Raw genomic sequence first — 62,733 nt, 5'->3', positions numbered from 1 at the left:
TTTGGAGGGGTTATGTATTTTAAATAGCCAAAATGCTATAAATTCTAGAACTGAGTTTGCTCACTTTGAGGAATATTTTTCTAATCTCTGATAACCTTCATTCTGTATGAGTACCTACTACCTCTCTGCGGCGGGGGCTTATTGTTATTGTTTGTGTTGATGTTCGTCATGTCTCCTGTTATCGTTAAACTGGTCTCTTGCTGCGACTGGACTGGGTTTCTGTGTTTTTTCCTCGTTCAGTTATGAATAACTCGTCTGCCCTGAAGATGGAGAAAATTGTCTCCGAAACGTCGGTGTATAAAATGTAGTGAGAAGATTGCAAAATGTAATAAAAAGTTTGGAAAGTACTCGTGATTTTTGTTTAATTAAATATATATACATATAAAATGCAGCTTTTTAAGAGGTATCGGTCACTACTGTTTTTCCGTATGGATTTTCCCTTACTAGCGAGAACCTCAAATGAGGTTGAGGTCCTTTCTGTTGAGGTTCTCGCTAGTATTGGAAAATCCATACGGAAAAACAGTAGTGACCGATACCTCTTAAAAAGCTGCATTTTATATAAATGACGGTCATAACAAATCATTTGATTTGTATAAGCACAGAGGCGTGAGTACGTGCTGAGCAAAATGTCCGTAAATGGACTGCTCGAATTTCCTCCGTTGGAGGCCTTCGGGTTGGCTTATTAGTCGCGTTCGCGGCTAGCCGCCAGAAGTAAAACTTAGGAGTTGTTGGGTGGCTAACGGTAGAGGGCAAGAGCCGCGCTGCTAGTGTGGCTCCCGCCGGAGTTTGGCATTCTGATTTGCACGGCATCTCAGAGTGTTTCGGGCTTCAAATCGGGACTGGCTGTCTATGCACACCTGACGATCGCTAACCAGCGTGAAACCGGTAGTGGCGCTAACAACAGGCCTGATTTCTTTACCCACACCCAACTCTCCTCAATTGAGGTTCTCGCTAGTATGGGAAAATCCATACGGAAAAACAGTAGTGACCGATACCTCTTAAAAAGCTGCATTTTATATAAATGACGGTCATAACAAATCATTATATATATATATATATATGGGTGTGTGTGAGGGTGTATTATGTATCCAAGGGTGTGTGTGTGTGTGTATACAGGGTGTTCGAAAAGTCCCCTCCCCCCTCTACTTTTTGGCCTAATTGAGGTAGAGATTTGAAACTTGGAGGGTGTTCCTAGATCAAAGGGAGCTACTTTTTGACCCCCCCCCCCTTCAAAATTTTGAGGGGCCCCATTTTGGGGGGGTTACGGACTCTAACTTTTAATTTTCAAATGGGAAGACCCCCTTTGTGATACCTCGTTCGAAAGAGCATAAAAAAAGAAAATTTTTCGCGCAAACCGGAAGTCATTATCTCAAACCGTTTCAAAATGGCGGCCGGTCAAAGTTCCAAATGACCGAAAATTGGCACCTCTGCTATTTGCACATGGATTTGCTTGAAACTCGGTATCTGGGGGTATTTTGGCACGAGTAAAACGAATTTAACGTTAGATTTTCAAAAAAAATCCTAATTTTTCAAATTGGCGACCGGTTTAGGCTCAAAAAGGCCGAAAATTCGACAAAATCGATTTTTTTGCCAATGGATTCACCTGAAATTCGGTATCTGGGGGTATTTTGACCCGAGAATAACGAATTCAACGTTAGATTTTTAAACAAACCCTAATTCGCACGGACGGGTTTATCGATTGCTGGCAGTAGGGCTGTTCAATCGGTTGTCGGTAAGCCACCGAAACAGTTCCGTTAAGAAAAAGTTACGATAAGAGCGCTCTTACCGATAGCGATCAGAGTTTTCGGAGCTGGCGTAAATAAGCTGTTGCCAATTGTACATCTATTTTACGCGCCGCCGCGCCAGGCAATCTGATAAACCGACACACGGGGCAACAATGTATTGAGTGCGAGCTCTCAAAACTCCGATAAGGCCGGCTGTTGTCGATATCATGGCCACTGTCGGTACTGCCGCCAGTTTCAATAAGAGACGATGTCGATAGTGTTCCGGCAAGAATTCGTTTGAACACCCCTAGCTGGCAGAGCTTTCTTGACGTTCGTGAAGCTTCTGCCCACAACTCGCCGACGACAACTCGAGTGCATTCCCCGTCGTCAAACCTTCCCGTTTTCTTAAGTGGATTTTCCTCCAGAATTTCAAATCTCAATCCGCAATGTACGCCACAACTCTGCCTCTCCTTCTCTTGGGATTCGTCCTCGCTTTAAAAACCTCTGTAGCAACCAATCAGGTAAGGATCCGATTTCGATTCTTATTTCAAAATTGTTGAAAAGTAACGAGACTGGACCGAGTTTATCGGATAGGAACCAACCCATATTTTCGAAAAAATGGAGTTAAGAATGTTTTTGTGATCCACTAGCTGCTTGTTTATCTCTCACGCTTACACCCACTTTCCAAAATTGGCCTTAAAACTTAGATCCTTTTTATTTTATTACCTTAAATTTTTATTATTTCTGTTTCAAAAATCTTACCTTTTGTCTTCAGAGATACAATGATTCTAGGGTCATTTAATGCATTGTTACGAAAAATTTGGACACTCTCTTGGGGTTTAATTAAGAGATTATCTTCAGTAGCAGGAAGAAGTTTTGTTATAGATCATCACAGTATATCAGAAATTGTTTTTACCTTGTTCTATTCCTCAGAAAAAATTAAAAGGCTCCGTAAAACGGGTGTGACCGATTTTGGAAGTGATTTTTGCCTCAGTGAGTGTAAAGTGGAAACTCAGCGAATTTGATGACTGTAAAAGTATGATTAAATTATATAATGAAGCCAAGAGTATTTGCTTCAACTGCTGATGATCTGTTTTCAATTATCTTTTTTTCGTTCCTTGGAAAATGGGAAATTTTGCGTTACAGGTGTGACAAATTGTCTCTTATTACCTCATATTATAAGTTTTCAAACCGAAACCGACTAACTTTGGTCAAAATACTAGGTAATATTCAATGTCATGAAAATCAGCCGATGAACAGACATTTTACAAATTAAGGCCGCCATCTTTTTTCCACCATTTTGAATTTTGACTCAGACTGAAAGTAACGTCAAATTCGAACTTACCAGATCAAAATACCAGAATACACCGAGTTTCATGAAAATCTGCCGATAAAAAGGTACTTTTCAAATTGTACCCGCCATCATTAATTTTAAAAAATTATGGCCACCACCTTCTTCCCACCATCTTTGATTTCAATTCTGCTTAAATTCAACATCAAATTCAAATTTTCTAGGGCTAAATACAGGGTTATACTAAGTTTAATGCAAATCAGACGATAAACAGGTATCTAACAAATTGTTGCCTCTATCTTTGTCAAATTCGAATTTCCTAGGTCGATATACCGGGGTGTACCAAATTTCATGAAAATCTGCCGAAAAATAGGTATTTTACAGTTTTTTTCCTAGAATCTTTAGCTGCGATAGTCCAAACAGTAAACGGATCAGATATGCCCCCCCCCCTCCCAGATGACCATCCCTCTACACGGAAAAAAAAGACCTGTCATTTTAACAGTCGCATTGAATGTTAAATTTGTTTGACGTTTCTCTGTTCTTTTAGTTGTCGCGACTGATAGTTTAACATTTTAAGTATGTTGAAACAAAAGTGTGCAACTCTGTTAGCTCAACATCTTATTGATGCTTTTGAAATAACATTCTGTATGTTATTCCATCATCACACGACTGCTGAGTTAACGTCAGGCGCAGTCATTAAATCAACAGTTCCTGAAGCTTTTGGAATGACTGTCATTGACTTTTAATTTTACAGTCCACACGTTATTTTGACATTCGTTTGGATTTTAAATTTACACTCGTGCAGGTGTTGGTCTAATGTTTTGAAGGTCGTTAAATTTGCAGAAATAATCTGCTAAAGCAACAGCGAGGGTGTCGAAATAGCAGCCTCTCATTTAACAGCGAGTTGGCAGTAAAATGCTGTCCGTTGCACGGAGCATTCCATCCCGGCCAGTCCCGCGCGATCGGCGCAGCGCGCATGCGCAGTTGTATACAGTTGTCGATCGCCCCGCTGCGAGCGGTGACGCAGAAAACCTCTCCTACCCTACCCGCCACACTGCCCACCCTCCTTCTCGAGGGTTGCGCGCCGTCCTGACAAAGGGCCCGGTCAGGGAAATTCTCAGAACTCCAACCGCCCGGGCCTGGCGTTCGGTTGTTTCTTCCTTCGGCGTTGTTCCCGCATTCCAGTCTGTTCGCTGAGGCCGCCATGTCATTGTTTAAAGGGATTTCGTTTGCTCAACAGTCAGTGGTTTTGAGTCAGAGAAGTCTTGCGCTTGCGTTTCGAAATCGTGCTCAAATTGTGTTTGCGAGTGAATTTTGGCGAAGAAAGTGATTAGTTTTGATACTCAGTGCGCGATCTGCAAAATTAGTAGCTCCATAGGAAAGTAACTCTTACGATATAAGCAAATTTGGGCACACTGTAATCAGTTGCGGGCAGACGCCATTTTTTGAGGCATCATCATGAATCCGTTCAATTCGAAATTTCTGCTGCCGTATATTTGTGCTTTTTGGTTTCAACTTTACCATTGACATTACACGCACTCTCAACTCAATTAGGTTTGCGTCCAGTGCATCAAATTATTATTTTTAGCGTGCCTTACATATTTATATGCAGGCACTCTTTTGATTCCGTTTCCTGTAGATTATACCATTAGCCCTGTCCTCTATACTTTCCGACCCAATTCCATTGTGTGATTTTTTCCTTTTCTTTCGTTCAAAGAAATTTAGGCTGTTTTGAAATGAAATGAAGTGATAATTTAGCAAATCTTAATCATGGTAGAATTTTTTGAAACCTTTTATAATACATTTTCGGTGTTTTCAACTCATAAGCACGATCTGCTGTTTGGTTCTTACGTTGTTTTTTATTCGTGATGCCAACGTGACATTGTCTTAATGGCGTAAAGTGTTTCAATGTGTAATACAGCGTCTGTGCGGTATCTGACCAGGCTGCGAGTAAAAAGTTCGGTTATTTGAAAAAAGATGAAAATAACGAATGGAGAGGAAGGGTTTAAAATGTGCCTCACATAATTTGTTGACGACCTCAAGGCCATGATCAATTCTGCCCCACCGAGAACTGCAAAGATGTATACTTTGTGTAGTGTTTCTGTGCATCTAAACTGTTAAAATTTTTGTGAAATTAACTCATTGTGAAACTGATTTAGTCTGTAAATGTTACTTTGACCGGAATATTATCTACGGTTTTTGTATCATTTACTTGAAACCAGTTAAGCAGTTATCAGCTATTTACATAAACATGTAAGTATGACCATAATTTTTTACAGTTGCGTGGCATTGTATCTGCTACATTAACAGCAGTGTGAATGAAAATTCAAGAGCGATTTAGCTTTTACATGAGCAGCAGCGCTGCTACATCGACAGCAGCGTGGATTTAAATTCAAAAACGAACTGGCTGTCATGAGAACAGCGACGCTGCTATTTCGACAGCAGCGGCCGCTGTTAAATCGAAGGCAGCGTGAACGTCAATCTGATGGGGAACCGGCGTTTACGCCAGCAGCTGCGCTGCCAGTGTAACAGACTATTCGATGAAGGTTGAGCAGATTTTGCTGTCGTTGTTACATTCATTTACTGTCAATGTGACAGCAAAGCGCCTGTTGTAATAACAGACAAAGGTAATGTTATTTTAACAACCAGGATGCTGTGCCGTTTTTTAACAGCCAAGAGCTGTTCCTTCAGCAGTCGCGACGATTAAAATGGCAGGACTTTTTTTTCCGTGTAAGGTGCTTCTCCCTTTACTATGTACCATGACTATCATATTAATTAAAAAATTTATTTCAAAAATAGTCGAATATTCGTGAAAAAGGGTCACACTAATCGAAATTCAAGCCAAAATTTAAAAAAAGTAAAAAATGTCAAATTTGACACCATTCCATAAAAGCCCTAAAAAGGTCTTCCCACCATCTTTGATTTCAAGTTAAATTCAGTTCAAAAAAAATTCAGTTAAATTAAGTTTGGCTTCAGTTAAATTTTGATGTAATATGTGTTTTGAAAAGAAAATTTCATGCTCTTTCCATTGGTCCCAACAGTTTTGAGAGAAAACACGTTGGTTTTTGCAATCGCTAGCGATAGCAATATTCGTCATGGGAACTTTTGCTTCTCGGATATGAAAATTTTAAGGTACAGTTAGTAGTCTGAAAATGAGGATTTTAGAACAGTAAATTATCCAACAGCGTTGCATGATTGTGCAGAAAAATAGGAATTAAATTACAGCGTTGTATAGGGATTATTGTTCAATATGGCAACGCTGTAAAAAGAAAGTATTGCATGTTGCCCCTTCAATATGCGGGTTATGCAATGGTGTAATAATGCCCCTTCATTTTTCGGGTTATGCAATGGTGTATTTTTCAAGATGGCGCAGCAGCGTTGCCGAACGGGGCACGTAAATAAATGATTTATTTATTGGTGAAATTTTGCAACATTGCATTTTACAGTGTTGCCAGATGGGGCAAGAAATTAGTCGATTTTTCCGTACAATGTTGCCAGATTGTGCAAAAAATTCGGATTTTCGGACTTGTAAAAATTTTCGGTTTCGAGAGACCGTATCTTGCAGTATGGGTCGGTATCAGATACTGTAGATTAGGGTCTGATTCGGGAAATTGGAAAATTTTCGGAAAATCACCCTCGTCCGATCCGCCGCGGATCGATTCGATTCTTTTACGCTATCGAAGATCGGAAAACTGTACGGACCGAATTTCGATACGAGTTTTGGTTTTCGAGATTTCGGACTTGTAAAATTTTGGCGGCATCCACGATAGACCATATCCTACAGTATGGACCTGGTATCGGATACTGGAGAGTAGAGTCTGATTCCGGAAATTGGATTTTCGGACTTGTAAAAATTTTCGATTTCGAAAGACCATATCCTACAGTATGGACCTGGTATCGGATACTGGAGAGTAGGGTCTGATTCCGGAAATTGGATTTTCGGACTTGTAAAATTTTTGGGATCAATAGACCATATCCTCCAGTATGGGTCTGGTATCGGAGACTGGTGAGTGTGCGCTTGGAGATTTGTATCCGAACCTTGTGTTTTGGAATAAGCAACTGGGATTGTATATTGCAATTTCAGTTTGATGGATCGAAAACCTGTAAAATTTTCGGAATCATTAGAACAGTACACCTACAGTATGGGTCAGGTATTGGATACTGGAGAGTAGGGTCTGATTCGGGATATTAAAACATTATCTAAGTCCTACGCTGGAAAAATTTTCGGAAAATTACCCTCCTCCGATCGTCCGACGATGCGATTCTTTTACACTATGGAAGATCGGAAAACTGTACAGACCGAATTTTGATACGACTTTTAGTTTTCGAGAAAATCCAACTTTCACCTAAGTCGCATGCGTATCTTATATGTATATACGAGTTTTTTATGCTTGTTTGAATAAATGGATTCTTGAGTTTTACTATTCACCGTTTGTATGTCTGATGTCATAAACACGTCTATGACACATACCTATCTTATGTGTATACGCGGTTTTCTTCGTGGCCTTCGTAGACTGCGGTCCTCGCTCCGTCCAGAGTTCAAAATTCATCGTGAAATAGTTGTGTGTTCATGGATCGCACAACGATGTGACGACTGGCTCTTAGTTTCTACGGATCAAGGATATCAGAAAAAACTTAAAAATTGCGGGCAGCCCCCCTCGCGAACGGTATGTTTAGGAAACTTCAGCACAAGCCTACGGGTCCTCACTCTATACATCCCGAAATCAATGTTCAACGTGAAATATCCGTTGGTTCATGGGTCGCAGAATAATCTGAGGACTCTAATTCACTTGTATGGATCAAGGGTGTCAGAAAAACTTAAAATTTCATTGCGGGTTCTCACCCAGCGGTCGTGAGGGAGCAACGAAGTGCTTTAACTCCGTTTCCGTGCTGCGGTCCTCGATGGATGCGTCACGAGATGATCAATATTCAACGTGAAATATCTGTTGGTTCGTGGATCGCAGGATAATCTTATGAATCTTATTCAGTTGTATGGAGTAAGCGGTATACTCGATGACTTCGATTATTTACCACAACTTCATATGCGAATGTCCATGGTTGATGATTTCGATACTATACCACAGATAGAAAGGTAACATATCAATAATCGATGGTTTTTGCTTGATATGTCGAAAACGGTACGTCCTAGACGATTTTTGACGAGAACAATCCGCTACATTTCGATTATAAATTCAATGAGAGCACTAGGAAGCCTCTAAAACAGATAGGAAGCATGAAATCAATCAATCAATAATTATCTTATTGGAATCCACCGTATTGTTTTCAGGGACGTGTCGTAACCCGCGATCTAATATTTAAAGTGTGGTAAAAGATCAATATTCAGGTCCAAATTACTTCACACTCGATTATTTTACCATAGTTTTAAATATAGTACCTGTATAGTGAGAGTATAGACAGATGTGAAACTCCGAAAATCCATCAGGCCTTCACCGATGCCTCCGTGAATAAAGTTAAGGGTAGAAATAAAACCAACCTATGAATTTCAATTACACAGATCAATTTACTAATACAATTGTTACGAATCATCGTTTATCAAGCACGTATTTGACTTAGTTTTTGCATAAATTTACTTATTTTTGCGGAAGAACGCTCATTTATGTACATTCTGAGCCATATTGGTTAGAATTGGAATCTACAGACTGGCAGTGAAATTTTGGGGCGTTAGAAGTTGGTTAGAAGGGTGCGGCTGCACTTTTGGGCCCAAAACCCTCCATGAAGCGATCTGTCCATACTCTCGCTATAAAGGTACTCTGGTTTTAAATAGGAATACAATAATATTCAATTATTTCGATTCATTACCATAGTTTTTTGATAGGAAAACAGCGATGGTCAATTATTCCGATTCTTCACCGTAACATCAAATGGAAAAATCTAATCAGTTGATGATTGCGAATATTTACCGTGATGGACCACCAGACGAGTTTTTTAACCAAAATTTCACGTAAACCATGATGCGCACACCGAAAATTACCGAAATATGATTCTTGATGTGTAAATTCAAACTACCCGCTCATGAAAGCTCAATGCTCCGCGTGATTCACATCACACGCTAAACGTTATCACGATATAGTTTCTGCGATATAAAAATCTTGACACTTTGGATCAGCTATAGCAAATTGTTTACAGTTTGAACAACACATGATGGGAAATGAATACTTATTGCTTGCTGAAAGCGTTGTATTGCTAGATTTGACTGTCGTAGAGCTTCTCAATCGAGCAGTTCGAATTCCCCGTAACCAATGTGAAATGAAAACGTTAATATCTTTGTTAGGAGTTGGTTTCAGTAATTTAGTTGCGTGAATCGTGTTCTCCATGAAGTTCTGGTTAAGAAACACGTATCAGAATGCTTAACCCTTTATTGCATAGCGTTGCATGAAAGCAACAAATGGTTTTCAGCTTTATTTCTATGCTGGAGTATTAAATTGAATTAAAGCAAGAAATGATTTTTTGGGAGCATTATCAGTCTGATCTCCTAACTTTAAAAGAAACTACAAAGATCGATTCCAACTGACTCTATTGTCGAAAAAATACTGTACAAAGTAGATTTTCTGTCCAAAATCAACGATTAGCCCATACAACAAAGGGTTAAATTCGCACCTTGTCTAGTGGTTCATTTTAAATGGGAATGTAACAATACTCGATGATTTCGATTACTTACCACAACTTCATATGAGAATGTTGATGGTCGATGATTTCGATACTTTACATCAGATGTAAAGGTAAAATTTCAATAATCGATGGTTTTTGCTCGATATCTGGAAACGGTGCGTCTTAGACGAATTTTAACGGCAACACATCCGCTACTTTTCAAATATGAATGCAATGAGACCACCGGAAGCCTCCAAAAATTTATCAACCCTAAAAGACGTTGAATTTCATTGCGGGAACCCCCCAGTTGCGAAGAACGGTATTGAAAAGCTCCAGTAGGTACATTGCTTTACGGTCCCCGTCAAAATCAGAACTGAGAACTCATGAGGGAACTGATGCATTTGATTGTGAGTCAAAATCAGAACTTCATAAAGAACTTGAGATAAAGGTGACCGCAGAAGAGGATCATAACTCTAGTAAAGACAAAAAGGGTGATGCGAAGATCCATATGGAGATGGATAAAAAACCATGTTTTGAAGCCCCAAAATCGTGAGAATGATTTTTTTTTTTTTGGGTCAAGGAGTGATGTAAATGAACTTGATGAGTTTATTTTAAATGTACAATCCATTGACTGTGATGTACCCAAAACTTTTAATGAAGTTGAGAATAGAGCTGATAAAATTCAATGGCAGCAGGTCATTAAAGAGGAGCTTGACTTTCTCACATTCAACAATACTTGGAGTCTTGTACCAAAGCCTGAGGATAAAAATATTGTTGATTGTAAATGGATTTTTACAATTAAGAAGGATGAATTTGGGAAACCTAAAAAACATAAAGCGCGGTTAGTTGCTCGTGGCTTCAGTCGAAAAAAAATAAGCTAAAGACTATGATGAAACTTTTGACTCCTCTCGCTCGAATAGAATTCTGGTGGCTTTTACCAACCAATTTGATTTGCTAATTCACCAAATGGATGTAAAAACAGCTTTTCTAAATGGAAATTTGAGAGAGAGGAAATTTATATGAGAATTGGGAACTGTACGAGGTCTGTCCGGAAAATATCGGTTGTTCACGTAGGCTGGAGTCGAAAATTAACTTTTTTTTGAATTCTCATAGTACTGTCACCTGATGGAAGCAACCTCATGGTTCCTCATATGAAAATTAAGTTATCTGGTAGCTTGGTGAGTTCAAAAAAGAGTCATAAAAGGTCCTGACTACTTGCACAGCATGGTGTACATAATGATATGCACAAGACAGCTGATTTGTGCGCTGCAATAAGTATTTTATGTAAATATACAAGCAAGAACATTAAAATCTTGTGGCAGTACCTACTTGAAAAGGGTGTTACGATACCTATAAGGCTCAAGGAATTTGAAATTGACCTATACAAAGAAACTAATATTTACTGATATCTTGAGTGGTCACTGTGATTCTGATTGGGCAACAGATGAAAACGATAGAAAGAGCACGACAGGCTTCTTATTTCAATTATTCGAAAACTGTACCATTTGTTGGAATACCAAAAGCAAAACTCTGTGGCTACCTCATCCACTGAATCAGAGTATATGAAGCTTTTTGAAGCTGTCAGGGAAGCTCTTTGGTTGAAATCGTTTCTGAGTAGTATTAATATGACTGCAATAACTCCCATTTTAATTTATGAAGACAACACCGGTTGCATAAGTATTGCAAAGAATCCAAGTAGTCACAAAAGATCAAAACACATGCATGTAAAGTATCATTTTTCTAGAGAACAGGTAGAAACAAGTTGGATTTTGCAATCGCTAGCGATAGCAATATTCGTCATGGGAACGTTAGCTTCTGGGATATGAAAATGTTAAGGTACAGTTCGTTTGTAGTATCTTCTGAATTGAAGGGGCTATGTAATTTTGTGTTGACATCTCTTTTTTAACATTTTTAATTATTTTCTTTGCATACAAGAAAGCTGTTATGTACCAATTATTTATTTTCGTTGGATTATATATGGTTTTCGGAAGTTAACGCATTTAAGTTTCAGGTTCGCTTTTTCGGCGTAAAGTATACATAAGGTGTCCCAAAAGCACCGGGACTTGTTCTGTAACTTCGAAAGTAAGATAGATACAGACATGATCTTGATCTCATTTTAAAGATCAACTCAATACCTATCGATTAAAACCAAGATCAGCTCAATCGAATAAAAATTGACCGAGTTATGGCAATTTGAAATCAGCGAGGAAAGTTTACGCCTACGGTTTTTAAGGAAGATTCTTCATCGCCGTAAATCGAAAAGTCGGCCGATAAAGTGATGCTTATTGTGTTTTTTTATTTTCGAGGTGTCATTTATCAACATTTTGTACCATCAAACACAACAGTTGACAGTGCGTATTATTGCAAAGTACTAAAGGAGTTGAGAATGCACATTTCCCGGAAACGGTCGGACTTGAAAGCTTCGTGGATAGTCCATCAAGACAATGCGCGGCCTCACACATCGAGCTTAACACGTGAATTTATGAGTAAAAATGGAGTTGAAACAATCCCTCATCCCCCTAATAGCGCTGACTTGGCTCCATGTGATTTTTGGATGTTTCCCACGCTTAAAAAGGAGCTTCGCGGACGAAGATTCGTATCGAAGACCGAAATCCAGAATGCAATTCAAAACTTCTTCAACTCCATCCCAGAGGAAGAATTCAGGAAAACAATGTTGGATAAGTGGCAAGAGCGCATGAAAAAGTGCATCCGGTTTGATGGACGGTACTTTGAAAAGCAAAAGGAAATTATGGAAGATTCGAAGGAAAGTGGATACGAATATTAACTTTTTGAATCCTGGTAAGCGAAAAATCTTCCTAAAAACCGTAGGGGTAAACTTTCCTCACTAATTTCAAATTGTCATAACTCGGTCAATTTTTATTCGATTGAGCTGATCTTGGTTTTAATCGATAGGTATTGAGTTGATCTTTAAAATGAGACCAAAATCATGTCTGCATCTATCTTACTTTTGAAGTTACAGAACCAGTCCCGGTACTTTTGGGACACCCTACGTATGATATTTTTACTCTACACATATGCCCGAATACGCATCATAAGGGACCTATGTGCTTCCTAAGTTGCCAAGTATTAATTATTGTTAGATGATTGGTCTAAAACATTCAATACAACCAGTAAAAATTAGCTGTCCCCTACGAGATTCGAACCCCCGCTCCCACAAAATGTGACACTCTCCCAGGGTCAGAACGGTGTTGTAGTTATCTGAGCTATCTCGCCGCTCGGATATGGGAGGAGAAAAAGAGAACAGTTAAGTGATCTCGGACGCTGAGCGGGGCTTCACAAAAGACGTCCTTGAGATTTCAACGGTTCGGCCACTGGCGTGGTAAGAGAAAACGGATCAAGCCCATTACTCTGTGAGACATTGTTTACCTATGCTGTCATGTGTCACAAGGTTCATGTCAGAATGCATTTGCGATCGCGGCAGTAAACTGGGGCTATATTTCTGTATTCATGGATTAAATCCATCAATCGAGTTCTGATTTTGGCTCATATATCCGTAACGGGTCCTCCAGAACAATTTTCCGCCTTGTACGATGGTTATTATTTCTTTATATCTATGTTTAAAATTTGAGGTGGGATAATGGCGGCTTCTCAAGAGCAACGAGGTAGGCGATCTTTTGCACCAACGAACAGAAAACTGATGGCGAAAAATAACCAATCAGAACCTCCCAAAAAAAAGAATTTGCCTAAAAACGGAACTTCGTGGTTCTGCGCAGATTTACCAGTCAGACACGACATCTTAAGGTGGAAAAAAACTCGCTGAAAGCGAATTTTAGCAATCAACACAACTTGACGTAGAGACATGATTGGCTAAAAAATACAACGGTTTTTGATACATCGGAAAATCAACCAAAAATCGGAGACTGGGCGAAACGCTCAAGGTCGCAGAGGTATAGGGAATCCCATTGCGAAAGCAACGGAACGATTGTAATATCATGGGGAACTCCGTTCCCATGACAAAAGGGCTAAAAAATGTGAAATATGTTCCAACAGGTGATCAGCTAGCCGATTTACTGACCAAACCGTTATCCACCATAAAATTCAAGAAATTAAGACCAGGGCTGGATCTTCAAAATTAGTAAAATTAGAAATTAGCAAGTCAAAATGCAAGTAGACTCGTCAAAAAATCCAAGTGGACTCGTCAAAATAAGTCTGCTTTGAATATATCCTTCATCGCTCTCTAAGTGTTTTCTTTGCTCTCCTCTATCGAGTTGAAACGTAAGCTAAGGAAACAGACAAAAGTCGCAGGGAAGATCGAAACACATAGATGTAAAGTATTCTTTTCTAGAGAACAGGTAGAAAAAGTGCTAATAAATGTGAAATATGTTCCAACAGGTGATCAGCTAGCCGATTTACTGACCAAACCGTTATCCACCGTAAAATTCAAGAAATTAAGACCAGGGCCGGATCTTCAAAATTAGCAAAATTAGAAATTAGCAAGTCAAAATTCAAGTGGACTCGTCAAAATAACTCTCCTTTGAATATATCCTTCAGCGCTCTCTAAGTGTTTACTTTAATCTCCTCTATCGAGTTGAAACGTAAGCTAAGGAAACAGACAAAAGTCGCAGGGAGCTAAATCTGGACTTTAGGAGGATGCGGTATGTAGGATGCTGTGCTTCACTAAAACTGTGGCCGGCGAGCATTATCATGATGGAACATCCAGTCACCGCTTGCCCGCAATTATTCAGGACGTATTCACCCGATAGAGCGTTGTAAAGTTTCCCTGGTCAGTTTCTTCTATAATCGTTGTACCGCGAGGAATATATTCATGATATCCAGGGTGCAATCCATTTGAGGACTGTGCTTTTGTCTCAGCGTCGTAGCCGTAGACTCATTTGAAGTAAAATTTAATGAATCTTCACCCTCGGTTATTTAAACGCGAGCATGACACTTGACACGCATATTTTGATCAGTTATCTTTCTAATATCCGATTGAAAGCTATCGAAGTTCTGTTAAAGAATCCAAGTAGCCACAAAAGATCAAAACATATAGATGCAAAGTATCATTTTTCTAGAGAACAGGTAGAAAATGGGCTAATAAATGTGAAATATGTTCCAACCGGTGATCAGCTAGCCGATTAAGTAGCCAAACCGTTAGCCACCGCAAAATTCAAGAATTTAAGACCATGGTTGGGTCTTCAAAATAAGCAAAATTAGAAATTATCAAGTCAAAATTCAAGGAGCTGAGTTTGAGATGGAGTAACAACGTGTCTGGAAAAGGAAGCGGACAAACCTATTCACCAACTCTGTTCGCATTCCTGGAATCTTAGTGGACGTTTTTACAATGCGTTTTCGAAACGTGTTCGCGTTTTCGAAACGTGTTTGTGTTTTCGAAACGTGTTTGCGTTTTCGAAACGTGTTTGCGTTTTCGAAACGTGTTTGTGTTTTCGAAACGTGTTTGCGTTTTCGAAACGTGTTTGCGTTTTCGAAACGTGTTTGCGTTTTCGAAACGTGTTTGCGTTTTCTAAACACACCTAACTCATGAACCCTGTCCACAAGGTTCTGGATACATACCCAAGGCTCATAAATTATGCACATAATTCCGTCAAACGCAAACATCCTTCTTAATTGTAAAAATCCATTTACAATCAACAATATTTTTATCCTCAGGCTTTGGTACAAGACTCCAAGTATTGTTGAATGTGAGAAAGTCAAGCTCCTCTTTAATGACCTGCTGCCATTGAATTTTATCAGCTCTATTCTCAACTTCATTAAAAGTTTTGGGTACATCACAGTCAATGGATTGTACATTTAAAATAAACTCATCAAGTTCATTTACATCACTTCTTGACCCAAAAAAAAAAAAAATCATTCTCACGATTTTGGGGCTTCAAAACATGGTTTTTTATCCATCTCTATATGGATCTTCGCATCACCCTTTTTATCTTTACTAGAGTTATGATCCTCTTCTGCGGTCACCTTTATCTCAAGTTCTTTATGAAGTTCTGATTTTGACTCACAATCAAATGTATCAGTTCCCTCATGAGTTCTCAGTTCTGATTTTGACGGGGACCGTAAAGCAATGTACCTACTGGAGCTTTTTCAATACCGTTGTTCGCAACTGGGGGGTTCCCGCAATGAAATTCAACATCTTTTAGGTTCGATAAATTTTTTGGAGGCTTCCGGTGGTCTCATTGCATTCATATTTGAAAAGTAGCGGGTGTGTTGCCGTCAGAAATCGTGTAGGACGCATCATTTTCCAGATATTGAGCAAAATCCATCGATTATTGATATTTTACCTTTATTTCTATCGAAATCATCGACCATTAACATTCTCATGTGAAGTTGTGGTAAGTAATCGAAATCATCGAGTATTGTTACGTTCCCATTTAAAATGGACCACTAGTTAAGGTGCGAATTTAAGCATTCTGATACGTGTTTCTTAACCAGAACTTCATGGAGAACACGATTCACGCAACTAAATTACTGAAACCAACTCCTAACGAAGATATTAACGTTTTCATTTCACATAATGGTTACGGGGAATTTGAACTGCTCAAAGCTCTACGACCATCAAATCGAGCACTACAACGCTTTCAGCAAGCTTCTCAATCGAGCAATAAGTATTCATTTCCCATCATGTGTTGTTCAAACTATAAACAATTTGCTATAGCTGATCCAAAGTGTCAAGATTTTTATATCGCAGAAACTATATCGTGATAATGTTCAGCGTGTGATGTGAATCACGCGGAGCATTGAGCTTTCATGAGCGGGTAGTTTGAATTTACACATCAAGAATCATATTTCGGTAATTTTCGGTGTGCGCATCATGGTTTACGTGATATTTTGGTTAAAAAAACTCGTCTGGTGGTCCATCACGGTAAATATTCGCAATCATCAACTGATTAGATTTTTCCATTTGATGTTACGGAGAAGAATCGGAATAATTAACCATGGCTGTTTTCCTATTAAAAAACTATGGTAATGAATCGAAATAATTGAATATTAATGTATTCCTATTTAAAACTAGAGTACCTTTATAGCGAGAGTATGGACAGATCGCTTCATGGAGGGTTTTGGGCCCCAAAAGTGCAGCCACCCTTCTAACCAACTTCTAACGCCCCAAAATTTCACTGCCAGTCTGTAGATTCCAATCCTAACCAATATGGCTAAGAATGTACATAAATGAGCGTTCTTCCGCAAAAATAAGTAAATTTATGCAAAAACTAAGTCAAATACGTGCTTGATAAACGATGGTTCGTAACAATTGTATTAGTAAATTGCTCTGTGTAATTGAAATTCATAGGTTGGTTGCATTTTTGGCCCTGACTTTATTCGCGGAGGCATCGGTGAAGGCCTGATGGATTCTCGGAGTTTCACATTTATCTATACTCTCACTATATAGGTACTATATTTAAAACTATGGTAAATAATCGAGTGTGAAGTAATTTGGACCTGAGAACCGATCTTTTACCCTACCTTAAATGTTAGATCGAACGGTCCATCGCGGGTTACGACACTTCCCTGAAAGCAATACGGTGGATTCCAATTAGATAATTGTTGATTGATTGATTTTGGGCTTCCTAACTGTTTTAGAGGCTTCCTAGTGCTCTCATTGAATTTATAATCGAAATGTAGCGGATTGTTCTCGTCAAAAATCGTCTAGGACGTACCGTTTTCGACATATTAAGCAAATACCATCGATTATTGATATGTTACCTTTCTATCTGTGGTATAGTATCGAAATCATCAACCATGGACATTCTCATATGAAGTTGTGGTAAATAATCGAAGTCATCGAGTATACCGCTTACTCCATACAACTGAATAAGATTCATAAGATTATCCTGCGATCCACGAACCAACAGATATTTCACGTTGAATATTGATCATCTCGTGACACATCCATCGAGGACCGCAGCACGGAAACGGAGTTAAAGCACTTCGTTGCTCCCTCACGACCGCTGGGTGAGAACCCGCAATGAAATTTTAAGTTTTTCTGACACCCTTGATCCATACAAGTGAATTAGAGTCCTCAGATTATTCTGCGACCCATGAACCAACGGATATTTCACGTTGAACATTGATTTCGGGATGTATAGAGTGAGGACCCGTAGGCTTGTGCTGAAGTTTCCTAAACATACCGTTCGCGAGGGGGGCTGCCCGCAATGAAATTTCAAGTTTTTTTCTGAAACCCTTATTCCATTCAAGTGAATTAGAGTCCTCAGATTATTCTGCGACCCATGATCCAACGGATATTTCACGTTGAACATTGATTTCGGGACGTATAGAGTGAGGACCCGCAGGCTTGTGCTGAAGTTCCCTAAACAATCCGGTTCGCGAGGGGGGGGGGGGCTGCCCGCAATTTTTAAGTTTTTTCTGATACCCTTGATCCGTTGAAACTAAGAGCCAGTCGTCACATCATTGTACGATCCACGAACAGACAGCTATTTCACGTTAAATTTTGAACTCTGGACGGAGCGAGGACCGCAGTCTACGAAGGCCACGAAGAAAACCGCGTATACACATAAGATAGTTATGTGTCATAGACGTGTTTATGACATCAGACATACAAACGGACAATAGTAAAACTCAAGAATCCATTTATTCAAACAAGCATAAAAAAACTCGTATATACATATAAGATACACATGCAACTTAGGTGAAAGTTGGATTTTCGCGAAAACTAAAAGTCGTATCAAAATTCGGTCTGTACAGTTTTCCGATCTTCCATAGTGTAAAAGAATCGGATCGGAGGAGGGTAATTTTCCGAAATTTTTTTAATTTCCTGAATCCGACCCTACTCTCCAGTATCCGATACCAGACCCATACTGTAGGATATGGTGTATTGATCCCGAAAATTTTTCAAGTCCGAAAATCCGAATATTTTACACAATCTGAAAACAATGTAAGGAACAGAACCGCGCATACACATAAGATAGGTATATATCATAGATGTGTTTTTACAATCGGACATACAACCTGTCAAGAGTGAACTACCAACCCATTTATTCGAGCAAGCGTAAAAACTCGTATATACATATAAGATACGCATGCGACTTAGGTGAAAGTTGGATTTTCTCAAAAACTAAAAGTCGTCTCAAAATTCGGGTCGTACGGTTTTCCGATCTTCGATAGTGTAAAAGAATCGTGTCGGGTTGGGATGGATCGGAGGAGGAGAATTTTCCAAAAATATTTTCCAGCGTAGGACTTAGATAATGTTTTAATATCCCGAATCAGACCCTCCTCTCCAGTCACCGATACCATACTGGAGGATATGGTCTATTGATCCCAAAAATTTTACTGGTCCGAAAATCCAATTGCCCGAATCAGACCCTACTCTCCAGTATCCGATACCAGGTCCATACTGTAGGATATGGTCTTTCGAAATCGAACATTTTTACAAGTCCGAAAATACAATTTCCGGAATCAGACCCTACTCTCCAGTATCCGATACCAGGTCCATACTGTAGGATATGGTCTTTCGAAATCGAAAATTTTTACAAGTCCGAAAATCCAATTTCCGGAATCAGACCCTACTCTCCAGTATCCGATACCAGGTCCATACTGTAGGATATGGTCTTTCGAAATCGAAAATTTTTACAAGTCCGAAAATCCAATTACCGAATCAGACCCTAATCTCCAGTATCCGATACCAGGCCCATACTGTAAGATACGGTCTTCCGAAGCCGAAAATTTTACAAGTCCGAAATCTCGAAAACCAAAACTCGTATCGAAATTCGGTCCGTACAGTTTTCCGATCTTCAATAGCGTAAAAGAATCGCATCGGTCCGCGCCGGATCGGACGAGGGTGATTTTCCGAAAAATTTTCAATTTTACCGAATCAGACCCTAATCTACAGTATCAGATACCGACACATATGGTAAGATACGGTCTCTCGAAACTGAAAATTTTTACAAGTCCGAAAATCCGAATTTATTGCACAATCTGGCAACACTGTACGGAAAAATCAACTAATTTCTTGCCCCACCTGGCAACACTGTAAAATTCAATGTTGCAAAATTTCTCCAATAAATAAATCATTTATTTACATGCACCACGCGGCAACGCTGCTGCGCCATCTTGAAAAATACACCATTGCATAACCCGAAAAATGAAGGGGCATTATTACACCATTGCATAACCCGCATATTGAAGGGGCAACATGCAATACTTTCTTTTTACAGCGTTGCCATATTGAACAATAATCCCTATACAACGCTGTAATTTAATTCCTTTTTTTCTGCACAATCATGCAACGCTGTTGGATAATTTACAGTTCTTAAATTCCTGTTTTCACCCTACTAAGCGAGTCGTGCTTGTTGCCGTAGCCATAATGGGCCTGCTGCAAACTTTTGCTAGAGCAAAAATAAGAGTTGTTTCTTACAAATAATGTCTCAAAACTCACGATGAGCGCAGCGGCAAAGTCTAAAATGCACTCATAACTTCACAATCTGCGTGAAAAATTTGCGGTTTTATGAGCTTCCCGCTTCAAAAATGATACTACGGCACACGTGAGCATTTTGTTAGAGGAGTCGTTCCATCGTCGGCAATATTAATCATGGCCGACGCCATTCCGCCAAAATACGTGTAACGGGACGAAATAACACCTGATCAGGATAAGACCACATAACAATCGGCGTGTTTACGTTCATATTTCCCTCGCCCGCCTTGATTGACCGTGATCTCTCCTCTGATTACGCGCGAAACTGCGGAAGCGTCGGCCATTTTGAATATTACCAACGATGGAACGACTTCTCTAGCAAAATGTTTACCTGTGCCGTAGTATCACTTTTGAAGCGGGAAGTTCAAAAAACCGCAAATTTCTTACGCAGATTTTGAAGTTATGAGTGCATTTCAGACTTTGCCGATGCGCTCATCGTGATTTTTGAAACATTATCTGTAAGAAACAACTCTTATTTTTGCTCTAGCATAAGTTTGCCACAGGCCCATTTAAGGGGAGAATTCATTAGAAATTTTCGACCGATTTTGTGTTTTCAAGTTCACTCGAGGGATTTAGGTACTTAGGTATGAGCCACAGAATCGATTTTTCGATTTTTTATATTAATTTCTTATTGTCCAGGGATTACATTTTTCTTTTTCATTTCTTGTTGTTAACCCTAGAGTAAGTTTTTGCACATATTTGATCTTGGTGGACCCTGAGAATTTAAGAGAGTTTTTTTGCCTACTTCAAAGTTACACGGAAAAAAAAGATTTCCTGAATTTAAGTAAACGCGTCTACTTGGATTTTTTACTTATTTCAAAACGGGTTTGACTTGGAAGAAACTAACGGTTTTCTTTATGTAAGACAACATGATTCGCTTGAAACAAGCGAATCGTGTTTTCTTAAGTAAAATAAACGTTTTTTTAAAATAAGCCAACTTTTGCTTGAATGAAGAAACCAGTTTCTTTAAAATTAGTAAACGGGCTGAACGCCTTCTGAGTCCGGCCGTTGCCTCTTTTTAAGTCAACAGCATGCTTGGTAGAAGAAAATACGTTGTGTCGAAAGAAGAAACCGGTTTCCTCAAAATTAGTAAACGGGGCTAACTCCTTTCGAGGCGACCGGATGCAATTAGCAATACGCCCGTTGATTTTTTACAATTCAACAGTTTGCTTGGTACAGTGAAACACGTTGCGTTTAAAGAAGAAACCGGTTTCCTCAAAATTAGTAAACGGGGCGAACGCCCTCAGCGGGGGAGGATGCAATAAGCCAGACGCTGTTGCCTTCTTTTAACCCAACAGCTTGCTTGGTAGAAGAAAACACGTTGTGTCGAAAGAAGAAAACGGTTTCCTTAGAATTAGTAAACGGGGCGAACGCCCTCAGCGGGGGAAGATGCAATAAGCCGGACGCTGTTGCCTTTTAATAACCCAACAGCTTGTTTGATGAAAGAAAACAAGGTACGTCAGAAGAAGAAACCAGTTACCTTAAAAGTAGTAAACGGAGTGAGTCCCTTCCGCGGGGAACGGATGCGGCATGGGACATGTGCGGTTGCCTACTTTCAATATAACATTTTGCTTCGAAGAAGAAACCAGTTTCCTTAAAATTAGTAAACCGGATGGTGACGCCTCCTATGAGAATGATACATGCAATTGCTACCAGATGCCGTTAGCATCTGCTTAAACCAACACCATTTATGACGGAATAAAAGGAGACGGAAGTTAAAAAATCAAGATGCCCATTATATTTGTCTACAAAATAATTGTTCTTTAGGGAGAAATTCATTTAATGTGTCCTTTGAGAAATCACTCATATGCTCGGCGTCGACAAAAAATTAAATAAATAAAGAAGTAAAGAAGGAGAGGAAGAGGAAATATTTGCGTTGTTTTAAATAGATCGGCACTGTGTATTTGAAGTTTTAATTTTTATTTTTAAATGAAGGGGGCCTCATAAAGAGGACTTAAATACATAAGTAGATTGAAGCCGGGAGTTTTTTGCATTGCCTCAGTTCAGTTTCATCGGACAATGTATTTCCTCACACTAAAAAATCGCAATTTTTTTTACTTATTTTCTTCCTTACTTTTCCTCTCCTGATGAATGAAAGATCCCTCGCAGATAGAATTAAAAAGGGTCAAATAAAATGCATGCTTATGCTAAGGGCCGAGGAAGAAATTAAAAAATGTGGAGAGAATCATACTTTTCAGCATGTCACCCACCAAGTTGACAGATGAAGATAATCGAATAACTCTGCTGCTACGTAGTGTTTACACTGTTCAATATCGATTTTCCGGGTCCCTTTGATTTATGAACGCAACAATGGAGTGGATCGAAAACAAAATACAGTTTTTTCTGTATTTTTGAAAGGAATTTGCGAGTGCAAAATTGTTGATATTTAAAACTTTGATTCATTTGTGTCCGGGGAAATTTTGGGTCGAAGGGCCTGTCGGGACCGATCTTTCCGCCCCCCCCCCTCCCTCCACAGTCTTGTACGGATACTCATAAGAGCTCAACATTTGTTACCGTAATTGAAGCATTTGACCCTTTTTACCTTGTTTCCCTGCAAAATAGGGTGGATCCAGCACTTCTTTACCACCTTCCTATCAACTTTAGAGAGTGTAACGAAAATGAAGTGCAGCTATACAATAAAATATTAGAACGTCACGCGTGTGATTATGTAAACTGAGTAAAATATAAGAGTAATCGAAGATTGAACTTTTTTATGAATAAATTGTGACTGTCCACGGAAAAAGATGCCTTAATCCAGAAAATCTCAAAGCTTATTTTTCAAATCTTATTTTTTAAAGTAAGGAATTAGAACTATTAATGTTTCTTTTATAGTGCTCACCTTCTTCCTTTTCCGCCCGATGTGAATTAATTAGAACGATTGAATAGAAAGACTATTAATATTCTAATTGAAATAGAAAAGTCTAATAAATGGTCCAGAATAGTCTTGAATATGAATATTATAATCGAATTGAATAGAACTAGTAACATTTAAAAAATGTAACAATCTCAGTCATCAAAAATAAAAAGTTATTGTGTTACAAACATTTTCGAAGAGTTTCATTCTTTATTCTTATTTTTTTAAAGTCAGCGATTCTTCAAGAAAAAATGAAGAGAGAAAATTTTAAAAAAGGCGCATTGCTTTAAATTCTTTTTAAAGAGATTAAAAATTAATATAAGATGGGAAAGAAACAAAAATAAACGTAAAAAAAGTGACAACAGTAACACGCGTATTTCTTTTTTGCTCCAAATTCATCTTTTCGGGTTCAAAAAATCTTAACCCATCAGGTCTCACGCATATTGACTATCACAATAATGGTGAGAGCCTAAGTCAATGACTTATATAGTGTAAATTCGGCCGACGTAGACATAAGCCCCGATGGCTAAGTAGGTAGGGTGTTAGGTTCGTAAACTGTAGGTCCCAAGTTCAAATCCCGATAGGTAGGCCAAAATTTGCAAGTCGGTACTTGCCATGTCGAGTCTTCGATACTTGCAGATATACAATTGAAAATTTTTTTCATCAAAAATTCGATAAATTAAACCATTTTTTGCTATTATTGATCAATAATAATACATATGATATGGGTGCAGTGTGCATACCTGCAGTGACTATTTACTAAATTTAAAACAACAATTGGCTAGAAATAAGTAAACACGCCTGGGAGTTAGGCAACATCCATTCATGCCGGGCGTCCCCGTTTACTAATTCTAAGACAACAGTTGGTTTCAATACAATAAACGCGCATTCCCGTCCAACACGCCGTTTACTAATTTTAAACAAACCATTAACTTGAAGCCAGTAAATGCACGTGGGAGTTACGCAACTGTTTCCTATTTCTAAGTAAACAGTTTACCTAGATCAATACGACGGATACTCACTTCAAACCAACGATAATTTCTTAAATTTAGGAAATATTTTCACGGCATGGAATGTTTCCTTTTTTTAAGTAAACGCTTTCTTCTTTTAAGGGGACGTGGAGCGTTGGATTGAGAAAACGCTATTTCTTGATCCAAGGTAACTCCGTTGTCTTAGTTCAAACCTCCGTTTCTTGTCGATACTTTTTAAGTATCCAGTTTACTTGGTCTAAGACGGCTTCGCCTTGTATTTAGGAAACAATTTTTTCAGTGTAGTTTTATCAACCTCCTTGGAGGGGTTAAGGGGACTGTTTTTTGTTAAGATGCGACACGTCAATTTCTTCGACCGGAACTTTTACCCGAAAATGTTATTGAGGCTTTTTGGTACCGTCAGTGTGCCCAACTTGGGACAGTCATCTAACTTGGGACATTTAGGGATTTTTTTTTCGAAACCTGTTATGTTTACCAAACTTTTCTTACTACGTTGCCATATGTGTTTCCGATCAAATTATATCTTATTAACCAGGTATACGTAGGATTCTATTCTTTAAACTTTTCTTGTTCTTCATTCAGTCAATTTAATTTTTAAAACTTTTTTACTTTTTTAATTTTTTGACTATATTTAATTTTTTCTTCCTATTAGATTAAATTTAAAAGCACAAAATTTGTGCCCAGTGACTCGTTTTCTTTTTTAAAAAGACAATCTGTGTCCAAGTTTCCTTCTAGGCATCTAACATGACGTTTTTAGCTAATTTCTTGATCCAAGGTAACTCCGTTGTCTTAGTTCAAACCTCCGTTTTCTGTCGATACTTTTTAAGTATCCAGTTTACTTGGTCTAAGACGGCTTCGCCTTGTATTTAGGAAACATTTTTTTCAGTGTAGTTTTATCAACCTCCTTGGAGGGGTTAAGGGGACTGTTTTTTGTTAAGATGCGACACGTCAATTTCTTCGACCGGAACTTTTACCCGAAAATGTTATTGAGGCTTTTTGGTACCGTCAGTGTGCCCAACTTGGGACAGTCATCTAACTTGGGACATTTAGGGATTTTTTTTTTCGAAACCTGTTATGTTTACCAAACTTTTCTTACTACGTTGCCATATGTGTTTCCGATCAAATTATATCTTATTAACCAGGTATACGTAGGATTCTATTCTTTAAACTTTTCTTGTTCTTCATTCAGTCAATTTAATTTTTAAAACTTTTTTACTTTTTTAATTTTTTGACTATATTTAATTTTTTCTTCCTATTAGATTAAATTTAAAAGCACAAAATTTGTGCCCAGTGACTCGTTTTCTTTTTTAAAAAGACAATCTGTGTCCAAGTTTCCTTCTAGGCATCTAACATGACGTTTTTAGCTAATTAAATCAGGTGTCCCAAGATGAGCACCTATGCGCCTAACTTGGGACACCAAAAAAAAAAAAAAAAAAAAAAAAAAAAAATTGGGGAAAAAACTAATAAACTATCGGAATCAGCTTTTTAAGATCTTTCATTTGCGCCGGACCTCAGGTCAAAATATTAATATGCCGCCGAAATATTCAACAAAACGTGTTCAAAACGTCCCAAGTTGGGCACACGGACGGTAGTTCAAGTGTAAACGAGAAATTCAATGATTGACCGTCGAAAGGTCAGGTGATCATTGCTGCTCAAAAGCAGTTTAGAGGCGGAATTTCTCTATCATGATGGCTTGGATCTGAATGAAACTTTTTAAACGCGCTTTCCACGGAAACATGACAATTCTTTTGATATAATATTATAAATGGGGTTCTGATTTGTATCTCATTGGGGTCGTCCAACTACGCTAAAGTGGATCCATTTCGCTGTTTATGGCACATACGCGTAATTATCTCATTTAATAAATCATTGGCTTCATTTAAACTCTTCACTTTGTTACACGGGACAGAGACGCATCCGTTGATACCAAAATGTCTGAATTCTATTGAAACGAAATGCAGTCTGAATGCTTTCAAAAGTTTCCTAAACCGCAACTAAAAACCCAAATCAGCCAAATACATGCAGATATCGTGTCGGTGCCACGGCACGGCCGTATTATGCCGTGTTGCCAAACGTTAGAGGAGAGGTGACTTGCCCGGATGTGACGACCGCCACTCATAATAGGGGGCACCGGCTCTAATACCAGCATCATTGGCTGATTGTATAACAGATTGTTTGATGTAGGTTCAGCAGAGTTTGCTGACGGTTTTACATTCATTTACTGTAAACGTGACAGGAATGGGCCTCTTATGATGACAGACAAACGTGAGGTTATTTGAAGAGCTGGGTTCCTGTGCCGCTTTTTAATACCTAGGGGAATCATAATGTTCCTTTAGCAGTCACGGTGATTCAAATGACAGTCCTTTTTTTCCTTGGTATCTTTGTGTTTTTATGGTGTTAATAATTTAATTCTTTTCATTTCTTCACAGGTTAAATCCTCTTCTGTGGATTTTCCGAAAGAGCTTATTAAGTCACTGGAACGAGAACGTGAATGTCAAAACAATGTGACGGAATTAGAAAAACAAGTGATTATTTTAAATCACACCATAGAAAAGGAACTTGCCAAAAATGTAAGCACTTCAAAAGTATGTTCATAGATCATGTGATGTAAAAATTTGAATTTTTGTTTTTCTTCCAAATCGTGCAGAAGAATGTGAATCAAACATGGACTCGGTCAAATGAATAACTAAAATTTGGATATTTGATGCAATGGTTTGGAGTTTGTGTTGACGATCGCACGGGCTGGAATATGCATTATGCAAAAAGGATTACGTTTCAATCCCCAACAGATTATTGCCCCATGAAACAAACTGTTATTTCATTGCCCCGAAATATTGCAGATGTGCGTCGTTTTGATTTCGAGGGGGCTAAAACTGTAGCCTCCGAAAAGCGTAATTTTCCACGTATTCTCCTCAAAATGGTGAACATCTTGAAGCGCAGGAATTAACTTTGTAATTACGGTGCTGATGTTGATGATCTCTCTGCTTCTTATCACCAAATTTTCTTCCCAGAGGGAGCTTGTGATTAAATTTATATCCTCCGCAATCTTTGTCATGCGTGCTTTGATTTTGCTGCATTGTGGAGAGTCGGTTTACCTTGTAATCAGTCTCGGTTTCGCAATAACAGCAAATCGACGGCTCATTTCTATTTTTTATTTATCTGGTTGAAAATGAAATTGTTAGTACTTTGAAATATTCCATGTTTTTGTTTATCCTTTGTTGTTTTTTGCAGCCTTTTCCCCAAGTCAAATTAAAATTTTATTGTGAGAATTTTGGCTGATTAAGTTGTTTTTCATTTTATACGGAGGGAAATAATCATGAGAAATCTCCCGAACACATTGAAAGGATGTCCACCATAAAAGACGCCTCATCACCTGCCGACTACGACGACAAGGATCAAGAATATTGTGACTAAAGCAAGATTTCATACGTTAAAAGAGAAAAACAGGAAGAATCTGCAAGTCACATAAAAAAGTTGTTTGAGACGAAAAGACCGTTAGTTCAAGTAGAGACTGCTTGTCAAAGCAGGTTCAAAACATTTTTCATTACGAACCTCCAGCCGGAGATTCTGATCCTCGATGACTACCTAATGTCAGCTAAAGACCTCGTGATTGGAAATATTAAAGAAGAAATCACCAGCGAAGCATTGAAGGTTAACATACTAGTTTACGCTGAATAAGAGAAAGCTGATGAAAAGAACAAGGAGGAAATGCAGTTGAAAAAGTTCAAGACTAAAAACGAAGCTATTTTCGCGTCAACGGATCTGGATGAGTATTATGAAAAGTTCAGGGCCAAGATCAATAAAGAGTCATTTGATTTTCACATGAACAGATCCGGGTGGGTGCTGAAGAAGATACAGGGTATTAAGCTATGTGTCAACCGCTATTACGCTTTACATCGAGGAGGAACGTACGTTAAGCTTCCGTTTCGAACGAACAATGTTGTCAATGTAAATAACGGTGAATCAGACGATTGTTTCCGGTACGCAATGTTGGGAAAGTTCGTCCCGAAGGAAGAGAAGAATAAATTTCGTCCGGAAATATATGTAGATATAATCCATCATTACGATTTCTCGGACGTTCGATTCCCCACGAGCATAGATGACATTATCAAATTCGAGAAAAGGAACAACGTATCGGTTTCGGTATTTGGGCTCCGTGAGAGTTTGGTGTCCAACAAGAAAAAGTATACAGTTTACCCAATTAAAGTTGCCGACCCGGAAAGAGAGGACCACACCGATCTACTATGTCTCTCAACCCCCGTACCTTTAAGTTACCATTATTGCTGGATCAAGAACTTTGAACAACTTGTACGAAAACAGTTGACAAAACATGCAAATCGTATCTACGTCTGCAAGAAATGCTTTACGCACAAGTACTCGATGGAGCAATTGAATCAACATAAAGTTCTTTGCTCTTTAGTCAGCAAAGACGCATTTCTAGCTTCATTTCCCGACGAGCGATACCTCAAATTCAAAAATCACCATAAGGAAATAAAACATAATTACATAATTTACGCAGACTTTGAAGCCTACTTAGAACAAATTCATGGTGACTCGGAGCATCCGGCTTCTGCGTGTAGGCGACACATCTCAAATTCATACGCTTACCTCCTCGTCACGGAGGATCCCGAATTTAAAATGACGGAACCGAAACTGTACCGTGGCGAGGAGGCACATATCAAATTTCTGGACGATATAATCACTCTGGTAGGAAGAATCAGTAAGAGTTACAACGACAAAGAGGGAAAAATAATAATGACACATGAAGATCGGGCCTCATTTGAAGCGGAAAAAGGTGTGGACATTGCGAGGTGGATTTTTCACAACCAGGTATCGTAAAGGTAAGGGATCATGACCATCAAAAGAGAGCAGGAGGGAAAACAGGGTCCAATTATCGAAAAGCCTTATGTTCAAATTGCAATCTTATTTTCCGACATGAGAAATGTGTTAGAGTCATCCTGCACAATGGTAGCAGGTACGATTTCCACGAGGTAGTGCTGGCTCTGAACAAGTATCCTCATAGCGTCGAAATAATACCACACATGGAGGAAAAATACATCAGTATGACGGTCCATCTGGGAAACAGGTTTTCGATCAAGTTCATCGACTCGTTCCGTTTCCTCCCCGCGTCGTTGGATAAACTGGTTCAGACGATCCCGCGCGAATCTTTCGTTCGCACGAGGAAACTCACTCGCACAGACAATGAGTTCGATATGGTTTGTCGGAAAGCTCCGTTCCCGTTCGATTACGTTGACAATCCGGCCAAGCTTAACGAGACGCGTCCACCACCGCGAGAGGCTTTCTTCAACACCCTGACTCAAACGGACATCTCCGAAGAGGAATACCAAAGGTTTCTCCAAGTTTGGCAAACTTTCAATTTCCGTAATCTCCGCGAGTATTCAGATTTCTACTTGCGACTCGACGTGTGCCTCCTCAGCGATGTTTTCGAGGAGTTCCGACTCTTTGGGATGAAAACTATGGTTTGGACTGTGCCAACTACTTAACGCTACCCGGTTTTGCTTTCGACGGCTTCTTAAAGATAACTAAAGCGAAAATCCAACTCTTCAATGATATGGATATGGTATTCATGATAATAAGCTCGATCCGAGGCGGGATTACACAGGTGGTGAAACGGCACGCTCTCGCAAACAATCCTTTGATACCGGATCAGTTTGATCCTAAGAAGCCAGTGAGTTATATACAATACTTAGATGTGACGGCACTTTACGCACACACCATGAGAAAACATCTGCCCTACGATAACTACACTTGGGTCCCGGAAGGAGAAGAGTTGCTAACTCTGGCGAAAATTATAATCAACCATCCCGACGACGCTACTTTCGGGTACATACTCGATGTAGACATTGAATATCCAGAACACCTTCACGACCTGCACAAGGACCTTCCGTTCTTGTGCAAGAACGAAATACCACCATCGGGAGCGGGGAAATCAACGAAACTATTGACGACTCTAGCTAATAAAAACAACTATGTTATCCACTATGTTATGTTGAAAGAAGCGCTCGGTCAAGGATTAAAACTCCTGAGCGTCAACCGGGCCATCAAATTCCGTCAGGCTCCTCTCTTGGCACCCTTCATCGAGCTGAACGCCCGGTTGAGACGGGACGCTACGAATCCGTTCCACCAAACGCTCCTGAAACTGTGCAGCAACGCTTGTTACGGAAAATTTATCGAGAACCCGTTGAAGCGAAAGAATATTAAATTGGGTACAAACAGCAGACAGATATTAAAAGCCATCTCACGGGTCGATTTTGTAGATCGCACGATTTTCGCAGAAGAATTGGTAGCAATCCATTTACGGAGAACAGAGGTCGTCATAGACAGACCAATGATTGTTGGTGTTTCAATCTTAGATCTGAGTAAAGTACACATGTATCAATTCCACTATAATCACATGCTTAAGAAGTACAATCCCGACCAAGTTCGACTTCTCTATATGGATACGGACTCGTTCATTTACGAGTTGACTACACCGAACGTCTACGATGATATGATGACAGATCTACACTTGTACGACACCTCCAACTTCCCAGAAGGTCATCAATGTCGCAGCGCGACAAACCGTAAAGTAATGGGTAGTTTTAAGGATGAAACGGGGGGAACACCCATTGCTGAGTTTGTCGTGCTGCGACCCAAAATGTATGCATATCGTTTCAGCAACGGAGAAACAGAAAAACGAGCGAAAGGTATATCAACAGCAGTGGTAAGATCGCTAAACTTTGTCAATTTTCTCACAGTATTAAAGGATCCTGAATCGAGAATGAGCGCCCCGATGCGTAGGATCGGGGCGCGGAAACACCAACTTTACTCATTTGAAACTACAAAAAGAACTCTCTCCGGCTTAGACGATAAACGTTGTATTTTAGAAGACGGTGTTAGCACTGTTCCTTGGGGTCATCGTGACAGCGACGACGATCCTTGCATGGTGGATGAAAGTTGCGGAGCCGAGACCGAGTTGAGAAAAATCCTCGCTGTTAAACAACCTCGTATAAATAGTATAAATAAATCTGGAGAACCGTCAGTCAAGAAACCTCGAATTTGAAAATAGGAACAGTGTTCACTCCGTCCTCTAGAATATATCGTTTGTCATCGAGTCCGGGTAGAGTTGAGAAAAAATCCTCGCTGTTAAACAACCTCGTATAAATAGTATAAATAATTCTGCTGGAGAACCGTCAGTTAAGAAACCTCGAATTTGAAAATAGGAAAAGAATAACTAACGGAACGAACAAATGATGGCTTGTCTCGATGTACAAGGTTTTTGGAGCCAAGGAAATTTCATCGTCAAAGAGTTTGGTCTTGTGGACATGAAGTGTACTGAAACTGAACTCTATTTATTCAAACCTCCGTTCCCGAGTAGCATGTTGAGCGCTAAAGACGTTGTGACAAACAACTGGTTAACACGCAATTATCATCACTTGGAATGGGAAAGCTGGTTTCTCGAGTACGAAGAATTCACTTCAAAAATGAATCGCATCGGGAACCGCTACGATGTACTTTATGTTAAAGGTGAACAAAAACGAAATTTCATTAAGGGTTTCGTGCCGGAAAAATGTATCGTTGTAAATTTGGACACTAAAGATTGTCCGTCCTTGCGACTATTGGCTCGTTGGTCGACAGCATATACGTGTCCTTTAGTACATCCATTCTGCGCTATGTCGAACGCATTCCGATTGTGTATGTGGATGTCGGAATCTTTTTATCGTGATTATTTCAAAGATGAAATCATGCAAGAGCAGGAGAAGATTATAGTGGCAAACGAACAAAGGAATCACCCCGATAATAATATAGAAGTAGTAGATGAAAAGTCAGATTGAACGAACCGAAATATAGCAGACAGATAAAGTGAAATCATCCGTGCTTAATATAGCAGACAACTTGTTTCACTCGAAATATATAAAGCACGAAAATTGGAATCATCCGTACCTTGATATACAGCAGATAGAACTGACGACATGGAAGTTTTCAACAATTCAATCTTGATCGTCAACGCTAAAAAGCTGACTGTAAACGCCCGCTACAAGATGAACAAACTCATCAAAATGCCAAGCAAGTACGAGATCACCGTTGCCGCCGATATCATCTTCGAGAATCATCATCGTCTCCTCTTCCTACCTTCGCACATTACGAACCGTTTGACGGACGATGCAATTCAGGATATCAACGCTGGATCCTTCGATCTCATCTACGAAGGCCCGATCGGAAGAACATATATATATTCGCACTCGTTCCAAACGTTGCAGCTTGATTTATATTGTATGTACTATTGTATTCTTTTGTAAATGATGTAATGGTTGAAAAAAAAATTAAATAAAATAATAAAAAAATGAAAAAATAAACATGTTATTTTTTTTTTTTAATTTTTGCTTAAGATCAATCCAATTGCCTCACGGTTCCATGCAGTAGTTCGTACGAATACTTCACAGGTGTGATCAGGATCACTTGGGCTGTCGTGTTGGCCGGAAAATTCTCTTTCACCACTGCGGTCAACGTGATATCCAATGGAGCTGTTTTTAGATCTTCACCTTGAACACATTTGATGACGAAAATCGCGCGATCTTTGAAATGTTCTTACAACATACCTGGCTCGCAGAGTTTCTCACCTTTCCAGTAGTCTATCATAAAATCGGTATAGTTCAGATAGGCGTGATGATAATCCATACTCGAGAAACCGTAGATTGTATCAACTTGAGGAAACCGACGCTCACCGATTTGAACGCTGACCGAGCGCACATTTACATGGTCGAAATGATAGGAGTCCTTCAGGTGATTGTCCCGTCGATCCGTTTGAAATACCAACACCATGAATTTGGGCTTGTGCCTGCCGGTTGTTCTTACGCTCCATTTGAACGTCTTGGTCGGAAAAATCCCCGGGATGTCGTGCGATTCCCAATTCATGTATCCGAAACTCATCTTATCGTTCTTCTTCATCTTGAGCAAGATTTGTTTTTCCAGTTCCAATGTAAATTTGACGACGGGAATCTCCCAATAGATTTCGATTATTTTAAATTTGATGGCGTAACCGTCCGCGGTCGCCGCGTCGGTGATATAATATGCGTCTTATCCGTACCACTGCGCACTAGGATCAACTCTTGCGAGCATCTGACTAGAACGTCTTTGAAATGTACTGCGAATCCGCTGAGTGAAGACAACGGAACGACGGCGCACTGAGTTTCATCCAACGTTGTCATATCCCATTCGGCCCATGAAGAAGAGATGTCACAAAACCCGGCAGATGCGAGTCCTGCGGTTTCCGCTCTAGTGTATGTGAGATAATTTTTCACGGTCGATGTCACTCCGACACACTGCATGCTATCGATTTCCGTCCCGTTTACTTTGTACTGCATACGGTCGAACAAGTGCAGGGAATAATTGTTAGCCCACTTGACTTTAGGTTTCGCAGCATCTGCGGCGGCTCCAGGATTTTTCTCGAGTTTCACTTCTAAACGCATGAAGATCCTCGAATCTTGAGGCACGGTGATCAGGCCGTGGGTATCGGGGGTGAACCGGATCGAATCGTTGTTTCCACGCCGTTCGTCAACCGGACCGAAACGGATGTATTCGTATTCGATGATCTCTTGTCGCCAAGCTTCCATCTCGTTCTTATTTCGGATTTTTCACCACGAATCCGAGTTGTGTGAGAGCCCTCTTGGAATATTCGGTCAAAGTTTTCCTCTGCTGCTGTTGCTGCTGCTGACAACTAGTCCGTGGATTATCAATACTATTATATGCGAAAGAATTTAGGAACGTATCGTCGTTCTGGATCCTTCGTTTACCCATAAGTTACTGGTCTCACGTGCAGTCGCACTGTCACTTCTTCACCACCGAAATTGATCGCTCTTCCTTGTTGGTCTACTATATTAACGAACAAACGTTGGATCTTATCACCCAAGACGGGGTAGTAATGAATCGTCGACGGTTGCTGTACCATTTTGAATCCTGGTTCGATATCGGGAGCAAACGCATAAATGTGATGTCCGCGCACCCCGTTCACGTATCCACCGTCGGCGATGCTGCATTCGATGCATGTCATGTTTACAGGTGAGATGTTGACGCGATAGTCAGCTTCGTGCCATTCGTCCGGTGCCAAGAGACGCTTTCCGAATCCGAGCACCTTACATAAAGTGCCGGGTCTGCGGAAATCGATCCAGTACTTGGATTTGATGCTTACTTTAAGCGTAGCGTTGTTCGCTTTGAGTTTGATAGCTTCCGCTCCGCCAAGATCTCCCTGCAAGTATTGTTGTATACCCTCGATCTCGTAGGCTCCGATCGGGAACGAAATTGCAGAGTAATTCTCTTCAGGGCTCTCGGAGTAGAAAAGCAGTCTGTTCGTTATGTCGATGTTTGGGATGGAATAATAAGTTACAAAACCCGTCAGACCGATCTCGCAAGGTCCGAACAACTCGAGAGGTCTAGGCAGTGCAAACTCGAGAACGTTGCTCCTCCCCGTCAACATGAACGTGTGACATATTTTCTGAGTTTCCATATTCGGGTTTCGAGAATACTATATATTCCTGGTTTGTACGAGCCATTCTAAACATCGTTTCCCGCAGACGCTCGAGTTGAAATTTTGTTCGCTATCATAATTGTATCCTATTGTCTTCGTCGTTGAGCTACCGCGTGAGCGTAAAATGTATCGCGTAATTTCAACGGGTGGTGGTAGATCACCGAAGCTGTCGTAGTACAATGCGTTACCGCACTTTGAAATCCGGTATGCTGTCCAATGTGTACCGGCTCCATCGCTTCGGTCCAGATTGATGATACCACACTCGGGACGTTTGGGTTTCTTGGTCGCCAATTCATCGATCATGAACACACCGAGGAAATGCGGGATTCGTAATTGTTCTGTCGCAGCGATCCTCAACTCAACATCCGTCATCGCTCGGCGCGGTAGCTCACGGATCAGTTTAAATTCTTTCGGTAAGGTCTCAAGTAAAGTCCGTAACCTTTACGGTACGGTCGCAAGTACAATCCTTCACCGAGGTGTACGTTCTTCTTCAAAGATCCGTCGATGACCGTCTTGATCATTTTTGCTACCGGTGTGATTGTTCGCGCGGCTAGACCGATACTCGTCAGAAGATTCTTGACTCCGGCACCCGTCTTCGGAATAGCCAAGATTCGCTCCGCCGGTTTCTTCTTCTTCTTCTTCGACACCCCGGCACCCATCTTTGGGAGAGCCAAAATTCGTTCGATCGACCGCTCCACCGGTTTCGTCTTCTTCGACGCTCTCTTCTTCTTCTTGGGTTTCGGTTTTTTCGCTGCCACCGTCTTGTTTAGACCCATTCCGAGTTTGGCTTTGAGTTTCATAGCGTTCGTTACGGCGTATGCTGCCGCTCTTTCACCCAACGATGAGTCGGACGCTTTCACACGTTCCCAAGCTCTGTCGGCAAGTATGAGATCGGCTTTGTTCCTCTCGGTGGTGTCTTTGGTCTTACTGTAAGCGATGTCGTGGGACTTGCAAGCTTCGTCGAGCGGATTTATACCCGGATCTCCGCGTTTCAATCGTTCTGCGAGGCGAGTGCCCGGTCCGCAGTACCTGTAGTCGCCCGGTAAGTGTAGTTCGAACGGTAGTGAATTTATCAACGAGTTTAACAGTCCACGTCCTCGATTGGTTTTGCTGCAAGTTGATGTTCTTCTCGGTGACATACTCTGACGAAAATATCCATACTATTTATACGGAGAAGTAAAAAATAACTGTCCGATAAAATAGGGAACGAATACGATGCGACTCGTCAAGCAAAGAAAGTCACTGCGAGTCCGGAACCTCGACAAACGGAAGAAGCAAAATGAAAACCGACGACAACGACGACGACGCAGTGAACTGTTACCGAACAGTATCCGTTGCATTGTCGTTGGACCGTCCAACTGCGGTAAAACAAACGTGATGGTTTGCTTGCTACAACATCCGAACGGATTGAAGTTCCGCAACGTGTACTTGTACTCCAAGACACCGTTCCAACCCAAGTACGAAGAACTGCGTCAGATATTCGACGGAATCGACGGTCTCGGATACAACGTCTATTCGGACACGGCCGAGATTGTTCCACCAAACGATGCCGCATCAGACTCGGTCTTCATTTTCGATGATGTCGCTTGTGACAAACAAAATGCGATGCGGGAATATTTCAGTATGGGAAGACACAGCTCGGTCGATAGTTTCTACTTGTGTCAAACGTATTCTCGCATACCGAAACAATTGATTCGCGATAACGCTAACCTGCTCGTAGTTTTCAAACAGGACAATACAAACTTGCGACACATCTACGACGATCACGTCAACACAGATTTCACGTTCGAAGATTTCAGACACGTCTGCTCGGTGTGCTGGCAGGACAAGTACGGGTTTTTAGTCATCGATAAAGATAGTAATAAGAACGAGGGAAGGTACCGGAAAGGTTTCGATACTTTTATTGAACAAGATGGATAACTTATCGTTGTCGACGATCGCTCAGAAATACGGTAGTATCGATAAAATCCGTCAAGATATCAAACGGAAGTTAAATACCATTCGCACCGGAGAGGCGGACGCTCAGGTGACGTTGAAGAAAGTTTTCAAACCGTTGACAGATCCGCTCGCAGCGTTGCAGAAAACTGTGTCGACATCGTCAACTCCCGCACTTGTCGCTGCTCCTCAGGAAAAGAAAACCAAGATCGAAGCTTCAAAATCGGAAACGAAAGATGGAACAACGTTTGTTGATAGTTTATTTGCTTCGTTCGGATCACCGAAAAATATAAACAACGATGATGATGATGATGACGATTCAAAGGAGGATGATGATGATGAATCGTTCCAAGATGCAACGGGTAAAGAACAAACAACGAGTCGCACCGAAGACGACGACGTCGATTCTCGAAACACAATCACTGCCCCGCACGTACAGTTCTACTTGGACGATCTGGAGAAACAACCGAAACAATCCGATACCACGTATGGTGTGCGGAAAGCAATCAACGGAAACTATCTTATCGGAAACCGAACCATAAGTTTCGATTCGGACGGACGACTAATCTTGGACGGTGGTGATGAGGTGTTCGAACCGACACCTGGGTTCTTGGAGCTCATTTTTAAGAAACATCCGCGTAATTACACAGCAGATGATCGTGCTAATTTCCAACGAGTAGTTACGCTCACCAATGCGCATTGGAGGAATCATCATCCACACGGTAGCCCCAACTCGAACCGCAGTCAAAAATACCACGATCTCATCAAACCTTTGTTCGCTACATCAACTCCGAGATCAACGAGGAAGTCATCGCGTAAAAAATTGAAGAAAGGCTCCGGTATGAAAATTCACCGTGCAAAACGGGAACTCGTCTATTGGGACGATCCGAACGAATTGGTCCAACGTCTCGTTTTACTTGTAGCTTCGAAACAAGCTGGTCACACCGATCACGATCGTGAAATTCTGAGTATCGTCGAAGAGCTTCGCGAAGCGGATTACATCCACTAAATATAGGTTCCGCACAAAAATGAGTCACACCGACCGGTTTGGAAGATCGAAAGGGACTTACGTTCGCAACACGAAGCAAGGTCTCAAAGGAGACGGTTTCTTACTGGATCCCGACGGAAATTATCTTGTATCCAACAAACGGATCCGACAACTGCAAGATCCAGAAGAGGATACCGACGCCGTGAACAAACAATGGACAGACTCGAGGTGGACGGAAGCTATGAATTTAGCACAGCTTTGTTTGGAGAAAATGGAAGAATACAAAAGTATCGCGCAACGACTCGAGACGAAATTATCACGACTGGAAAATAGAATCAGTCAACTAGAGGTTGTGAATCGAATGAAAGGAAAATAGTGTTGCGATGAGTCACACGGACGGTTTTGGCCGATCGAAATTCCGCCGCGGTCCAAAAGGTGACGGATTCTCACTGGATTCCGACGGAAATTATATCGTATCGAACAAACGGATTCGTCAAGTGCAAGATCCCGAAAGCGATGAGGATGCGGTGAACAAACAATGGTCCGAACGGAAGTGGAAGGAAGCCATGAAATTAGCTCAACACTGTCTGGAGCGTATCCACCAACTTCAGCAATCTTACAATCGTCTGGTTAAAATAGTAGCATCGAAACAGCATTTGAATCGAGAGAGCGGACGACGTCGACGGTAATTATCATGTCGGCAGAAAAACGTGGGATCGTCGAGGAGCTACATAAACCTGCACGACGAAACTATCCGCGTCGTAAAGTACGGATTCTCGGATTGTTCGATTTATGGCAAGCCGATCTCGTCGAGATGCAACCGTACGCCTCGGTCAACAAAGGATACAGATATCTCCTCACCGTCATCGACGCGTGCTCGAAAAAGGCGTGGGCCGAACCGCTCAAATCGAAAACGGCCGCGGATGTTACTTATGCTCTGCAACGCGTTCTCAAAGCAGCCGGAAAGTCACCGAAACATTTACAAGTCGATATGGGCTCGGAATTCTACAACTCCAAATGTCAGGCATTGATGAAGCGTCACCAGATCAATATGTACAGCTCGTTCTCGACAACCAAAGCCTCCATTGTGGAGCGATTCAACCGAACGCTCAAAACGAAGATGTGGAAAGAGTTCAGCGCGCAAGGATCTTACAAGTGGGTAGATCTATTACCGAAACTCATCCGTGAATATAACGGGAGCGTTCATCGCACAATCGGGATGAAACCAATCGATGTCACCGAAAAGGATGTACCGATGATCCTGCAAAAGCTTCGTGGACCGCCGCTGAGTAAAATTGAAAAGAGACGTCTGGCCAGACGAAAACTGAATGTCGGTGATCACGTCCGGATCTCGAGACTCAAAGCCATGTTCGAGAAAGGATACACACCGAATTGGAGCACGGAAATTTTCAAGATTGTCAGCGTCAATCCCACCGTTCCGATCACGTACGATCTGAAAGACGCACACGATACGATCATCAAAGGAAAATTCTACCGCGAAGAACTCCAACCCACCAACTATAAAGATACGTTCCTGGTGGAGAAAATTCTGCGTCGCAAGAAAAACCAGGTCTTTGTCAAATGGTTGGGTCTGGACGCGAGTCACAATAGTTGGATCGATAGTAAGGATTTCGTATAAATAATATGCAACGTGTTTGCGTTTTCGAAACGTGTTTGCGTTTTCGAAACGTGTTTGCGTTTTCGAAACGTGTTTGCGTTTTCTAAACGTGTTTGCGTTTTCGAAACGTGTTTGCGTTTTCGAAACGTGTTTGCGTTTTCGAAACGTGTTTGCGTTTTCGAAACGTGTTTGCGTTTTCTAAACGCGAACTGTTTGAAACTGTAAATATCCAATAAAAAAAAAAATTTTGATTCGTCAAACTGTTGAACATTGCAATATCCATTCCAAGCGCACACTAGTACAAAATTTGAAATTACCGAATCAGACCCTAATCTACAGTATCTGATACCGACCCATATGGTAAGATACGGTCTCTCGAAACCGAAAATTTTTACAAGTCCGAAAATCCGAATTTTTTGCACAATCTGGCAACACTGTACGGAAAAAATCAACTAATTTCTTGCCCCATCTGGCAACACTGTAAAATGCAATGTTGCAAAATTTCACCAATAAATAAATCATTTATTTACATGCACCACGCGGCAACGCTGCTGCGCCATCTTGAAAAATACACCATTGCATAACCCGAAAAATGAAGGGGCATTATTACACCATTGCATAACCCGCATATTGAAGGGGCAACATGCAATACTTTCTTTTTACAGCGTTGCCATATTGAACAATAATCCCTATACAACGCTGTAATTTAATTCCTATTTTTCTGCACAATCATGCAACGCTGTTGGATAATTTACTGTTCTAAAATCCTCATTTTCATACTACTGCGGTCGGCTTCATGTTGACCATTCTGCGAGTTTAAATGGAAGAACTCCGTACTCCATCTCATAAAACTGGGTACGAGCCCAACTTAAAAACATGCAATCATCTTCAAACTTGCATGAGATGAGCCCTCAGCCGCTGTGAGGTCAGTAAAGCAAGAATTTTCTGACATTATCACTTGTGCAGCGAATAGCAGCGGTCGGCATCACATTGTCCATTCTGCGTGTTAAAAACAAAGTGCTCCGAACTCCAACTCATAAAAATGGGTACGAGCCCAACTTAAAAACGTGCAATCATCTTCAAAATTGCATGAGATGAGCCCTCAGCCAATAGACCATATCCTCCAGTATGGGCCTGGTATCGGAGACTGGAGAGTAGGGTCTGATTCGGGAAATTAAAAAAATTTCGGAAAATTACCCTCCTCCGATCCGTAGCGAACCGATGCGATTCTTTTCTATTATCGAAGATCGGAAAACTGTACGGACCAAATTTTGATATGAGTTTTTGTTTTCGAGATTTCGGACTTGTAAAATTTTGACGGCATCCACGATAGACCATATCTTACAGTATGGGTCTGGTATCGGAATCTGGAGATTAGGGTCTGATTCGGGAAAATAAACAATTTGAAAGATGGAAACCGCGGGAATCTTTGCCCGCGGCGGAGGTGCACCGTTATTTGATACCGGGGGTCTGTCGGCGCTGGGTATTTTGCTAGAGTTTCAAGATTGTTGCGAGACTATTAAAATCCTTGGTTTTGAAGTTAACAAATCAAAATGCCCATTATATTTGTTTACAAAATAATTGTTATTCAGGGAGAAATTAACATAAAGAAGTAAAGAAGAAGAAGAAGAAGAAGAAAAAGAGGGAAATATTCGCGTTGTTTTAAACAGATCAGCAGTGTGCATTTGAAGTTATGATTTTCATTTTTAAATGAAGGGGTCCTCATAAAAGGACTTTAATACTTGAAAGCCGGGAGTTTATTGCATTTCAACGGTTCAGTTCCATCTGAATATGTATTTCTCCAAACTAAACAATCGAATTTTTTTTATTTCCTTCCTTACTTTTCCTGTCCTGATGAATGGAAGATCCCTCGCAGATAGATTTAAAAAGGGTCAAATTATATGCATGCTTATGCCAAGGGTCGAGGAAGAAATGAAATAAATGCGGAGAGAATCTACTTTTCAGCATGTCACCCAGCAAGTTGACAGATGAAGAGAATCAAATAACTCTGCTTTTACGTAGTGTATACACTATTCAATATCGATTTTCCGGGTCCCTTTGATTTATGGACGCGACGATGGAGTGGATTGAAAAAAATAAAATGTATTCGTATTTTCGAAATGAATTTACGAGTGCAAAGTCGTTGATATTTCTATCTTTCACTCATTTGTGTCCGGGGAAACTTTGGGTAGAAGGGCCTGTTGGGACAGATCTTTCCGCCCCCCCCCCCTCAGTCTTGTACTGATACCTACTCATAAGAGATCAGCTTTTTTTTTACTGTACTTGAAGTATTTGAACCTTTTCACATTGTTTCCCTGCAAAATAGGGTGGATCAAGCACTTCTTTACCACCTTCCTGCACTCAAGTCCCACGTCATTACTTGAAAGCTATTTGACAAAATAACGCAGGGATTGTTTCATTATATTAAGTTCTATATTTTTTCCTTTCAGGCACAGCTGGAGAACAAATTACAAAAGTTTATACCTTACTTGGCAATTCGATACAGGATTGAACTATTTGAAACTGTTTTAGCCCCAGAGCTTAAACAAACTCCAGACAAATCTAAATTAGTAGGTATGACGGCGAAAATGCAATTCCACACTAAGACTTGCCACGCTGTTTTGAGTAAAAAAAACCATTCACTAGTGGAAAAGACTAAAAAGCTGCTGGAAAAGTACAACCTCACACAGAGTGAATTCTGTGATGCCTTGGGGTCTTTTTTTGTTGTCGGTAGTGATAAAATTCATACTCCGCCAATTACGAAGTATACAAAAGAAGAAATAAACTCAGCTCTAAAAGACATAGGGATGGACGATCCAATACTTCAAAAATCCGTGTATGTGTTGTACGACTCGCTCAGAAATGTGGAAAATGAATGACTGCATTTTATGAAGCACTCCTTTCTATAATAATAATAATATATAATAACAAGTTGGTTTTTGCAATCGCTAGCGATAGCAATATTCGTCATTGGAACTTTTGCTTCTGGGATATGAAAATGTTAAGGTACAGTTCGTTTGTAGTATCTTCAGAATTGAAGGGGCTATGTAATTTTGTGTCGACATCTCTTTTTTAACATTTTTAATTTTTTTCTTTGCATACAAGAAAGCTGTTTTTTACCAATTATTTATTTTCGTTAGATTATGTATGGTTTTTGGAAGTAAACGCATTTAACTTTCAGTTTCGTTTTTTCGGCGTAAAGTATGATATTTTTACTCTACGCATATGCCCCAATACGCATCATAAGTGACCTATGTGCTTCCTAAGTTGCCATTTTTTTCATTCAAATAGATGTAACTGAAATGTTAGATGTGTACTACATATACTACTGTCATGTCATTGCTGTATTTATTTATTTACTTTTTGCGTAGGTATAAATTGTTATTTTTTGCTGAATTTTGGAGAAAATATTGCTTTAAGAACTTGGAATGTAAATTAATTTTATTGAAAAAAGAAAATACCATCATTAATTTCGGCGAACAGAGAAAATATACATCAATATTTGGGTCAACATCTCCCTGATTATGTAAAGGATGAATATATTAGTATTTCTTTATCAAAAAACTTAGCTTTTGTCTTCAGAGATACAATGATTCTAGTCCCAGTCAATTTGTTTTATTGAAAAAACAAAAAAAAAAACAAAAAAATAAATAAAAAAAAACAACTGAAATGTTAGACGTACTATTTTCATGTCTTTCTATTTGTATAAATGGGTACTTTTTGCTTAACTTACGAACGTTGAATGCAAATAAACTTTATTGAAAAAAAGAAAATAACGTCATTAATTTGGGGAAACATGTGGCTGATTATATGAAGGAGGTATATTCCAGTATTTTTGTTTAACATATTAACTCACGAGAAAATGTTCGTACATTTATCATCTAGTATTAATTATTTTTTGATGATTAGTCTAAAACATTCAATACAACCATTAAAAACTAACTGCTTTCGTCGGGTATCGAACTCCCGATCGCCTATTGCCCGCACCTAATCAAAACTATGAGGCGGTTTAGTCAACTAGGCTATAGCGAATCGGCGTGTATATATATAAAGTCGCTTTACAACGCACTTTGGCGTTCTACGACACCCAAACGCCACATATGCCTGTCTTCCCAGAGGTTCTTGGGCAACTGACACTGCAACATCTCTTCGTCAACGCCCTGCCGCCAACCCTTTACGGGACGCCCCCGTCGCCTCTTCTCAGGTGGTACCCAATCCAAAACTTCTTTGGGCAACCTCTCCTCCGGCATTCTTTGCACATGTCCATACCAGCATAACTGCCTGGACATGACGTCGTGCACGATATCTTTCTCAACCTTCATCACCTGGCGAATTCTCTCATTACGGACACGGCCCCGTCTCGAAATGGCGGCAGATCGCCGCCAAAAATCCATTTCAGTTTCCCTCAACATTTCTTGCGTTCTTTTCGTCAAAGGCCACACTTCACTACCATAGAGCACGATACTTTTAACGATGGCGTCATATATCCGGTGCTTGTTTGCCTTTGAGATGCTCTGATCCCAGAGCACCCCGTTCAGCATCGCGATGGCTCTCCTGCCCTGGATGATCCTGTCCTTAATTGCTCTATCCATCCTTCCATCCTGATCGAGCCAAACACCGAGATACTTATACTCGTCACACTCTTCGATGCGCCGTCCATCCTCAAGCTCTATGCTTTGCCGTTGATGTGCTGCTCCCACGACCAGCTTGTCTGTCTTGGACACACTAACGTCCATGCCCCATTTCCGATATTCTTCGACCAACTTCCGCGTCATGTAATCGGCATCTTCCTCATCTTGAGCTACAACGATCTGGTCATCGGCAAAGCATAGAGTATAAAGGGTCTGCCCATCAAAGAGTGGAACGCCCATTCCCGCAACCTTATTTTTCTATTCCTTTAACACGTGCTCTAGGTATACCTTAAATAGTGTTGGTGACAAACAACAGCCTTGTTTTAGCCCTTTTGTGACGAAAAAACCTCCGGAAAACTCTCCACGACATTTCATTTTTGCTATCGTCCCGTTATAAAATGATTTAATTGCCCCCACAAGTCCTTTGCTAAAACCCCTTTTTTCCAAGGCTTCCCAAAGTTTCACTAACGGCACGCTGTCATAAGCTTTCTGAAGATCCACAAACACCAAGTGCAGCTCTTGGCTGACCGCCCTTTTCTTCTCGATGACCTGGGTAATGGTGAACAAATGGTCGACGGTAGACCTACCGGCTCTAAAACCAGCCTTTTCTTCGGCTTCCTGGTCGCTCCAAACCTCTTCGACCTTTGCCTTGAGAATTTTACCGTAGACCTTGCTCAAGGTTCCTGTGACCGATATACCTCTGTAGTTGTCGCAATCTTGCTTACTACCTTTCTTATGACTGGGAGTAATCCAAGATTCCTTCCAATCCTTTGGTATTTCGGAACCATGCAAACAGTCTTGCATGAGTTTCCTCAGATGTTCAAATAGTTTACCGGTGCCACATTTTCTCAACTCCGCCGGTATACCCCCAGGTCCAGGAGTTCTGCGAGTTTTCAACTCCCTCACAGCCTTCACTACATCTTGGAGCTGGATCTCCACGTTGGAATCTTCTTTAGTGCTCATGACTCCGCCTTGAAACTCGGGTCGCCTCTCCGTTAATAAATCTTTAAAATAGTCCTCCATCTTGTCAAGTGGTATCGGAGATATGATGTCGCGCATTTTATTCCGTCGCAACCCTTTGATCACTTTCCAGCCTTCCGTACTTTTCCGGCCTCCAAGGTAGGTATTTATCTTCATACAGCTTTCTTCCCAAGCCTCATTCTTCTTCCGAGTGATTACCCGACGGACTCTTGCTTGAGCTTGTCTGTACATGATTTTATCATCCAACTTTTCGGAAGAGAGAAACTGATGATACCTATTCCTTTTCACATTTATTTTCACCTCTACCTCCGCATCCCACCAGTATGGTTTTCTGTTATCATTTTTTTGATCAGAAACCCCCAGGGCCTCCGCTGCCGCCGAGTGAACGCAATTCTTAATAAATTCATACCGCTCTTCCGTAATGCCATCGCACGCATCTCCTAACTTTTCATCCAGGCGCTTTGCGTACAGAGCCTTGACACTCGGGTGCTTTAGGCTATCGATGTTGTACTGAACTTGATGTACGCATTGTCGCTCCGGTTGTTGATTGTCGCCTTGATCGTTCTGCGACACACGAGCGGGAAAGGCTACATCCGCTCTGAGGAAATAGTGGTCACTACCGCAGGAGAGTCCTCTACATACCCTCACCTGCTGGATCTTCAGGTTTGTTACCTGTTTAACGAGCACGTAGTAAATGATAGATCTTAAGCCGCGGGTAGGTTGGACCCACGTACATTGGTGAATATCCTTGTGTTGGTAGAACCCGTTCAATACTGTTAATTCCCTCTGCTCGCAAACGTCAATAATGCGGCTTCCGTTGTCGTTCACCGTAACTTCACCGAACGGGCCGACGATTTTACTGTTCACCCGGGATCCCGTTCTTCCATTTAGATCTCCCAACACAAGGACTTCTCTCCCAGGTCCTACCTTCACTACCTCCTCGTCCAGTTCTTCAAAAAACTGATCCTTAAGTGCGATGGTAGCATCATCATTGACCCCGTATACCCCAAAACAGTGACTCTGTGACCGTGCATAGTTAGGTTCATCTTCATCATGCGAGCGTTGATGGCTTCCCAGTTCTGAGTATTTTTTTGAAATTTTTTGCGGATCAGAATTGCGACACCCTGTTGTGCACGCTGATGTTTCGGCACTCCACTGTAGAATAAATCGTAGTCCCCAAGGCTCTCTGATCCGTGGCCTTTTTTCTTCGTTTCCGTTATTACCACCACGTCGATCTCGTTGCTCTTTATCTCCGATACCACTTCCGTCAGTTTCTTGGAAATGCCTTGCACATTCCAAGTACCAAAAGCGAGTGTCGTTTTCCGTAATCTAAGTCGAAGAGTCCGTTGTTGCGTCACCGTTACCATAGAAATGCAGTTTTTGACCATCTTTCCAGTGTGCATCAGAATGGTAGCTTGAGTGGTTTTTTGATTGTCCTTGCTTCGTACATTTTCTACTTTATCATCCCTTTGAAGTCAAGATATCCTCAGTCTCTTATGTTCAGTATTTGTCATTTCAGTATCTGTCATTAAACTACGTGCGTTCCGTAAGTCAATTGTGTTATTTCTTATGGTATTATTGCACTAAAGCTCATGTTCTTAGCATGAGATTGGAAGGGGAGATAACCTCATCTTTTTTGGGATAAAACATGGAGAAACATCCGTTTATTTCCATGGTTACCGAGGCATATGTTATTGGGTTTTTTGACATTGTACATTTTTTCCGAGGATCGGGGAGTCAGCCCGATGCCCCAACCCCCAACCTGGAGGACCAGGGTTTGATTTCGGAGTTGCCTCTCCTAGACAGGTTGCTTCCACCACAGCTAAGAGCCGGGTCTACCCACCCCCTTTGAGGCAGGGGCTACCAGCTGAGGTCCGCAGGATTGCTAAACCTGTGACAGTACAGTCCCCCATATCGGCGTTTGAGAGAGTAAAAATAGCATACAAAAGACTCGGGCAATGGGCGGGACTTATCACAAGAGACCTTGACGCTTGGGATATGAGAGAAATGAGCTAAGCGCATTGCTTTAGGAGCCATGGTTCGCACTGTTTTCATGTTTCTCAGGGTTCATCTCAGCATGCATTTGCCATCGCGGTAGTAAGCTGAGGCGATATTTGTTTATCCATGAATTAAATCAATCAATCGAGCTCTGATTGTGACTTCTTTGTCCGTAACGAGTCCTCCAGAACAATTTTCCACCTTTTACGATGGTTATTATTTCTTTATTTCTATTTTTCAAATTTGAGGTGGGATAATGGCGGCTTCTCAGGAGCACCGAAGTAGGCGATCTTTTGCACCAACGAACAGAAAACTGATGGCGAAAAATAACCAATCAGAACCTCCCAAAAAAAAGAATTTGCCCAAAATCGGAACTTCGTGGTTCTGCGCAGATTTACCAGTCAGACACGACATCTCAAGGTGGAAAAAAACTCGCTGAAAGCGAATTTTAGAAATCAACACAACTTGACGTAGAGACATGATTGGCTAAAAAATACAACGGTTTTTGATACATCGGAAAATCAACCAAAAATCGAAGACTGGGCGAAACGCTCAAGGTCGCAGAGGCATAGGGAATCCCATAGCGATAGCAACGGAACGATTGTAATATCATGGGGAACTCCGTTCCCATGACAATATACCTTTATTTGTTGTTTTGTACACATGGCTTTTAGAAATGCGTCAAACTTTCAAAACAAAAAACAAGAATATATATTACTAGGAGCGGTAGCGACCAAAACAAAAAACAAGAATATATATTACTTGGAGCGGTAGCGACCCCGTCAAGCCTAAAGAGATCTCCAACAACGAGAATGGGAGCCGCTACTGTATCTTACACGAACCCGTTCAACTTTTGCGTTATTTTGAGATATCTTCGCAAAAACTGAACGAAACTCAAAACCCTTTGCACTCTAGCAAGCATATTTTATTCCTCGCCTACAGGCGAAATTTGGAGCTGATTCATCACACAGTTAATTAATAATCCCTAATTTTCTGCCGTTTTTTGGCCACTTTTTCAAATTACCCGCGCCGTATCACATTTGTGCCTCAAAATTTTGACTTCATCGGCCGTCCGCATTAAATATAAATGTGCACTTAACAATTATGAAAATCATTGCAAATCATTTCAAAAAGTTTAAACCTACGCATAGGCATCATTCCTTGAATTTAGAACGTGTTTTTGCATTATTAATTTTTAAGAAAGTTCAACTGATCAAAGTCGTTGTTTCATTCAATTCACGACCATTCACGACGCACCGTCAGTGCTGCAGTGCTGCCAGTGTCATGGCGTCCGGTAGCTGCTCTGTCGCTGCTCCATGTAAATTTGTCTTGAAAAATTGTCTGAACCCTTGGAAAGAATCTCATCATCATCTTTAGAATAATAAATAAGTAGCTATTATTCTATGTCATCAGTGAACAGAGTGAATCAAGTGAATCCCGGCCGGTGAATTCTGAATCACGACCCTCTTTTCCACGCTTGGAGAGAAACTGAGATTAAAACATAGATTTCTGTTAATCACTCGTGTTCCGATTTGTTTTTTATCTATTAACAACTGGTTTCAAAGAATTTTGAATTCCCTGCCGTCGTGACTTCGTGCCGGATAGTGCCGCTAGTTGACGTCACAGTCAAGTCAATTCAATCAATGTTTGTCTTTTCGCTTTTAGGTTATCGCGAGATGTAAACATACCTACACAAACTAAACTAATAAATAATTTAATGTTGTTATTTCGAAATGCAAATTAAATCATACAAATGAAACTTCCCTTTATTGTTCACTGCTATCTCTAAACTTTGTCTCTACCTTTATTACCGTGCTACAAGTTCTGTGTACCTTCCTCCATCTGTGGTTCATTTGTTCGCAAGCAAAACTGTAAGTACCTATGACAAGTGGATTTTAGTACCCTTATCCCTGCGGAAATCTGTTCGATGTCAAAAAATCCTGGTAATCTGGTTTTGAGTGAGACCCATATCAAGGATTTAAAGGCAGCGTCAGTAGTTTTAGCAACAAATCTATATCGAGTCGGATGCCAAAATTCTACTTAAGGTATGTGCTGAACTATTTCAATGTGTGTTACCTAATATCAGAAGCAATATTTGCTGAACCATGCCAAACCACAGTGACCATGCAAAATCTATCAGCAGCCTGAATGTTGAATGTTTTTGTTTGTCGGGACGACCTAGATGACATAGGATAAAAGGCGGAGCGAGATTAGTCGGCTATGTCGTATCGTTGCTTTGTCGTGCCTTTGTCAGGTGGAATGGATGGCATACTGTCGGAAACTTGAGAGGTGCCGGTAGCTTGTCGTTAGTTCAACCCGACATAGGCACGACAAAGCAGCGATAAGACATAGCCAACCAATCCCGCTCTGCCTTTTAACCTAAGTCATCTATGTTGTCCCGACAAACACAAAATTTCAACAATCAGGCTGCTGGCTACTCTATCTTCAAACCCTTTAGAACACTCGAATTGTGTGTTGTGATTGTAACGCAAATTATCACTATAGTGCTCAACCCGTAGTATAGTTTCAGAGAATGTGTATGTTGATAAATACATGCTAGTTATAAAGCTTCATTCAAGAAATTTGCATTGCAATTTTCAAGTTTCCTTGTCTTTCCTTGCTCCCGTGGAATATAATAAGCAAAGACGATCTCCGCGGATATTGCTACTATAGCTATTAAGTCTCGAAGCAAATAGCGGATGGGGCAATGTATTTGCACTGAACGGAAGGAATTTAAGTGATACTCTACAGGGTTATCCAAAAGTCACTGACCACCCCTGTAACTTTTTTCCAAATTCAGATAGAATTTTGAAACTTTGGGAATGTTCCTGGGTCAAAAGTAGCAACTTTTTGGTCCCCCCAAAATTTTGGGGGGCGGGGGCTAACTTTTTTTTCCAAATGGCAACCCCCCCTTTGTGATACCTCATTCGAAAGATAATAAAAAAAGAAAATTTTTGGCGCAAACCGCAGGTCAAAATGTTGATTTTTGACAAAATGGCGGCCGGTCAAAGTTCAAAATGGCGGAAATTTGGCATCTCCGTTTTTTATCGGCGGATTGGTCTGAAACTCAGAGACTTAGGGTTTTTTGGGACAAGAAAACCGATTCTGGCATCGGTTTTCCAGAAAAGTCAGTCCTTTTCAAAATGGCGGCGGTCAAAATAGCGGCCTAGAGCGAGAAGTGGATATTTAGGCTGCTTAGCGTTGGATTTGCATGAAACTTGGTATCCGGGGGTATTTCGGCACGAGAAGAACGAATCTTTCATTGGATACCTGAAATTCCGACGAATTTCAAAATGGCGGTTGAAAAGTGGCGAGAAATCAGTTTTACGGCTGTTTACCGATGGATTTGCATGAAATGCGATATCGATTATTTAGTATTTCAAGAATTAATGAAAGATTTCTTTTTGTCCAGCCAAAAACTACCAGGATATCGAATTTCATGCAAATCCATCGGTAAACAGCCGTAAAACTGATTTCTCGCCACTTTTCAGCCGCCATTTTGAAATTCGTCGGAATTTCAGGTATCCAATGAAAGATTCGTTCTTCTCGTTTGCATGAAACTTGGTATCCGGGGGTATTTCGGCACGAGAAGAACGAATCTTTCATTGGATACCTGAAATTCCGACGAATTTCAAAATGGCGGCTGAAAAGTGGCGAGAAATCAGTTTTACGGCTGTTTACCGATGGATTTGCATGAAATTCGATATCCTGGTAGTTTTTGGCTGGACAAAAAGAAATCTTTCATTAATTCTTGAAATACTAAATAATCGATTTCGCATTTCATGCAAATCCATCGGTAAACAGCCGTAAAACTGATTTCTCGCCACTTTTCAACCGCCATTTTGAAATTCGTCGGAATTTCAGGTATCCAATGAAAGATTCGTTCTTCTCGTGCCGAAATACCCCCGGATACCAAGTTTCATGCAAATCCAACGCTAAGCAGCCTATATATCCACTTCTCGCTCTAGGCCGCCATTTTGACCGCCGCCATTTTGAAAAGGACTGACTTTTCTGGAAAACCGATGCCAGAATCGTTTTTCTTGTCCCAAAAAACCCTAAGATTCTGAGTTTCAGACCAATCCGCCGATAAAAAACGGAGATGCCAAATTTCCGCCATTTTGAACTTTGACCGGCCGCCATTTTGTCAAAAATCAACATTTTGACCTGCGGTTTGCGCCAAAAATTTTCTTTTTTTATTTTCTTTCGAATGAGGTATCACAAAGGGGGGGTTGCCATCTGAAAAAAAAAAGTTAGCCCCCGCCACTTCGGTATCGGTACGCCCCAGAACTAGAACGAGCAAATGGGAAATTAATTCTGCTTAGAATCCCCTTCAATTAGTCTCGGACGCAATCAGCTTACCTTTGAAGCTAGTTTGGTTGCCTGGGTCACTAATACAAGGAATGATAATTGGATTTGCTTCCTTCGAGAAGATGGCGAGGGATAAAATAAGCAGTTCTTTTTTCAGTCTCAAACCTCAAAATATTTGATATCTTTTGAAGTCAAGATTTTTTACCTGACTAGGGCATTGTGGCCTCGGGGCTCATCTTTAATTTTTTTCTTTATGTTTGGTGGTAGTTTATAGAAAAAGTCATGGCCTCGAGCCGCTATTTTATTAATTTTTATGATTAGACTTTCTGTTCTGTTTCTGGTGTTGTGGTTGTGCACCACTCTCGATTCCTGTAGTTTCTTGTTGTTGTATAATTTCAAAGATGAATATACATAGGCTGTCCCAAAACAACTGGCACTAAGGCTGTTATTCGGGAACTACAATAGATATCGACATGCGATTTGCGGGAGGTGATAGCTCATACTCTTGGCTCTTAAACGAGCCCAAGTTGAGCTAGTTTGGTTGGAAACTAAACGAGTTACATTAATTTTCCCGAGACGTGTATGAAATAGCCCTACGAGATTTTTCGGTAATTTATCATTCCGTTAACGGCCGTATGGGGGACTATTGTCACAGGTTTAGCAATCCTGCGGACCCCAGCTGGTAGCCCCTGCCTCAAAGGGGGCAGTGGAGATGGTCACCGGCCTTTGGGCGTATGAACCACCTGCTAGAAGGGCAGACAGGGCTCTGAGCTGAAGTGAAAGCAACCTGTCTAGGAGAGGCAACTCCGAAATCAAACCCTGGTCCTCCAGGTTGGGGGTTGAGTCATCGGGCTAACTCCCCGGTACTTGTAAAAAGTTTTACTGTTAAACGACCTAACAATACAAGCCTCGGTACCACTAGAACTAAACGGACACGTCGACAAAAATTGAGAAAACGGACTTTGGTATTTGGGGCGTGGAATGTCCAAGGCATTTCAAATAAGTTACCGGAAGTAATATCGGAGATTCAGAAACTTGGAGTGGATGTCGCTGTTCTTACTGAGACCAAGAAAAAAGGGCACGGGTCAGAGAATTACGGTGACTATGATCTATTCTACAGCGGCGTAGCCAAAGATCAGCGTGCTCAGCAAGGAGTAGCAATACTTTTTCGGAGAAGCCTACGTAAGTTCGTGGGCACTTGGGAGGCCGTCAACCAGCGCATTATCAAAATGAACCTCAACCTGTACGGACATAAGATCACGCTGCTCGGAGTATACGGTGTAAATGATGATGCCACTGTCGCATGTAAGGACCAATTCTTCGAAGATCTGAATGATGAAATACTGAACGTTGGTGCTGGCAGGGAAGCCATTCTTATGGGTGATTTGAACATCAGAACGGGACGACGAGTAAACTGTAAAGTTGTTGGACCGTTTGGGGAGGATGCTGTTAATGATAACGGTGATCGGCTCATCTCAATTTGTTCTCAAACTGAGATGAAAATTTTGAATGACTTTTTTCAACATTAAGACATCCATAAGTATACCTGGGTCCAGCCAACGCGAGGATTGAAATCCATCATCGATTATGTAATTGTAAAGCACACTACTAAATTGAAATTGCAGCAAGTTAGAGTGTGCAGGGGACTCTCTTGCGGCAGTGATCATCATTTCCTCCGAGCAGATATAGCGTTTCCCGTTAAAGGGATTAAAGATAAAGAGCCAATGCCTGAGCAACAGCAGAGTCAGGGAACGCAAAATCATGAAGTATGGTATAACATCGAAAGTTTGGAGCACCCTAGTGTCAAGGCTCTGTATCGGAAACGCTTAGATGAGAAGTTGGGGGATGGACTTTCGGGTACCACGGAAGAGCAATATCAGTTCATCAAAGATTGTATTCACTCTGCAGCGAAAGAAGCCCTAGGTGTTCACAAAACCAGTAATAAATACTAGCATCCTTACTGGTGGGATGAAGAAATTGAAGACGAGATAAATCTTAAGAGGCAAAAACATCTTATATTTCTGCCGTCTAAAAAGGCTGAAGATAAAGTTTCTTACAGGAAAGCTCAGTCTAAAGTTAGGAGCCTCATAACACGGAAGAAGAATGAAGGCTGGGAAAGCAACTGTTCTAGAATTAACACCTACCTAGGGGGGAGAAAAAGTGCTGAGAGCTGGAAGTTAATTGAAGGTTTACGCAGAGACATGAAGCGCGACATCGTTTCTCCGATATCACTTAAAAAACTGGAGGATCATTTTAAAGATCTTTTGACGGAAAGGCGCCCAGAGTTTCGAGACAACAGCACGGACAACGGAAGAATGAACAACTTGGAGATCCACACTTGTGACATAGTTAAAGCGGTTAAAGAGCTAATTAATGACAAAGCACCGGGTCCTGGTGGGATTCCTGTCGAGTTGGTCAAGTACGGGACTGCCAAGCTCTTTGAGTGCCTCAGAAAACTGATGCAACAATGCATCAGGGGTGACGAGGTACCAAGGGAGTGGAAGGAGTCTTGGATCAAGGCCATCTACAAAAAGAAGGGAAGGAAGGACGACTGTAACAACTACCGGGGGCTCTCAGTGACCGGGACAATAAGCAAAGTGTACGGGAAGATACTGAAAGCGAAGGATCGAGGATGAATGGCAGGATCACGAAGCAGAGGAGCAGGCTGGTTTTAGAGCTGGCAGGTCTACGATAGATCACCTCTTTGTTATTGACCAGGTCATTGAGAAGAAAATGGCCGTAGCTCAGGAACTGCATTTAATTTTTGCGGATCTCCAGAAGGCGTATGACAGCGTGCCGTTGATGAAACTTTGGGAGGCCTTGGAAAAATCGAATTTTAACGGGGATTGATTGACGCAGTTAAGCGATTATGTATAAAGGAAGTTTTACCAAAGTTAAGTGCCATGGGGGGTTGTCAGCGGGATTTTATGTGACTAAGGGTTTAAAACAGGGATGTTGTTTGTCGCCAACATTATTTAAAATTTATCTCGAGTGCGTGCTAAAAGAATGGAAAAAGAAATGCTCTGGTATGGGTGTCCCCTTGGGTGATCTCGAAACTCTGTTTACTCTGTGCTTTACTGATGACCAGGTGATGGTTGCTCAAGATCAAGATGACGCGGAATACATGATGCGCAAGTTAGTAGAAGAGTATCGGAAGTGGGGTCTGGAAGTCAGCATATCCAAATCTGAGAAGATGACTTTCGGAGGTGATCAGCAAAGCATTGAGTTGGAGAATGGGCAGCATACACGGAAAAAAAAAATGTGCGAGTTCAGCATCCTTGGGGTTTTTTAATCCGACAAGCTATTTTTCTGCTTCCGTAACTATCGAGACTGTTAATGCTGCAAGTCTTGGATGCTAATCTGACAATCTTAAAATATGGTCATTCTGCATTTTATAAGATATGCTTAAGTAACAGTTAGGATGTTAATTTGACATTTATTTTTGTTAGGTTAGCAAAATCGGTATGCTCGTACAACTTTAGTATTGTTTGCTTAGTTTACAAACCATATATGTTAACTCAACATCTTAAGACACTTAAAATAACTGTTGAGATGTCAAGTTGACAATTGTTATTTGTTGCGTTGACATTTATTTTTGTTAGGTTAGCAAAATCGGTATGCTCATATAACTTTAGTATTGTTTGCTTAGTTTACAAACCATGTATGTAATCTCAGCATCTAAAAACATTTAAAATAACTGTTGAGTTGTCAAGTAGACAATTATATGATTTGTTTCGTTGACAACTCAGAGTAATAAAATCTGCATTCCCACGGACGTTACGTCAACATTTTAAAATTGCCATAATGACATCGAAAGAAGCTGTTTTAGCATTGTTTCCGTATGTGCGCTTTATGCTCTAAGGTGCCAAGTTTCCATGCCGGGAATCCTGTTAGGAATTCAGTATAGGGATTCGCGCATTGCAGATGCATATAAAATCATGCCATCAAATTCACAGCGAAGATCATGTCCCATACCTAGTGTGCTTTTCTGATGTTAGCCTGACGTGGAGTCAGTGTGTTAATATGTTTCCTGCCATTCTCGTTCATAATTGAATCATGCATGGGTTCTTTCGAAATTTTTTTTATACATGATGAAAAGTCCCCGCCCCCCTATCTTTTTACCCAGGCCCGCCACATACCATCTCGGGCCCTGGTACCAATTTTCTGGCCCGGGCCCCTAGCACAAGGGGGGGGGTCCGGGGGGCCTCCCCCGGAAAATTTCTGAAATTTTAAATCTATTTGGACGCATTATGAAGCTCTTATGATGGAGATTTTCCATCAATTTCTGCAGAATAATTACGCCTTTTTGTTTACTTTCAGCACCAAAAACTTTCGAATTGTTGCATTCAAAACATCTATAAATTTTTTTTTTCAATTCTACGGGGAGCCGGCCCCCCCTGGACTCCCCTTTCGTACGTCTGTGGCAAGGGAGTTAAGCCATTGAAGTCGAGGATGCCCAGAAAGGAGCCTCTTAGCATCCGACAACGGAAGAAAATGAAACACAGTTACTAAAGATATCATTCTACATATACTCAAAATCTTGAAAATCTCTAAAAAAGTAAGAAAAATTTTATAGTGCCCTAGCGTGTTTTTGAAACTTTATTAACTTTTTGCGGAATTTTTAGGATAATTTTTTCACTTTTCCCTACGAGACAAGGGTTACACATGAATTCGTAATGGTTTGTCACCTGCGTCACGGGCCCCTCCAGGGCCCGGGCCCCGGTACCAAGGACCCAGTATCCCCCCCCCCCTTGTGGCGGGCCTGTTTTACCTAATCGAGATAGAGATTTGAAACTTGGAGGACGCTCCTATATCAAAGGGAGCTATTTTTTGACCCCCCCTAAAATTTTCCGGGACCCCACCCCCTTAGATTTTCCGGAAGACTGCCCTTGGGGTGGGGGGGCAACGGACACCAACTTATTCTTTTACAGATCTAAAGACCCCCTGTGTGATACCTCGAAAGATCATAAAAAAAGAAAATTTTTCGCGAAACCCGAAGACATTATTTTAAACCATCTCAAAATGGCCGCCGGTTAAAGTTCAAAATGACCGAAAATTGACCAACTCGATTTTCGGCCGATGGATTCGCGCCTGAAACTCGTTAAATGCGTTTTTCTCGTGCCCAACTACTCCCAGATACCGAGTTTCAGGCGAATCAATCGGAAAAAAATAAGTTGGTCGATTTTCGGCCATTTTGAACGTAGCTTAACCGGCCACCGTTTTGAAAAATATTTTGTATTTTTCTGAAATTTATGAAATATCTCCGTAATAGGTATAACAAGCAATTCGGAACTTTCAAGATTCTTTTTTTCATGAAAATTGCAACCCTGCGTATAAGATATATTTTTTTTTAATTATTTTTTTTACGGATATTAAAGGAGCCAAGTGGTATCTCCCATGCTTCATACCCCAGCCCCAAATCACCATTGCCTGATAATATCAAAACCAAGTCACCTGGTCGGGAATCGAACCCGAGACCTCTTGATCGTAGAGCCAGCGCTACAACCACTACTCCACGGGAGCCAGCATCAGAGGTGGGAGATGCGCCGAGCGCGCATGCGCTGCGACGTTGAACGATACCAACTTTGGTCATAACGCAGCAATTCCAAATTCTTATGTTATCGCTATAATTTCTCACGTGGTCTTTAAAATAATGAGGTTTGAACATCCTTTGTACGAAATAAAAAATTAACTACAGTTCATTTTCAAAAGCTCTCAGATTTTTAAAGGATCGTACATAATTAATGTCAATGCTTTAACCGTTTTGCATACTTTCAGCTTCAAGGATTTGCCAGACTGCTCTCTCATCTCGAATTGGCGGACTAGTCTCAAACCGAACCGCATCGCACCGCGTAACCGTTACATATTTTTTTATTTTCGCCGATTCCGTTTGTTTCGTAATTAATTGTGTTTAGTGCTTCATTTGTGCGTAGTGTGCGTGTGTTATTTTTTATTAATGCCCTCCAGAGCTGCAAAAATAGTTCAGCTCGCCCAGCTCAAGCAGTGTCTCAGTGAATGCGAAGCAGAAGATACCAACTTCGACTCCTCATCCTCATCGTCTGAATGCAGAAATACCTCCGGTATGGAGGACATTGTGTCTAGTCCGACTCAGATTCAGTTAAAAAGGAGAAAAGTGGTCACCTCTGCAAGTCCATTCTCTTATTCATCTTCCCTTCTTATGCACTGTACTTAAGTAATTTTGTTCTGCTCGGAGTATGTGAGAAGACTTCAGGCCTGCAATTTCTAGTTGGAATTGAGGGGCACATAGCTGATTTTGGGACTAACTATTTAACTCCTACTTAATTTGACGAGGCAATCCCATAAGCATAGTAGAATTTTCGCTGATGATATTCATTTCAGCTAAATTGACAGTTGTTTCCTTTTCTGCCGACCAGCGGGCCGATTATTGAAATTTAAACCAGCCCGATAAGACATTGAATTGCGATATATTGCACAGTTAAGATAGGGCTATGTCTTGCCGTAAGCGGTGACATAGAGTCGACATCATTTCAATAATCGCCCCGCAGTCCGCTTTGTCAGTAGACGTAAGTAAGTAGGTATATCATGCATGGTGGCCCTGTTGCCCTGGGCAAGGACCTGAGGAACAGTTTGCTGTTAATCGTGGCCCTGTTCCCCGGGCTTGGAACCAAGGAATAGATCGTATTCGATACATCAGACGGGTGAGATTGTATCGATATCGATTGGTTCAAAAGATAAACATAGCCTCAAAAGTAAACTAAGAAATCTGAGAGAACGGGTCTTTTGTAACAGATTATTTATTCTTCTGAGTACCAAATGCCAATGCAAAGTGAAATTGTCAGGAAATTTCTCATTTTCTTTTTTCATTTTTTCTTTTTTCCAATTTAAATCCTTACAGTATGGTTTGAGGTTATGTTCTATTGTTTTGAACCAAACTATACATCGAACCGTTATCGAATACGGTCTATTGTTGACTACGCAGACATGTTAAAAGTAGTAAAACTCGCATCAGATAAGTTGGCAGTTGTTTATAGCTGGCAAGACCAATCTACACAGGTCAGTCATTCCTGACCAGAGACAAGAGACCTTACACTAGTATCTTGGCCATTGTGGAAGCTTTTACTTTCGGAACTTCAGCATTCTACTGTTGACTTACCTACATGGTTGATGTTTAACAACGTGTTGGCAGTTTCGTTTTGCAAACAAGTCGAAAATGGCCGAAGTTTGTGAAACTCGTTTGGCTCATGACGTCACCCAAAGCTCATCATCGACCATGTTGGTAGGTCAACAGCCGAAATTAGGGTGATGACTTTTGCTCCCTAATAATTGTCCATACTGTTGAATCCCTGAAAGTAAAATCTTCCACCTGTCGCTTGGAGGCCACTGGAGGGTTTCTTGTCTCTGTTCCCGACAACGAGTTTTGAAACTCTACTGCGCAATGACGTACAATTGGCTGCCTGCAATGTATTTCTAATGGGAGCAGCCAGTGTGACGTACAATTGGCTGCCGCTGAATCAGGGCCGGGCGGGGGAGTGGATTTCAAAAAGATGCGCCATTACTGACCTGTGTAGATTGATCTTGATAGCTGGAATCGCACGCTGAATGTGGAAGTCATCGGCCTGATGCCTGAATTTTGCGCATCAGCAATGAGGCTCAGCAAACATCGGCTAGTGCCAGATTTGTCAGGACTATTCAAATAGATTTGACACTGTTTGTCAACTTTTTTTTGTTGCTTAAATTATCATCTAAATTAGTTTTTTTATCGTTTATTTCTACTAAATTTTTGTAGTTTGAGTCTGTGATTATAGTTACGTTATTTTGTTTGTGTTGTTTTTCCTTGGTTGCACCACCCACCACAAGTTCTTACTTAAAGGGTGGTGGGATGTATTTATTTTTATTTTTTATGAAATCTTGTCAAAATTGGCTGTGTTACTCATACACACCTACTTGAAGTGAATTGAACATATTAGAAATTTGACTAATGTGGATGAGGATAAATTGAATTTACAAAATTTTAGCTGTTGAGCGATGCCTGTTGACTTCCACATTCAGCGTGTGATTCTTGCATTAGTTCTGGTTTTGAGTGACGGTGCTGCTGCTGCTGTCGAATAACAATTAAGGGTCGACTGAAGGCGATACTGCTTTGCTGTCATACTTACGCACTCAACCTCGTTCATGGTGATTGAGTATCATCCATCTACCTGTCCAAACAAATGTTGATCTATCATATTTGGTCATGCAGCCCCTAGACTGGAATTATGTAGTGTTGAAATGTGTTGTCAATGCCTATTTTCATTGGCGGATGTAAAAGTTGGCAATATTGTTTTCTCTCCATTTGAACCCATGATATAATGGATCGTATTCGATGAAGGGTTGATGTATCGCTTGTCTCAAAATAATAGAACATTACCTCAAACAAAAATTGGTGGAATTAAGTTATGAGCCTTCAGGCGTTGGCAAATTTCCTTTGATGAAACACGGGTTTCCTGGTAAACTAATGAATATTTTCCTTCCAATTTTTCACATAATTTTGTTAACAATATCACCCGAAGTTTCTACAAATTTCAAGGAGACATATTCATAACTCTCCGCAAAAATAAACATTTTATCGATGGGAGTTTGGCAACGCTCGAATGTTCATACGGCGTTCTTCCTTAGCACGGCAGTATACGCTTAGCATTCCGAGGACCGGACGTTGTGGCCGTACCGTAAAGCTTATTCATAGCTGCGCATGGAATAAACCAAGAGGGCGCGTGCCGTAACTGGTTTGTTTCGTTACGTTACGGTTGCGTCCTTGCCTCAGGCGTCTCACAAGCGGAATTGCTACATTATTCTGCAGCGCACACACTTGCTAAGGGAAATAATTATTTTTTACTCAAATTTTGCAATGTCGTACACTGAAAAAGAAGATTGATTGAATTTACCATTCCTTCACACTGTATTATAAACAGCGTGAATTCAAAGTCAATTTTGCTAGAAGAAAAACGTTACTATACACTGGTACAGGTAACCATTCCTCTGGCAAAATCGACCTTGAATTTACGCTGTGTGAAATACAGCGTTAAGGAATGGAAAAGTCTACCAATCTTCATTTTTTTAGTGTAGAAAAATAATGAAACTAAGCATTTTAACTTAAATGCCTGGGCAGTTGATTCAAATGTAATTTATAAAAGTTTCTACTTGTTCTATGTTCCATGAAAACGAGTATTTCTTTATAACATGTTATTTTTTAGGGTTAACATTTTTTTGAAATTTTTTACAATGAGAGCGAGAAAGATAAATTCAGAGGTAGTTCCACTCTCCCCTCCCCATAATTTATCAAGAGCGTTTTTTTTTTTTTTTTTTTTTTCATTTTTTTGGCAAAACGGTTTTAAAATCTGAAAGATGTGTGTATGCAGATCTTTCGGGAGGGACAATATCTTCACCAAACATACATTTTGAAAATTCAAGAGTTGTTCATTTCACAATATTTCTCTGTGAGGTGAAAGGTCTTTGCGACTCGGTTTTTTAAATGAAAAAAAGGCCGTTAAAATATCCTCGCGCCTGTTCTATTTTTGCACTCTCGTGTGAAGTACTTACATCCATTTGCTTCAACTTAAGGCATTTTTTAAGCGCTCAGCCGATAGGCGGCGCTTTTTGATTTCGATTTGCCACTAGAGCTCTAGTATAGTAGGGCGCTCAAGCGATCAAATGGCGCACCAACTCATCGATGCACGAAACGCCATTTTTATTTTTTTTTTTTTTTGATTACCTCATTATGCCTCTGTGAATACGATTAAATGCAAATTAGCGTAAGAAATAAATAACAGTCCTAAAACTCTCTTTGCTATGCGGTTTATAGTTATCCTATAATTACTTCTGAAAGTTCAAGATTCGCGTTCTGTTTTCCGAAAACTTTTCCACCGGTGATAACCTTATTCGGAGACCTTAGTAGAATTCGCCTACATCTAGGTTATGTGTCTTTGACCTAGGTACTGGAGAGTATTGCCATCCTTTTGCCCTTCTCTGATTGGTTCATGAGTTTTGGCGTCTTTGGCCCTCCTCTGGCTTAATAAGATCAATGTTCATTTTCTGTAGGTACATAGCCGCGATTCAGATTCAGATGACACTACTCTCCCGTATTTGCTTCTCGCGTCTCGCCTACTCCTTTGTGTTTTCATATTTCGTCCATCTCCCTCCATCCATAATTAATTCCATAATCCATCCGCCTCGTTTAAGATTGTGAAATTGTCTGAAATTTAAAGCATAATATTTTGGAATTATTCAAAGTATGTCGTGTCTTGTCTTCAGACTCGTTCTGCCCACCTCGTGAAGTTTGTGAAAGTTTCTGAAGTACCCTGCTAAAAATGTTCCGTGTGGATGATTTCCATGAAGTTGATTTCCATGAAAAAATGACACGGAAAAATGGAACAGGAAATATTTCCATGTGGCTGATTTCCGTGTGACTGATTTCCATGTGGCTTATTTCCATGAAAATTTTTCATGGAAACGAAATCATTTCCGTGAAAATTTTTCATGGAAACGAAATCATTTCCGTGACAATTTTTCATGGAAAGAAAACCATTTGCATAAAAATGATCACAAGAAGGTTTCAGTACCATCCAAATTGCTCACGGAAATTAAATAAATCTTAGAATCAAGACAAAGGAGACAAGCGTCCCAATGGGAGCACATGATATTTGGACCATGCAGACATGCTCAGTAAAATAGAAAATGAACAAACAACACTCACCAACTCGCTCAAGTCTGTAATCCACTGGGTCAGAAAAATCCACTTGAAGACAATGAATCCAAATTTCCGATTAGAACTGGTGCAGGTACGAAGGAACTTTTGAAAACACGATGAGTGCATTGTAAAAATATCTAAAGCACTCTTTAACGTAAGAGAAAAATTAGCACCATGATTTAATAGCTGATCGATACAGAACACCACTCTCAGAAAAGCACTGACACAACACGATTTTTCAGTTTAGTTTTAGAGGAGAAAGCATTTTTCAAAAGATGCGACATCATAGATCCACAGCTTAAATAATTTCACGATTTACTACGATCATTGATGATATTAAGGTAGCCATCGATTCTCTACCCGACGTTCCTTCCACACATGACAGGAAACATCTACAGGCATAGAGCAAATGGCACTGAGCAGCAATGTACATCTGATAAGGCAAGCTCCTGGAAGTGTCGATCTGCAAAAATACAAAGCGGGAGACAGATCATCAAATTGATCTACCTATGGTTAATGGCCGTCCTTGGAGACAGACAATAAACTACGTAACAATATATCAACCACCTTTTGATAACAGAACGAATTTAAAATGAGAGCAAGACCCTTCCTTATGGAGGGAGGGCCAAGAAACATTTAAAAACGGAACATTTTACAACTTACAGGTCTGAGCCACTGAATATAATACATTCCACCAGTCAATAAAATTTTAAATTTTGAATGTTGATGGATAACCTGATTGCCAGTATACATTGAGTTGAAACCAGTTGAAACATCTGATACGTAGAGCGGTTCATTCTTATAGAGGCTTCCGAAGTAGTTCCAGATAGGTACTTTAAAATTAGACACCGGTCAAATGTAGTACAAGAGAGGAAATGGGTGCAACAAAACTTTAATTGTCCTTGATTCTTTTGAAGACACAAGGAAAATGCAGGCAGTATGAGGATGTTCCAACAGACTACCTATAATAGCACTCGCCTGCAAGAGTTGGGAAGTTTCTACTTGTGATGAAGTCCGCGGATAATAAGATTTGCACTTAGAGAGTGCAACAGAAGATCCACCATCTTGATTCTGGTCTTTCCCTTCAATGCTAAATAGATGAAAGATTATCTCCCTTCCCACGGAAGGAGTGGATAGATTTATTAGACGTAGACTCTTCGATCAACTTCGTAACC

At 40.6% G+C, this 62,733-nt stretch overlaps 1 protein-coding gene across 1 annotated transcript; it reads left to right on the top strand.

The window, feature by feature from the left end:
- The first annotated feature begins 2,047 nt into the window (after positions 1–2,047).
- LOC140225503 (uncharacterized) lies at positions 2,048–43,756 on the top strand. Its single transcript, XM_072304635.1, has 3 exons — positions 2,048–2,245; positions 26,299–26,439; positions 41,386–43,756. The coding sequence occupies exons 1-3, from the start codon at positions 2,171–2,173 to the stop codon at positions 41,812–41,814; spliced, it is 645 nt and encodes a 214-aa protein (XP_072160736.1). The 5' UTR covers positions 2,048–2,170; the 3' UTR covers positions 41,815–43,756.
- Positions 43,757–62,733: the final 18,977 nt, after the last annotated feature.

This window comes from Bemisia tabaci, chromosome 9 (assembly GCF_918797505.1).
Source record: "Bemisia tabaci chromosome 9, PGI_BMITA_v3".
In the NCBI taxonomy this organism is placed as follows: domain Eukaryota; kingdom Metazoa; phylum Arthropoda; class Insecta; order Hemiptera; family Aleyrodidae; genus Bemisia; species Bemisia tabaci.
The sequence above is the reverse complement of the archived record's forward strand: the minus strand, read 5'-3'. Positions and strand labels throughout refer to the sequence as shown.

Excerpts from the sequence above, each read along its gene's own strand:
- LOC140225503 (XM_072304635.1), top strand. The coding sequence starts at position 2,171 with ATGTACGCCACAACTCTGCCTCTCCTTCTCTTGGGATTCGTCCTCGCT. Across the intron at positions 2,246-26,298 it reads CCTCTGTAGCAACCAATCAG|GTTAAATCCTCTTCTGTGGA; the intron begins GTAAGGATCCGA and ends ATTTCTTCACAG. Across the intron at positions 26,440-41,385 it reads AAAAGGAACTTGCCAAAAAT|GCACAGCTGGAGAACAAATT; the intron begins GTAAGCACTTCA and ends TTTTCCTTTCAG.